Source organism: Setaria italica, chromosome VIII (assembly GCF_000263155.2).
Source record: "Setaria italica strain Yugu1 chromosome VIII, Setaria_italica_v2.0, whole genome shotgun sequence".
In the NCBI taxonomy this organism is placed as follows: domain Eukaryota; kingdom Viridiplantae; phylum Streptophyta; class Magnoliopsida; order Poales; family Poaceae; genus Setaria; species Setaria italica.
The window spans coordinates 7,892,063-7,964,151 of record NC_028457.1 but is presented as its reverse complement, the minus strand read 5'-3'; the positions used below and the strand labels follow the sequence as shown (position 1 = coordinate 7,964,151).

Sequence of the window (72,089 nt, the reverse complement as noted above, 5' to 3'; positions counted from 1 at the left end):
CACCGTTCTCCATATCTTGCCCAGTGATGAGGGCGAAGAGTTCTCTGTTTGGAGAGTGGCTTCCAGAACTTGAGGTGATGACTTTTGTAGAGCCGTTGCCTTCACGGATAGAGGACAAGGGCGTCCCTTCCTGGTATGGGAGAACATCGAGGTGGGCAATGAAGCATGACTCATTTTCCTGGGCAAGGGTGGGTGGCCTCTTGCCAGGCCAGTAGACGAATCTTCCTTGGCGGTCGAAGTGATCACCACACCTTGCTGCGGACCTGATAATGGTGTCTCCTTGTTGGAATCTAAGTAGTGATCATAGTCGGGGTCCTCGATCGCACTCGGGTTGGATTGCAATCTGGAAAAGCCTGCCTGATAGGTGGCAGCCGCATTACGGAGTCCAAACAAGAATTGACTTGGAGTTTGTATCGATTTGCACGATGGCTGGATCGCCAGCTCATGAGAACCAATCCTGGTAGATGTAGAGCCCGAGTAGTACTCAGACTTGCTTCTCAATCCTTGGAACATGTTGAAAATTTTGTTGAATCTCTCAACGAATTCCTCCAAAGATTGGCGATGAAGGTTGATGTCATAAAGCTTCTCCTCCAGGGCCTCCACGATGTGCCGGTGGAAGCCTCCAGCGCCGTATGTGACGCAGACCGAGGAGCCGAAGATGAACATCGCGCCTACTTCGAACGTGATTGCGGGTTTGATGATGACTTGTGCCATCAAACTCGCAAGGGAAATCTTGGTGACTTCCCCTACCTGGCATGCCAGGTGTCGGTGTTTAAACCCAGCAACCTACCATGGGGAGTACCCAAGGTAGGGTTTTGGTTGGTGGGTGTTGCCGAAATCTGAAACTCGATGGTGTACGTAGGCACGCGTAATATCCTACGTGCTATGTGTTATTTGCTTATATTTAATTGAACCTGTTTGGAGGGGGTCCCTGCCTGTCCTTATATATTGGAGGAACAGGGTTATAGGTCGATTATTTTACAAGAGTACTAGTCGGATTCGACTGGAGAGTCCTACTCTAACTGCTACGAGTAGTCTCCAAGTCCTTCAACTAGTTCCTATCCTCCACGTAAACTACGTCGCCCTGCATCGTAGTCCCCATGTCTGACATGCCTCGGTGTAAAGCCCTATATATAGGTCTGTCCAAACCTTTTGGTGGGCCCATAGATGTATGTACAACACATACGAGGCTTTGTGCTACACAAAAATATCCTTCATGCTAAAGAACACAGGCGCTACATATCAATGGGCAATCTAGGAATGTTTCAAGAAGCAACTACACCGCAATGTGGAGGCATATGTGGACAACGTGGTTGTAAAGACCAAAAATCCCGATGACTTGATTGCAGATTTAGAAGAAACCTTTGTAAGCTTGCGAGAATTCTGGTGGAAATTAAACCCAACAAAATGCATTTTTGGCGTACCTTCCAGAAAACTACTCGGGTTCATCATCAGTCATTGAGGAATTGAAGCTAACCCTAAGAAGATCTCTGCCATCACCGACATGCACGCCCCATCGTGTATGAAGGATGTCTAGAAGCTGACTGGATGCATGGTGGCCCTCAATAGATTCATCTTAAGGCTTGAAGAACGGGGGCTACCTTTCCTCAAATTACTCAAGTGGCAAGATAAATTCCAACGGACCGAGAAGGCAGATCAAGCCCTGCAACAGTTAAAGGACTTCATATCAAAGCCACCTATCCTCACGGTGCCAAACTCCAATGAAGACTTGCTGCTCTATATTGCCGCGACTACTAATGTTATTAGTACAACGATTGTGGTTGAAAGACTGGAACTAGGCCATGTATAGAAAATATAGAGGCCCGTCTACTTCATCAGCAAGGTGTTGTCAGATTCAAAAGCTAGATACCCACAAGTTCAGAAATTGCTATACGCAATACTACTCACCTCGTGAAGACTACAAAACTACTTCTAGGAGCACAACATCTCCGCCATCACAGACTTCCCTCTAGGATAAATTCTCCACAATCGGGTTGCAATAGGAAGAATATCCAAGTAGGCGGTAGAACTCGGAGCATTGTCCCTAGAATTCAAGTCGAGGACTGCCATCAAGTCCCAGGCACTAGTCGATTTCATGGCAGAATGGTGGGAAAATCAACTACCAACTCCAGTAGAGCGTCCAGAGCATTAGGTTATGTATTTTGATGAATCACTCAAGCTCGAGGGCGCCAAGGCAGCAGTGCTCTTAATATCTCCCAAAGGTGAAAAACTCAAATATGTCTTGCAAATCTTCTGGGAGGTATCCAACAATGAAGCTGAATATGAGGCGCTTCTGCACGGGCTTCGCCTTGCAGTCTCGCTGGGAATCAAGAGATTGTTGGTGTCCAGTGGCTCACTGGTGGTAATTAATCAAGTTAACGATGAGTAGGATCGCCACAAGGACAACATGGTTGCGTACGACCTGGAAGTACACAAGCTAGAGAACCAGTTCTCAGGTCTGGAGTTCCACCACGTAGCTCGCGATAACAACGTTGCCGCGGACATCCTATCCAAACCTGGATCTACTCGTGCTCATGTTCCAGCTGGGGTCTTCGTCCATGAGCTACACAAGCCATCCATAATGAAGCTGGTGCCATCAACAACCACCGATCGAGGTCATGACGCACCAGACCGGGAGGTTATGATGATCGACGTAGACTGAAGAAATCCCTTCATCAACTACATCAAAGAGCACAAGTTACCTCTAGACAAAACAGAAGGAGAACAAGTTACATCATTTGGAGTACTCATGAAGTGTCTCTCATGATAAGGACATATTGGAGGAAATTCACAAAGGCATCTGCGATAATCATGCATCCTCATGAACAATCATGGGCAAAGCTTTCAAAGTAGGATTCTACTGGCCCACAGCTCTGGCTGACATCGAAGAACTAGTCCGCTGATGCCAAGGATGTCAATTCTTTGCCAAGCAACAACACATCCATACCTACCAGCTGATCACCATACCACCCTCTTGGCCCTTCGTATGCTGAGGGCCAGACATGATTGGCCCACTGCATACGGCGTCTGTAGGATTCAACTGAGTACTAGTGGTGATTGACAAGTTTACCAAGTGGATCGAGGTGAAGCCAGTAACCTGCCCCAAGGCAGACAAAGTACTCAACTTCGTCGACGAAATTGTCCACCGCTACTGTAACATCCCTAGTTTAACTAAAATAATTTAAAGGTTAATTAAAGTGTTTAAGCACTCAAATCACCACTAAACCACAAGTTGCCACTTGTAAATTTCAAATTTCAATTAAACTTTGGAAAGAACCATAAAAGGGCAAATTGAAGTCAAACAGGGCAAACAAGAAACCAATGTGAAAACAAGAAAATTTAGGTTGGAAAGTTAGAGAAACACCCCAAAGTTCAAATTCCAACCTTTGAAAACTTTTCAAATGCACCAAAAGCATAAAAGGGGTAGAAGTGGAAAATCATATTTTGCATAACAACTCAACTTTTGGCCAATATGAAAGTTGTAGAATACTTGAAAACAAACAACTTTTGTTATTTGCACATCTTCTGAGTTTTTAGTGGAAGGCCTTCAAATTTTAAATTCAAAACAAACAAATTGGGGCAGATTTCAAACTAAGCCATGTCCGGCGTTCTACCAAAGTTTGCCCAGCTTTATCTCCCAATCTAGCCAGTTTTTGAACCAAAGGCTTTTGTCGAAGTTGTAGAATATAGTTTGGGTAACAAGTTTTGTATTTGGAGATTTCAAAGTTCCAAATCAAATTTTTGAGCAAAATCGCTAAAAATCTGCTACCCTTGTGCGCCACCCACATGCACTGGATCTGGTGATCGCACCCAGCGTGGTCTGTCGCGCCACATCACACCGCCTAGCAAACCAGCTCTGCCGGCCTATCGCCGCCAACGATGGAACGAGACGCCTCGGGATCTCGCCTAACCCGCGCCCGCACAATCCCAACCTCCCCATGCTGCATCTTCCCCGGCTAGTGGCCTTCGCGCGGACCACATCCCCCCTGCAGACCGTCGCCACCACCTCGCCACCCGCCTTTGGCTCCGCCGTCCAGCCACTTGTCGCTGGTGAAGCGAAAACACAGGCGCGCCTCCCAACTACTCCTGGCATGCGGCAAGATGGATTTTGCACACCAAAGTCCCGGCTGCCCACTCCTCGCCGCTGTGACCTACCGCCGCGTGCCCTGCTTCCCACCGCCCAGTCGCCGGCCGCCTTCGTGCACCCTCATTGGACCCCAGCCGCACTAACCCCCCCAGCCCCTCCTCACACCCTCCAGCGCCTATAAAAGGCACCCTTGCCCCTCACTGGCGCTTCCCCCACCGTTTTCCCCCTCCGCCAGAAGCTCCGCCGCGCCGCCAGTAGCACCACCATGGAGCCCTCCCCTCTTGCCAGCCTTGCCACCTCCTAAGCCTGCAGGTGATCCACACGCGAGCCCCTCCAGCCTCCCGAGCAAACCCTCGACAACCACAGCCCCCACCGGCAATGGAAAATAGCTCCCTCCATCGCGCCTGAAGCCTCACCGTGGACCGCCGTCATCAAGCCTCCTCCGCCTGCGTTTCCTTCACCGCATTGACTTGTGGTGAGCTCCTGAACACACCCGTGGCCATTCTACACCCCCTCACCACCGCCGCTCGCCGGAATCGCGCCAGCTAGCCGCCGACCGGGCCAAGGACCCAATTGCTTGGTCCAAACTCTTTCCAGGGTCTTAGATGCAAACCCTAGGGATCCCGTTGTGAGGATTAAAAATTTCCAGGGGCCCCTCCGCGAAACGTTTTTTCCTTTTTTGTTTTATTTTGGGTTTAAATGGCTGAAAGTTTGAAAATGTGTAGGATTTTGTAGAAAAATGGTAAAAATGTAAAATAAATTTTGTTATACTCCTGTTGTACATGACTAACTAGGAAAAATACTTTCTTCTATAATATACATGTTTTACCTTTCTTAAATAAATGCATGTGGTTTAATGTACTTTTTTATGTGATAAATAGTTTTCATGCTCTTTAAATCTTGAAAAACTAATCGTAGGCACTGTTGGGACTTGGAAACCTTCTGTAAAAATTTCAGATTCAAGCTGTCCCTGAAACTTGATTTAAAAATAGATCTTGATAATCTACCACAGGGTACTGTTTTAATTTTAGTAATTTTTGTAGAAGTCAAACGCATCCCAAAATTTTGCAGTAGCTCACTGTTGTGAGTAGGAAGTCTCTATAAAAGTTTCAGAACCATATCTTACTTGATGCAACCATAAACAATTGTTGAAATTAATAGCTAGTTAAATGGAATAATAACAAATGTTAACTAAGAAGGGTAAAATGGTAAATGTTAAATTGAGTTGTTTTAAAATTTAGAAACAGGATAACTTTCCAAATAAAATGCTAAAACTTGAAATTAAGGATACACTTTAGACTCTTTTGGCAAAAACAAACCCCTCAGCCAAAAAGCCTTGCATGTCTAGGAGTCGGTGGAGTAGATACCACCTCACAGGTAAGTCTTGTGGAGTATTAGTATACTCAGCCTTGCTTGTGGCTCTGTTTTCAAATATGGTTGTTAATGACTTGGTTGCCAGTTTGACTTGGCGACCCAACTCCTTTCAGGTTGGACGGTTGAGTGGGACCCATCCTCGGTCGGCAAGAAACGTGGTGATTGATGTCATGGCAGACTTCACCATGGTATCTTGTATCGATGTTAGACTACTATTTCCGCTGCTTGAACTCTGAAAACTCTACTTCTATGCTTTTGGACTTTCAGTTTGTAATAACTTAATTTGGGACCTGTAATAATTATCTAGATTGTTGTAATCTCTACACTCACATTCGTGTGAGTATGCTTTGTTTCGATCCGAGACATGTGGTTTATCGGGGAAACCCGATAGACTACCATTTTAACTTGATTTAAGTATCTGCTCGCACACTTTAGTCGGGTTATTTTGGGTGGTTCTACCACAACTACGGCTTCCCAAATCGCATTATAACAGGCCTGGGCTCCAACTTCAACAACTACGACTTCTGGGAGTATTGCGAGAACAGCGGAATTGACATCCGATATGTCTCTGTCGCTCATCCGTGGGCCAACGGCCAGGTTGAGCGCACCAACGGGATGTTACTAGAAGTTCTCAAGAAAAGATTGCATGACATTGGAAACACTAAAGGGGGCAAGTGGCTCAAAGAACTACTCAATGTCCTCTGGGGGCTTCGTACCCAACCGTCGAAGCCTACAAGGCAATCGCCCTACTTCCTGGTCTATGGAGCAAAAGTTGTCCTCCCCACCGACATCATGTGGAAATCTCTAGTAGTCAAGAAATACAAGGAAGGCGTAGTAGAAGAAACAAGGTGTCTAGACTTAGACAGCCTTGAAGAAGCTCACTGTGCAGCACTCATCCAATCTGCAAGGTGTCTTCAAGGAATCCGCCGTTATCATGATCGCAACATCAAAGAACGTTCATTCAATATAGGAGATATGGTCCTCAAGCATATCCAAGACACCAAGGGGCTGCACAAACTAAATTCACCATGGGAGGGACCCTTCATTGTCTCCAAGGTCACTGGACCTGGGTCATACAGGCTCCAACATCTCTCTGGTGAAGACGTCAACAACTTATGGAACATCGAGCAACTTTATCGATTTTATCCTTAGTTTACATATTTATGTAAATTGGCCACTGGCCCTAGCTATAGAATTACAATCTAAATAAAGTAGATTTATTTTTTTGTCATAAAATGACTACTTTATTTCTGCCTGACTACGACTTGCAAAAGCAAGTTCGCAGAGCTATTCAGCTCCCTGGGCAATATCGCCCAACTCACGGCTTGTAATAACAAGTTTGCGCAAAACTATTTAGCCTTTGGGGGTAAAATTGCCCACACATGGCTTGTAATAACAAGTTTGCAAAAAAATTTGAGTAATTCAACTCATCAAGCAAAATTATCCAAAAGCGACTTGCAAAGACAAGTCCACGGTACAATTCATGAGTTAAGTCAACTCATTGGAGAAATTTGTCCTTTGGCGGCTCGCAGAGAAGAGGTTGTCAGCAATTCGGGAGTTAACTAAACTACCCGAGTTACCATCTGCTAGACAAGTCTGTCTAGTCGCGGCTTGTAATAACAAGTTTCTAGTTCTAGGATTTCGAGAGCACAACATCGATACAACCTAGAGAGGTTGTAAACATAGGCTCTAGTCGACGAAATCCTAAAGAGACTACTCGCTCGAGAGGTCTGACTACCCGGATACCTCAACTACTAGTACTCTGCAGAAAGGAGTCGCATCGTAAAGTATTCTACATCGTGTATCCGAAGAGGCTCATCAAAGAAGCCTTGCGCGCAAACACTTACGTCTACCGTATGAGCAACTATCAGAGTAGTTCGTAAAAGGCACTAAAACAACAAGTTAGAAAGCAATAAAAATTGCAACAAGACTTAGAATTATTTACATGTCATTCATATTATGTTTATATTACAAAGAACTAATGTTCACTTTTTACAAGACTACTCAAGGTCCAAGCGATTTGCAACTTCCTCCATGATAGGATCCATCTCTTGCAGGTACTACTGGAAAACTTCATCTAAGCAGTTCTCCGCTATTCCTTCCATGACAGGAGCAAGATCCACCTGCGGGTAGAAGGACATCACGAAACCCAGCAACTGCTTTGAGATAGATTTTGCTATCTTCTGGACGTAGCTGGTGAACTTTGCTAGCACTTCCTTGAGTATCTCAGACAGAGAGCAGGCCTCCACATCCTCATCTGGGGGCTCCACCATGTCCGCAATAGGCTGAGCTGCTTCGGATAGCTCCTTCAGAGCAAGCTTCGCAGCCTCAAGCTCGGCCTCGTGCTCCTGGAGGGCCTACATGGCATTGACCAAGTCAACCTCCCCATCCTCATGCATCTTCTTCTCATGCGCAGATAGCTTGTCATGCTGGTCCATCACCTGATAGTAGGAGTTCTGCCAGTCAACAACTTGGCCCTCGAGATCTTCTTTTGTTTTCTCAAGCACTGTGGGAATAATTCAATATAAGTTCAGCATCGCAAACTGTAATCAGTACTCGAAGACCAAGGGAGAAGATCAATCACCACTCAGTTGCTACTTCAGACACTTGTTGCGCTTCATGAGATGGTCCTTCTCCTCCTCGAAATGCTGGACACTGTTTCAGTACTCGGTGGCTTGTCCGTCGTACTTCATCAGCAGCCGGGAGGAGTACTCCCTCTCCTTGGCGAGCTCCTCGGCCATGGCCTATGCACGGATCACTGCGTCTCCGTAGCCTTGCAGCATTTGTGATTTCCGTCGGGAGTGCCTGATGACATCCTATACCACAAAATACGTACTCGTGTCATGGTACAGGTACAAATTTCAAGTTATGGAAGAAGTGGGATGGGACTTACCTCCGCATATACTCCAACACAACGATACATCTCCATCATCCCGGCCACCATCTCCATGTCCAGCAGCGGGTCGTCGATCAGCTGAATATCTTTGAGATTAATCTCCCCTGCTACCAGCGACTCCCCGTGTGCTTCAGCATCTGTCATGCCGAGTAGGACCATGTCATGACTTGTTGGTGAGCCTGGCTTGGAAGATGGGATGGCCGCCATGACTTCCAGGACCTCCGCAGCTTCGGTCTCTACCTTTGGCTCGGGGGCTACAAGAGTAGCCATGGTGCCAGAGGTAGTCGCCACTACGGCCTCAGGCACTGGTTGTGTCATACATACATCTATGGGCCTAGCTGAAGGTTTGGACAGACCCATATAAAAGGCTGTACACCGAGGCATGTCAGACATGGGGACTACGATGCAGGACGGCGTAGTCTACGTGAAGGACAGCAACTAGTCGAAGGACTAGGAGACTACTCGTAGCAGTTAGAGTAGGACTCTCTAGTTGAATCCAACTAGTACTCTTGTAAAATAACCAACCTGTAACCCTTCTCCTCCAATATATAAGGACGGGCAAGGACCCCCTCCAAACAAGTTCAATTGAATACAAGCAAATAACACACAGGACATAGGGTATTACACAATCTAGCAGCCCGAACCTGTCTAAATCACGTGCCTACATACACCATCTAGTTCCTGATTTCGTTAACACCTACCAACCAAAACTCTACCTTGGGTACTCCCCTTGATAGGTTGCCGGGTTTAAACAACAACAGCTGGCATGCTAGGTAGGGGAAGTTGCAAAGATTTCCCTTGCGAGTTCGAAGGCACAAGTCATCATCAAACCCACAATCGCGTTCGAAGTAAGAGCGACGTTGATCTTCGGCTCTTGGGTCTACGTCGCAGACGGCGCTGGAGGCTTCCACCGGCACTCGAAGGATGGTGTCATGAGCATGAAGTCGAAGTTGATTATAAGGGCAACGACAATGATAGCTTCCCGACTTTCACAAGTCGGGTTAGGAAGACTATTCTGCCCGAGAAATTCAAACCTCTAGGCATCTCCAAATATGATGGCAAGCAAGACCCAGTTCAATGGCTCCGATGCTACTCATTATCAAGTCAAGCTGCAGGAGGGAACGATGACACAAAAGTCATCTATTTCCCCATATGCATGGAATCAGCGCCGCTTACTTGGCTTGAGTCATTGAAGTCAAATCCGATTGACTCATGGCAGGACCTCAAGAGGGCGTTTACCAACAACTATGCGGGTGCAATGCAGCATCCAGGCAACAGAATTGACTTAGCACAAATCAAGCAACAACGAGACGAGACCCTGTGAAGCTATCTGTGTTGTTTCTTCGATAAGAAGGCCACCATTATAGACATCTCGGAGCAAGATGTGATCGACTATTTCCAGAACGGTCTCTACGATCACCGTATGTTCCAAGACTATGGCAGGCGGTGCCCCCATGATGTCAAGTCACACAAGACTATGGAGCAAGCATGGTAGATGAAGAAAACAAGGAGCTTGAAACGTTCGAGTCAAATCGCAACCGAGGCCAGCACAACAACAATCAGGGCAACGGCCAGGACAACAACAAGAACCGCAATGGCGATCACCGAAATAACTACTCAGGAGGTCACAACCGCAAGCACAAGCCAGACAATACTATCGTGGCGATATCTCAATCATCCAAAAAAGGAGGTGGCAGAAGCCAAGATAGGCTCACTTTCAGCAAGCTCATGAAAAAATTAGTGCCCGTGGCATCCTCACCACAAACACGCTGCGATATATAGCTATAGCCTAAACAGAGTAATGAAGGACTTGCCAAAGCCATCGGGTACCTAAGACAAAGGAAAAGCCAAGGAAGATGACGGAGACAACGGCAATGGAAAGTTCTAGACCCCATCTAACACTGTCAATGTCATTTTTGGTGGGATCCCGGGTACTGCCTCGAAGCGGTCCCAGAAGCTAGTGCTATGAGAGATTATGTCTATTGAGCCTGCTATACACACGCCCCTCAAGTGATCTGAGGTACCAATTACCTTCTCTCAGAAAAATTAGTGGACTAATTTCTCATAACCAGAACAATTCCCTCTCGTCTTGGACCCGGTTGTTGCTGGCTCCAAGCTCACCAAGGTACTCATCGACGGCAGCAGCGCCCTCAACATCCTGTTCGCCAAGACTTTGAAGAAGATGGGCCTTGACATCACAGAGATGCTCACCCCAATGAACTCTCCCTTCTATGGGATCATCCCAAGCAACGCGGCCATACCTCTTGGATAGGTACTCCTACCAGTTACCTTCAGGACCAAAGAGCACTACCAGACAGAGTACATCCGGTTCGAGGTGGTGGATTTTGAGCTTCTTATCACGCCATCCTTGGAAGACCAGCATTGGCCAAGTTCATGGCCATCCCGCATTATGTGTACTTAGTACTCAAGATGCCGGGACCTAAGGGAGTCCTCTCCCTCCATGGAGACTTGAAGAAATCATACGAGTGTGACACAGAAGCTATTGAGTTAGCTACAACTTCTCAAGTGCCCAATTCAATGCAACAAGTCTTTGCTACCTCAAAAAAGCTCTCCCCGGCTAAACTCAACATTCTAGAGAACAAGTCGAGGGCTACCAAGTCAAGCCGGCAAGTGGCATGGACAACAAAGCCATTGACCTCGAGACCGGTGACACCTCCAAGACAGCCCTAATTAGTTCAGAGTTGGATCAAAAATAGAAAATCAGCTTCCTTCGGGCCAACCAAGACATCTTTGCGTGGAAACCAGCAGACATGCCAGGGGTGCCCAAGGAGCTGATCGAGCATTCACTAATTGTGGATCTGAAAGCTACTCAAAAGAGGCAACAACTACGACGATTCACCCAGGACAGAAGGGAAGCCATCAAGAGTTGGCAAAACTACTCATGGTGGGTTTCACAAAAGAAGTCTACCATCTTGAGCGGCTCGCTGACTTGGAGGAGACCTTTGCTAGTCTGTGGAAATGTGTGTTGATTACACAGATCTCAACAAGTATTGTCCAAAGGACCCCTTTGGGCTCCCGAGGATCGGTCAAGTCATTGACTCCACTGCCGGATGCGACAACTCTATTTCCTAGATTGCTACTCGGGGTACCACCAGATAGCTCTCAAGGAAGAAGACCAGGCCAAGACCGCGTTTATCACCCCTTATGAAGCTTTCTGCTATACAACGATGTCCTTTGGGTTGAAGAATGCAGGCGCCACCTATCAATGCACAATCCAGATGTGCATTCAGAAATAGCTACACCGCAACATTGAGGTGTACGTGGACGACGTGGTAGTCAAAATCAAAAATCCAAATGACCTCATCGCTGACTTGGAGGAGACCTTTGCTAGTCTGTGGAAATTTTGGTGGAATCCCAACCCAACAAAGTGCATATTTGGCGTACAATCCGGGAAACTACTCGGGTTTATAATTAGCCACAGAGGCATTGGGGCAAATCCCAAGAAGATACCTGCCATCATCGATATGCAAGCTCCGTCTGGCATCAAAGATGTTCAAAAGCTGACTAGGTGTATCGCGGCCCTCAACAGATTCATATCAAGACTTCGAGAACGGGGCCTTCCCTCCTTCAAATTACTCAAGTAGCAAGACAAGTTCCAGTGGACCGAAGAGGTAGACTAAGCCCTGCAATAGTTGAAGGACTTCCTCTCAAGGCTACCGGTCCTCACGGCGCCTAGCCCTAACGAAGACTTGCTGCTCTACATCGCGACAACTACTAACGTCGTAAGCACGGTGATAGTAGTTGAAAGATTAGAACTTGGCCATGTATACAAAGTGTAGAGGCCCGTCTATTTCGTTAGCGAAGTACTCTCAAATTCCAAGGCCAGGAACCCACCGGTCCAGAAATTGTTATACGCCATACTACTCACCTCATGGAAGTTGCAGCACTACTTCCAGGAACACAAGATCTCCATCATCACTAACTTCCCCCTAGGCGAAATTCTCCATAATCGAGATGCCACAGGCAGGATTTCGAAGTGGGCACTGGAACTCGAAGCATTATCCCTAGATTTCAAGTCAAGAACCGTGATCAAGTCCCAGGCTCTAGTCGATTTTATGGTAGAATGGCGGAAAAATCAACTACCAATGCCAGCTGAGCGCCTAGAGCATCTGGTCATGTACTTTGATGGGTCTCTCAAGCTCGAGGGTGCCGGCACAGAGGTACTCTTGATATCCCCCAAAGGCGAGCAACTCAAATATGTCTTGCAGATCTTCTAGGAGGCATCCAACAACGAAGCTGAATTTGAAGTGCTACCGCACGGACTCCACCTGGCGGTATCGCTGGGAATCAAAAGATTGTTGGTCTATGGTGACTCACTGGTAGTGATCAACCAAGTCAACGACAAGTAGGATCGCAACAAGGAGAACATGGATGCATACTATATGGAAGTACGCAAGCTCGAAAACAAATTTTTGGGCCTGGAGTTTCACCATGTAGTCCGCGATAACAATGTCGACGCGGACGTCTTGCCCAAACTGGGCTCAACTCACGCCCAAGTCCTAGCAGGAGTGTTCGTCCACGAATTACGCAAACCTTCCATAGCGGAGCCGGTGTCTACAACCACCGATCGTAGTCTTGAGGCACCAGATTGGGAGGTGATGATGATTGATGTCGATGGAGAACCCCATTCATCGACTACATAAGGGAGCAAAAACTACCCTCGGATAAGACATAGGCAGAGCAGATTCTATGACGAAGTAAGAATTACGTTCTAGTCAGGGACAAGCTCTACAGAAGAGGCGCGTCTTCAGGAGTACTCATGAAGTGCGTCACACGACAAGGCGGCAAGGACATATTGGAGGAGATACACAAGCGCATTTGTAGTAACCATGCTTCCTCACGCACAATCGTGGGCAAGGCTTTTAGAGCAGCATTTTACTAGCCCATCACCCTAGCGGACGCTGAAGAACTAGTCCGCCGGTGACAGCGTTGTGAATTCTTCGCCAAGCAGCAGCATGTCCCTACCTACAAGCTTATCACCATACCGCCAACATGGCCCTTCGCATGCTGGGGGCTCGACATGATTGATCCGCTTCCTACAGCGCCTGGAGGATTCACCAAGTGGATCGAGGTCAAGCCAGTAATCTGCCCCAAGGCAGATACAGTACTCGATTTCCTCGACGAGATCATCCATCGTTATGGATTCCCAAATCGGATAATCACAGAGTTGGTCCAATTTCAACAACCACGAGTTCTAGGAGTACTATGAAAATAGTGGAATCAACGTTCAGTACGTTTCTATCGCTCACCCGTGGGCTAATGGCCAGGTTGAGCATGCCAACACGATGCTACTAGAAGCCTTGAAGAAAAGATTGCATGACATTGGCAACACCAAAGGAGAAAAGTGGCTCATGGAACTACCCAACATTCTCTGGGGGCTACGTACTTAGTCATGCAAGCCTACGAGGCAGTCGCCCTACTTCTTGGTCTACGGATCAGAAGTTATACTCCCCACCAATGTGATGTGGAAATCTCCAATAGTTGAGCAATACGATGAAGGAGCGGTAGAGGAAACAAGGCGTCTGGACTTAGACAGCCTAGAAGAAGCCCGTTGTGTAGCACTCATCCAGTCTTCAAGGTACCTCGAGGTTCTACACCACTATCATGATTGCAACGTTAAAGAACAATCTTTCAACATAGGCGACATGGTGTTCAAGCGTATCCAAGACACCAAGGGGCTGCACAAGCTTAATTTTCCATGGAAAGGGTCGTACATCATATCCAAGGTCACAGGCTAAGAATCATATATGCTACAACACCTCTCTGGCGAAGATGTCAACAACTCGTGGGATATCGAGCTTCTCTATTGATTCTATCCGTAGTCAGAAGACTACACAACATTGTAAATAAGCTACTGGCCACTGTTGTAAGTTTTCAGCATAATAATGCAGTTATTTTTGTTGACATTCAACTACCCATTCTCGCCTCAATTACGGCTCGCAAAAGCGGGTCAGCAGAATCTTAACGAGCCAATGAGCTCTTCGAGCCACAATGCCCCAATATGACTTGTAATTAAAAGTCTACATGAGTTATCAACTCATCTGGCCGTTTGCCAAGCGAACTAGTGGCGTTAGAGCCATCAAATCCCCTAGGAGTGTATAAATTACCCGAGTAACTTTTGACAAAGTTGTCTTAAACACTGCTCGTGTTAATGAGTTTCACAGTTCCAGGTTCCTAGGGCACAGCGTTGACCTTACTCATAGAAGTTGAGGAGACAAGCCCTAGCCAGCGGAATCCTGAAGAGACTACTCAATGTCTACTACCGAAAAGCTCGGATACCCGACTACTCAACAATTTGCTTCCAAAGAGGCTCACAATAGTTACCTTGCGCAAACACTCACCTCGGTCATACGAGCAAAATCAGGACCAAGTGTGAAAAGCACTAAACATCAAAGATAAACAAGTCACTAGCAATGAATATGCATTAAGACTTGATGGTATTTGAAAATCACCCTATTACAAAGCTAATGTTTTTCCTATTACAAAAGATAGGAAATTCATTGCAAGTCCAGGTGCTTGGCGATTTCCTCGGCGATGGGATCCACCTCCTGCAAATGTTGCTAGAAGACATCGTCCGAGCAATCCCCCACTATCCCTTCCGCAATAGGGGTGAAGTCGGCGTCGGGATAGAAAGACTTCACGAAAGCCAGCAGCTGCTTCGAGATGGACTTCGACATCCCTTGGATGTAGCTGGCTATCTTTCCCAGTGCATCTTGGAGTCTCTCTACCAGCGGACAAGGATCCGCGCCATCGACTGGGGGCTCCACCATGTCAGCCAAAGGTCGGGCCACCACAGATAACTCTTGCAGCTCCAGCTTACAGGACCTAAGCTCGGCCTATTACGCTTGGATAGTTGTCATGGCGTTGATCAGATTGACCTCGCCATCCTGGTGCATCTTGGTTTCTTTCTCCAAGTCGCACTCCAGCTTGGACACCTGCTGCCCGAGCCTGTCATGCTGATCAGTGGCCTGGTAGTATGCGTTCTTTCAATCAATTATCGAAGCCTTCAACTGGGGTTCCTGATTCTTGTACTCTGCAGAAATAGAGACCCAATGTTAGTCAAAAATACTACAGGCTAATAGCAGATGCACACAAAAAAAGAGGAGTACTCACCTTCAAGCTTCTAATTCAGTGATTTTTTCCGAGCAACAATGCTCTCTTCCTTCTTTTCCAACTCTTGAATCTGCACCTGAAAGGTCACCATTGTGCTGTCGAGCTTCATGATGAGTCGGGAAGTTTGCTGTCGGTCCTCAGCTAGCTCCTTCTCAACGCCTCAGCACGCCGCACGGCCTCGCCATAGTCCCGCAGCAACTGGGACTTCCAGCAGGAGCGGTTGATCAAGTCCTGTTATCCAGAAATCAGTATTCGGGTACCGCATAGAGTACAAATTATGGGCATCCAGAAGTGAAGTAAAAAGCTAAGTTCAAACTTACCTCGGTGTAGGATGTGATGCGCCGGTTCATCTCGATCATGGTGGCTACCATTTGTGCATCCAGCTGAGGATCTTCAACCAATTGGTCTCCCTTAGGAATTACCTGAGCTTCAATGGTCAATTCAACCCTCTCGCTAGGCACCAGGATCATCTCTAGGCTCGACGATGTGCCGGCCTCGGAAGACGTCCTAACAGTGGCGGCCACGCCTTCAAGGGCTCGGGCGACTTCAAGCTCGGGGGCTTCGGGAGCAGCAATGTTGAGGGGGATAGCTTCCATGGCCACAGGTGAGGACAAAATCTCCACGGGAATCGCCATGGGAAGGGCCCCGGGTACAACATGCTCGGGGGCTAACACTGCAACATCAGACAATGACTTGAGTATGTCGTGCATCAGCACAACAACGAGTGATGCGACACCTATCTCTACACCGGAGTTGGATCTTCCTCCGTCGGTGGTACAGTGGGCACGGGGGCTACATCCTCCATCGGGTGGCTAGCACCATCGGTTGTTGGCCTTGAACCCGACGACCCAAGACCCATGCTAGAAGACGTCCTTCACAACACAGAATATTAGTGATGGAAGACAACCAACTACTCAAACTAGAATTGGTACTCAACCATGTCAGATTAACTTACCTCGCGGATCATCGTAGTTTCAGCGACGGTTTTCCCACCAAGCATAGGGGCTTGACAGTGGTGGAAGGGTCCCTAGCGAGGCTTGTTCTAATAAAGATCGACTACTGCCATCCAAAGCAGTTCTTCCTTCTCCTTGCACGGACACCTCAATACCCGCAGGATCCACTTCAGCAGCAGGAAGCTCTAGGTCACCTTCAACCGCGGCGACCTCCCTGCCTACTGGAGCTTCAGGCGGGACGGCGTCAGTAGTCGCCTCCATCACCTCTATTACTTGCGCAACTACCTGCAAAGACCAACTGTCCTGATGAGTAGTCGTGTCATCAGTATACATATATAATTGAACCCGCACCTCAGGGTCTTGCCCTTCTTTGAAGGTTATTACCGGCGGGGCGCGAGCTCAACGATGTGCAGAGTACTCAGAGCGTGTGTCCTAGTGACCATCCGCTTCTTCTTCGGTGATGGGGCTAGAGCGGTCTCAAGCTCATCATCCGCAAAGCACTTCGATGAGCTAGAGGACGTCCCAGCTTTGTCCGAGGCATGGACCTTCACACAATATGCCCCAGCAGCATCAGAGTCTGAGCTGCTGAAGGACTCAGATTCTTCTTCTTCCACCTCCTCCGCGGCCCCCATTATAGCAACTTGTCGTCTAAAAACCCGCAAAGCACTCTCAATGTCGTCAGAGCCAGGAGGAGGAGGGGGTGAATAGAACACAAGTATAACTTTCTGCATGAAGACAAATGAGTCAAAAAACAACAACGGCCTTTTTGAACATGCGTGGGTACTTACTGCTCTTGGTGGGTTGGTGGTGCAGTACTCTGGGACTACTCGGGGGATCTCACTACCATTTTTGAACATGCGCCTCAACCTCTCCATTACCCCATCAATGGAGATTTCCTCAAGCGTCATCCTCGATGGGTCGTTGAGGCTCGAGTACTCATAGCCCTAGGTGTGGCGGAGCTGCAGGGTTGAACTCGCCACTTCATAAAACTGAAGGCTACTCCAACTCCTATCAGTCCTTGATTCTTCAATTGGACGATGTTGCCTAAGAGCTCGGGTACTTGAAGACTGTTCCTGTGCTTCAGCTCGTCTATCCACCTGTTGTTCCATTTTGGGCGGTGACCAGTCACCTTTGGTAGCTTTGGATCATGGTCTCCAATGTAGAACCACTTCTCCTTCCACCTAGAGTGTGACTCCAACAACTCATACTCCAAGTACAAGCTACTACTATTCTCCCGCATCTGAATTCCGACGCCCCCAACTACTGCAGTACACTCCAGTTTTGGCTGCGGCTTCATCCGGAATATCTTGCAGAACAGTTGAAAGTGGGGATGACTCCCCAAGAAAGCCTCGCACAGGTGCACGAAAATAGCAATGTGGAGAATACCATTCGGATTGAGGTGGACCAGCTGAAGCTATTAATAATTCAAAAGGCCCCGTAAAAAATTAGAGGATGGGATGGCAAAACCCTGCTCGACGAAGTGGGCGAAGGTTATCATCTCCTCGGGGTACTCTTCTAGCGGCCACAGATTACTGCAAGCACATCTCCAGCCTATGGTCGCTTGGTCTTGCAGCAGCTTCACCTTCTCCAATGCCTGGATCTCTTCTTCCATCATGGTTGACCTCTTCCAGGCAAAGGCAGGAGTCGGTGGCGCAGTCTGGTTCGTCTTCCCAAATTTCGGCGGAGCTAGCTATGGCTCCTTCCCATTTCCAGATTTTTTTCTTGGAACCCTCGGCACCCCTAGAAGCAGATGCTTTTCTTCCCATCTTGAATGTCACGAGCCTCTTCTCAGGCATACGCTCGGGGGCTCACAGGAGAGAGGTGGTGTTAGGGTTCTCAGATTGGATTGCGGCAGCGCTGGGCAGTAGGGTTTTTTCAGCGCAAATATCAGATGGCAATGGTGGAGTAAACGGGGGTAACTTCCCTCATCTATTTATAACATAAGCGAAATGAATGGAGGTAATAGCCCCGGTTTTTTTGCCTCTGGCTGTAATTTTCACATCCAGCCATCAGTTTCCAAAGTTACCACCAGAGATAAGGTTACTGTTGGTGACGATCACGATCACTGGTGTTTGACCCTTATACCTTCTAAAACTAGTCGGGTAACGGCTCGAGGGTTGTGTGCCATGTGCCCGTTGGCTACAAAGTTTTTTCTCCAGAGTTTAAGGTGAAGACAACGCAAATGCAGATTAACCCTCAGCCTGATTCTTCGATTCAACCTAAGGCTTGGGGGCTACTCCCTATGGAGTGAAATTTTCATCGCACTCCCATATAAAAGTTCAAGGATAGATATTCAAGACAACAACAAATGAGGCTTGAGCACATTCTAGCCGCATGGTAGTACCCGAGTCCCTTGAAGGCTCAGCTTCGTCAGAGTACTCAGAAGAGCATCAACAACTAGTTAGGATGAAGCCCGTAACGGTACTGGGAACTGTTGCATTTGACTAAACTGTACTTGGGGGCTTGTCGTACATACATCTATGGGCCCACCTGAAGGTTTGGACAGACCCATATATAGGGTTGTACACCGAGGCATGTCAGACATGGGGACTACGATGCAGAACGGCGTAGTCTACGTGGAGGATAGGAACTAGTCGAAGGACCGGATATTACTCGTAGCAGTTAGAGTAGGACTCTCTAGTCGAATCCGACTAGTACTCTTATAAAATAACCGACCTGTTACCCTGCTCCTCCAATATATAAGGACGGGCATGAACCCCCTCCAAACAGGTTCAATTGAATAAAGCAAATAACACACAGGACGTAGGGTATTACGCAATCTAGCAGCCCGAACCTGTCTAAATCGCGTGCCTACGTACACCATTGAGTTCCTGATTTCGATGACACCCACCAACCAAAACTCTACCTTGGGTACTCCCCTTGGTAGGTTACCGGGTTTAAACCCCAACAGGTTGCTCAAGGGCTAGCACCACAGCATTAGTCAGCAAAGAAATCACGTCCTGCATCAATGTAGCTACAAGTAATATGGCACCTAGGTTACTCGCCAGCGCAGGGTTTTCTTTTGGTGGTAGACTTGTTGGTGCCGGAGCAACATCCTGGACTGAGTGGGTACTGCCATCAATCACAAGCTTCACGCTTGGTCCTCCCAGTTCCATGCTAGAGGATTTCCTACAAAAGACAAGTTGTCAAATACATACAACAAGTTGCTAACAAGTTACAATTACTACTTAAAAAGGGTAGCGAGGCTTACTTTGAAGAACACCTCAGCTTCAGAGAGGGCTCTCCTAACAAGCGTAGTGGCTTGATGGTTGGAGACGGCTTCTTTGGCACGGCTTGTTGGGTCGCAGTGTGATCCTCGCCAGATTTCTCCGCTGCCTCTGTTCCTTGAGTAGTCCTTGCGCTGGCAGGTTCCACCCTAGCGACGAGGCATTCTAGATCATCTTCAATTTCAATAACTTCCTCGATTGCTGGCAGCTACTGTTGCGCCACTTTAGTAGTCTCCCTCTCCGCCTCAGCCACCTCCCCGACTACCTGCAAACCACCAATGTCATGGTGGTATTGGATTCACTTATTGGAGGCGGGTAAAGCAAGGCTGCGTTCAATGAAATGCGAGAAGATTACCGTCTCCTCCAGGTACCCCTCCAGCGGCCATGGGTTGCCATAGGTGGATCTCCACTTGATGATGTCTTGGTCCTAGAAGAGATTGGCCGCTACTAGTGCCTTGATGTATTCTTCCTTCAGTGATGATCACTTCCAGGCACATGCTAGAGTCGGCGGAGCTGTTTGATCCGTCTTCCCATACTTGGGGGCAGGCAGTTGAATCTTCTTATTTTTGTCTGCCTTCTTCTTACAGCCTTCAACTACCTTGGCTACAACTGCTTTCTTCCCCATCCTTGTTGCCACGAGTGTCTTCCTTCGCATACGCTCAGGGGCTGAGTAGTGGAGGATGGTGGCGCTAGCGCTCAAGGATCGGGCAGTGGCGGCGCTAGGGCTACAGTGCAAAAGTTTAAAGAGCAGATGGCAAAGCTAAAATGGAAAGGATGTTTTTCTCCGTTATTTATAACCAAGGCACAGTAACAACGGCGGGAATAAAGGAATATTCAGGTTTAATGGACCCGAAGATTTCATATCTGATTGACAGTTACCACTATTTTTGGAAGACATAAGGTTACTGTTGACAGATGGTCACGTTGACCAAAGGTTTACCCTTATATCCACCAAACTAATCGTGTAACAGCTTGGGGGCTATGTGCCACGTGCCCATCGGCAAAAGGTTTTTTTTCTCTAGGTTTTAAGGAGAAAATGGTGCAAATTACAGATTAACCCTTAGCCTGATTCTTTAATTCAACCTAAGGCTTGGGGGCTACTCCATATGGAGTGCGACTTTCATTGTACTGCCATATAAAAATTCAAGATTGAAGGATTCAATACTAAGTTAAATGAGGCTTGAGCACATTCTAGCCGCATGGCAATGCTCGACTACGTTTGAAGACTCAACCCGATGAAGTGCTCGAAGAACACCAAAACTAGTTGGTGAAGCCTACAAAAGTACTCGGGACTACTGCATTTGACTAAAAAGTACTCGGAGGCTTGTCGTACATACATCTATGAGCCCACCAGAAGGTTTGGATAGTCCTAGATGCAGGGCTGGACACCGAGATGTGTCTGACATGGAGACTACAGTACAGGACAGCGTGGTCTACCTGGCAGGACAGGAACTAGTCGAGGATTAGTAAAACTACTCGTAGCAATTAGAGTAGGACTCGCTTAGTCGAATCCGACTAGTATTCTTGTAAATCAACCAACCTGTAACCCTGCCCCCGGCAATATAAGGCGAGGCAGGGACCCCCTCCAAAGCAATTCAATCCAACCAACATACAGGATGTAGGGTATTACGCAATCTAGCATCCTGAACCTGTCTAAATCGTGTGTCTGTGTTCACTTTCGAGTTTCTGATTTCAGTGAGCCTCACAAACCAAACACTACCTCGGGCACCCCTCTCGGTAGATTGCCGAGTCTAAACACCGACACGAGGGGCTATTATCAACTTGATAACCTGTTATATGTTCAAGAAATTGGGAGGCTTAGATAAGGATCTGATCAAGATCAACATGACTGTTAGTGGTGTGGGAGGCAAGCCTATGGGTGCTAAAGGCATTGTCTCTATGGAGCTCACCATTGGAAGAAGACGTTGGCTACCGCTTTCTTCGTCGCCGAGACACAAGGTGCCTTTAGCTTATTTTTAGGTCATGATTGGATACATGCAAATTAATGTGTTCCTTCTACCTTGCATGAATTTTTAATTCAATGGATAGGCGTTGAAGCAGAAATTTCACATGGTGATTTGTCGGCTTGTGTTGTTGTAGCTGATAGTTCCACCATAAGCATACATGATAGCTTTAAATGTTTATCTGGCTTCAATATTTCAAATTATGAGCTTATCAGTTGTACAAGAGATGGCCCTGTTCCTACTGTTTAAAGCTGTTTTAAAATTGGCTAAACCACTTCATGTGATTTTAAGTGTGTTATGTGATGATTGTAAATGTTCAGTACCTTTTATTGTTAATTGTTGCTATTCACATTAGTAGTGCCTCAACAAAATGTTCGGTACCTAGCAAATATTAGTTTGTTTCACATGGTTAGTTATTCTAGCACCTTGCAAATGTTACATGTGACTTTGATATGAAATTCACCTTTGCTGTGGTAGGATGGTCAGGACTAGTGCATGACATGCGGGTATTCAATGATGCTATAACCAAATATGATGATAAGGTCCCACATCCTCCACATGGTAAACTGAAATGACAAGTTCAGTTTCCAACTTTTGTGAGGGTTTTTATTTTCTGATATTTTTTGAATAATTGTTTGTAGGGTAATTTTATCATGTTGACTCGGGTTATCTAACCGGTTAGGATATCTCGTGCCATACAGGGAATAAAGTACCATTTGCTAGAGTTTCGCAATGGTCCAAGACCAAGTGTTAAAAGAAAGCATTTCAATTATTTACATTCCTCACTTCACAACATCATTGAGTGCTCTTTTGGTGTTTTGAAGATGAAGTAGAGGATTTTATTGAACTTACCAAATTATCCTATGGCAAAACAAACCAAAATAATCCTTACATGCATGGCACTTCATAACTACATGCATGTAGACTTTGACACGTGCGATCAAGACGAAGGCATCATCCTCATCTCAACCAGGCTACAATCATTTAGGTGATGAAGATGGAAACACTTTTCGTGACCAACTTGCCGATGCTTTGTTTGCGGAGCAATTGTGCTAGGCTATTTGTATGAACTTTGGACGTATTATAATTTGTTTTGAGTTTGTATGAACTATGAACATTTTTATTCTATTCCTTCCAACTACTATTTTAAATAACTTAAATATATGTGCTGGCATATGTTGGTGTTAAAAAAAAAAGAGGCACCTGGCTGCATGTTTTGGCGTTTAAATGAGAGGATCACCTCCGTGCTGTTGTTCTGACGCAAAAGCAGACAGCGGCAAAGGTGCACCTTGGTGCTGTGTTGTCGCAGAAAAAAACGTAATGTGTTGGCGCGCAGAGCAAAGAGAAGCGGCAACAGAGCAGCAGCGGTGTGGTGTTGGCGCCAAAACATGAGGGCCACAAGCAATAAGCAATAAAGGAAGGGTAGAATGGTCATTTATTTTCGACAACTAGCAATTAGCTAAGGGATCCAAACAACCCAACCAAAACTTTGCTGGCTAACTTTTAGCTTAGGTGTATGGTTCCTTTAGTACATGGACTAAACTTTAGTCCCGCCCATGTTTCGTTTCATAGACTAAAGTCCATAAATGATGTTGAACAAAAATCCTTTTACCCTTCTTCCTTACCCCTTAGTACCCCTACGCCTACTCCTGGTGCCAACCGCTTCCACTCCTCCTCCTGGCACCAAGTCTGTTTCTAGCGCCAACTAAATTTCTAGCCGCTCCTTCTCCTGGCGCCAGCTTCTGTTTCTTTTTTTCATGTTCTAGCGTTTTTGGCTTCTGTTTCTACCCATTATGCCGCATTGCTGGCTTCCTTTGTACGCATGTGACATAATAAAAACTGTGATACATTCATAGAAATGTTCATACACTCAAAAAAAATCATCCATATATCATAGTTCATACACATCTATGACCTACTAAACAAACCATCTGCTATCCAATCACGGAATTGATTCATGGTTTGATCTTCGTCTCCATGATGTATATTTGATACATTTCCTTGAGAAGACGACCCTTCGCAAAATGGAACATAGTTCTCATCATGATCAACCAAATCAAAATCCGCATCCCTAAAAAACTCTCTCGAATGAAATTGTGTACTGCCATGCACGCAATAATTATTTTGACTCTGTTTTGGCATAGGATAACTAGGTAGATCTAGCAATGTCCTCCACTTCATCTTCAAAACTCCAAAATACCGCTCAATGACATTACAAAGTGAAGAATGTGCATAATTAAATTGCTCTTTTTTACCTCTTGGCATTGGGCCTTGTTGATACTCCGGGAGATGATACTTTGTACCTTTGTATGCTGCAAGATAACCCTGTCGGTTTGGGTAACCCAAGTCAACAAAGTAGAACTTGCCTACACATTCATAACAGAAGGTTTATGTAAGTCACATAGCAAGTATTGCCATAATGAGACAAAAGACAAAAGAACACGTCAATACCTTCAGGTGGATGTGGAATCTTGTCTCCATACTTGTCAATTGCATCTTTGAACATCCTCATATCATGAACTGATCCAGACCATCCCTCCATGACAAAAGTAAACCTCGTATCAAAGTCACATATGGCCATCACATTCTGACTTGTATATTCATGCCTTCCCGTATGTTGTACTACATTGCTAGTTGGCACTACAACAGGGATATGTGTCCCGTCTATTGCTCCAATTCAATTATCAAAGAACGGAGAGAAGTGAGGAGATTGCAACCTAGGATGCACACTCCTAAACTCTGGGTCAACTGGCCTAATGATATCAACTGCTAGCTTGCTCATACTCTATAGTACTTTATCAAACTTCCTACATACTGTCTCCAGTGACCTAGTGAAACGATCTTCAGCTTGTCTAACAAACTGAGGGGCACCACATATCCATAAAAATAGCCCTAAAGCCTCCATAGATGACATCCTCCTTATGGACTTCAATATATATGAGTCAACTAGCAAACTATGGAGCTTCACAAACACACACCGACTCATCCTAAACATATTGAAGCAAGCTGTCCTATTTCTTAGTATTTTCATGACCCATTCAAAGCCACTTTATGTTGTTACTCTATATTCTACTTTATTCTTGTAAGTATCAAGATGATACATACCAATCATTGCAGCAGCCATAGTCATGATTTTTCTCCTCTTCTTCTGACACTCCAATATATACTCTTGTACTCTTTGATCATCATCATCTCCATCATCTTCTTCCCTTTGATCATCATCAGACCCATCATCTTCTTCCTACAAATAGTAACAGGAACAAGTTAGTACCATCAACACAGTAACACATGAACCATCAACACCATAACACATGACTACCAACACAGTAACACAACAACCATCAAATCAGTACCATTTCAGAAAGTAACAACAACACATTCTTAACATAAGGTCTTAACACAAATTGTAATATAATATAAGGTCTTAACACAGAAGGTGAAGCTAACAGAACATGTCCTCGGTAGTTACGAAATTCCTAGCTTGCCCTCTTCAACCATCCCAATCTGTCCTCTTTACTATTGATCTTGTGGAAGACATGTCGATTGTAGTCAGAAGAAAAGAGTCTAGTAGTAATGAAAAACTCATCTACGTTGTACCCTGCTCCAGCCTCCACTACCAATTCCAAACATCTATCTATGTCTTCTAGGGCCTCATCCCTCTTCCTCTGTTTCTCATTCTTCTCCATCTGTTTCTCCTCCTCCCTTATTTTCTTCTTCTTTTCCATCTCCTCCCTCATTTTTAACCTAAACTTCTTGCATTCAGTTTTACCTTGAAAACCACAAACAATAAAAACAAGTGATCAGTTACATAAGAAACAGCAAGACATAGAGTACATGTGAATGAAAAGTGATTTAGTTACCTCTGTCTCCCTTTTCCACCATGATACAGATGCTATGACATTACCATCAGGTCTTTAGCCTAGAGCAGTACTCATATTCAACATAAGTCAGAAGGTGTACAAAGTCTTGCATTGTGTCCATCTGTTCCTCATTTGCTTGGTAGAAAGGTTGAGGCCAGTCTTTAAGAGAAAACCTTGTCTCATAGCATTATAACCTCTACCTAACATTGTACCATTCAAGCAATTGCCTGCCCTTATTTGTTCGACCACTAGATCATAAAAAATATGTGTGTTTTCCTCGGACCAATTAGCTTTGTCATAAAGATTCTATTACAAAAAATAAAGGTGCCACAGGGCATGACAAACTACTGAAAATGGGCATGACATATTGAAAATGAACTGAATAGATCAATACCACAGGTAATATTCTAGTAGATCATGACATACTCAAAAGGGATTCAGGGCATTCATATGCAACACAAGATCATAGGCATTCACAAGAATTCAGAGCATTGAAAGGCAACACAAGATCACAAGCATTCACATGAATTCAGAGCATTCATAGGCAACATAGGATCATAGGCAGATGGGCTTTGAGCTTACCGTCTGGGATCGGGCTTCAGAGCCATCTTCATCTTCCTCCTCGAAGGCACCAAGTTCCTGTGGAGACTCGAAGGTGTGGCCGCCAACAGAGGATCCACCATGGTGTACCATCGATCCCCCACGGCTCCCCCCTCTACCTCCGCTAGTAGCCATGGCTCCCCCATGTCCTCCCACTCTGCCACCGCCGGATCCACTGGATCTCAACCGGCGACCTCCACGGCCTCCTCCACGACCAACCACTCTCCCTCTAGGGGCATGAGGAGGTAGCCCATGGTCGCCTCCAACATCGTCCGCCTGGAGGTACTCCTGTAGGAGCCGAGGTTGGGGAAGCCGTTGGCCTGGGAGTTGAGGTCGAGGTGCTCCATGTAGTGGCAGGGAGCGGAAAGGCAGGGGGCCGGCGGCGACGTGAAGGGGCCGAAGTCGTCTTCGTCGCCGGCATCCTGGGAAGAGCGGAAGCTTCGGGTAGCTGCGGATGAAGAAGCCTGAGAGAAGAAATCCCTGTAGTGGTCCATGGTGGGTGCAGTGGTGTGGAGGACTGGGTGCGGCGGCATGAGGAGGAGCGGAGGCGGTGGATCCGGCGTGGGGAGGAGCGGGGGTGGTGGATCCAACGTGAGGAAGAGTAGGGGTGGTGGCAGCGGCTGGAGCGGGGAGGGGAGGAACCGGCGGGGACGGACAGAGCGGGGTGGTGGCGGCGGTGAGAGTGGGGAGGGGAGGTAGCGGCAGGAGCGGCCGGAGATGAGAGGGGATCGAGCGGCGGGAGCGGCTGGCGGTGTGGAGGGGAGCAAGCGGCGGGAGTGGGGAGTGGAGAACGCAGGGAACCATCTGGAAGAAGCTGGTTGCGGGATTGGGAGGGCGAGGGGGGGACGGCAGTAAATGGGAGGGGCAGGTGTCCTGGACACCCTTTAGTCCACTTTAGTCTAATTTTGTGGACTAGAGGACTAAAGTCTTTATTCCTAGCTTTAGTCCACCTGTTTGAGTGTTTAGGAACTAAAAGTGCACCAAAACAGATAGTCCATAGTAACCAAACAGTGCCTAGAAAAACCTCCAATCTCTAAGTGACTATAAACTTTAGTTGGGGTGGACATGAGGATGAGATTACAAGAGCCAGAAGAGAGAAGTGGCCTCAAGAAAACTAACAACTTGAGGAAAGGAAATCCTGCCAGACTTGTACATGCGGAGCTGTTCTTGGGTAGCGGCAGCTCCAGTCGTCTAGATCCCGTGCCGCTCAACGAAGCACTTCCTGAGGAGGGAGATCTTGCTGCTCAAATATCTTGGCATTCCTTGCCTACCAAATGTGCCAGAGAAGAGTGAGGAAAATGTCAGTGCGAACTTGGTCGGGCAGCTGAAGCGTACAACCGAGGAGCCAGGGCATTTTGTGATTCCCTGCAGTGACTGCAATTCCTAGTCGGAACCAGATGGCAGTTGCACGGGGGTAGATGTGCTCGTCGGTCTCCTGGGTTCCTGTGCAGAGCTCACAATATGACTCTTGAAGCGATCGGATTTGCTTATTATGTAAATTGGCCCTGGTGTTGCGACTTCCATGGTAGAGTAATCATCCGAAGAATTTGACCTTCCCAGGAAGTCTGGTGCTCCAGAGGCGAGCGGCGTCCGGTCCAATGTGTCATTAGCATGCATCCTCAGATAAGCACCTTTGGTGGAGAATTCGACATTGGGAGTGCCATCCAGGTAGCGTCAATCCTGTCGTTGACAGAGGGTGATGAGTTGTAAGCAATCCTGTAGTATATTCTTCTCTTCAGCTACAAGTCGGGTCAAACGTGGTCTGAGATTGCCGGAGAAGTTGCTGTTTATCACCGCAGCGACCGAGAGAGCTGGCTGGGTGAAGTGGGAGTACAGGGCAGGGAAAGTGTCTGCAAGAGTGCTCAGGAGCTACCAGTCATGCCAGAAGGAGGTGTGCTTGCCGTCTCGGAACTGAACGGCATCAAGGAGTGAAAGCGGGGCAGCTCTGCCTGTACCACGCGGCCGAGAAACGAGTCCTCGTCGATGGAAGCGTGTTTAAAAGCCTTGAAGATAGAAACCACTGTCTGCTTTTGAAATTCGTTCACAAGTTACATGACCCATCAGCAAGTATCCTGAAACCATGAAACAGGACAAAGGGGATCTACTTGAGTTTCTCTAAACGTGTGCGTGAGCCAGAAAACGGCAGTCTCAGTTGTGCTGGCAGTTGGTCAGCCATTAAAATAATATTAAAATTCCAAAAATTAGTTGCATCAAAGAGACTATCCTTTTGGCAATGGCACCGTTTCACAGATTTCGTAAAGTGTTGCTCAAAAAAACGTAGCACATAAAATGTCTTCCCCTAAGCCCTATTCTCGTCGCTACGCCAAATTAGAGGAGATTAATTATTAATTGAAACTAAAACTGCAGAAACAAGCTACAGATCCATGCAATTGCAGCGACCGGATATGTTAAGTGCGTAATAGTAGTATGGTAAGTGAGCTTACCTGAGTGGTGGTGGCATCTTGTGCTTCTTTGTTTGCACGTACTGGCGGGGGCTGACTACTTGATGCTCTGGCTGACTCTCGATTCCACTCTGGTCCTGCCTTTGTCCCTGGCATATGCTCCACGGAGGAACGCTCAATCGGTGCCACGTGTTGCGGCTGTGTTTTCTGGCCTTCCATCTGTAACATAATGCAATATATATATATTTGTTTGTTCACAGTTTGGCAAAATAGTTAATATATAGATAGGTAAAACGATCATTTACCCTAGTTATTCTCTAAATTGTGCATGTATACATAAAGAAGGTAGCTAATGGTGCAATCAAGTTAAGATAAGAGTAGAAAATACGGGACAATGTATAAGACATCATTCTGAATTTGCTTGTAAAAATATATGGATTGCAACGTTCTCATGCATGTTGTTAGAAAGACCCTTGACAGACCGTCAGAAGAATAGCAGCGTTTCGCTGTGTACTTCCTTTTCTTTATGAGAAGAATTGTAGACATGTTCATATTTTATTAGCTACAAAAATGTGTACTGTGGTTTCGTGGAGCACACTTGTAACATATAAGGTACGAACTCATTTCAAATCAATTGGAAAATATATTTTCCTCCCCTGAGGAGATCAAGCATTAATTGGTCAATTTACCTTTTCTAGTGAAGGCACTGAATTACTTCTTGACATGTGGATCTCATTTAGCATGGCAATGATTTCATCTATAGTAGGTCTTTTATGTTCATCAGCATTGACACAGAGTTGGGCTATTTCAATGCATCTCTTCACTTGTGGACTGTCTGTAACTTGTGATTTGTGCCACTGCAAGATACAGGCTCAAACTCATCAGGAACTAATATTGATATTAACACCGATTTATTAATATTTATCCATGCCCACAACGCATACCAATGCAATACACACACAGGGGGAGAGAGAGAGATGGGGGGGGGGCGGGGGGAGTGAATACATTTCATAGACATAATATGTATGATATGCTAAATGAATCTATTTCATAGCACTTCACCAAGAATACATGTTTGAAACACAATAATAACAAGCATATCTTGATTTTGTCCTCCGACATTTTTGTAACAAATTGTACTTCAGTTCACGTTTTAATCAATATTTTTTAGTTGAAACACATGAATATTTTAAATACTGAACTTTCTACCTATTTGTTGCGCAAAATCATTGCTGGTAAAATTTGTGGAATGTTCAACTGATGCAGATATTATCATAACAGCATACATCGTCATGTCCTCCATCCTTCTAATGCCTTCTTTTTTGCAAAACACAGATACAGATGCTCGCATACACTCACCTCTACGAATACATGCATGCAAAACTACACTCTATGGGAGACTGAGCCGGCTGATCTCGAGATTGGCGAAGTCACCATAGGTGCCTCGCTATCGATGGGCATGTCGCCTACCACTAAAAGAATAACACTAGTTAAATCATGGAATAAATCCAGAAATATGCGAGCACCTGCGCCGAGTCGAGGATTCAAATCCTGGTGGGCAGATTCCACCACAGGGAACCTTGTTACCAGTTGAGCTATGCTCAATTTGCTTTTTAATGCCTCCTCGTATCATAAGAAAATTGAACCCATAAACTGTCTTATACCGTTGACAATCATAATTTTTTTGCATTGGTGTACTAAAGACTATACATTCACTGTGTTCCCCTTGAAAATATATTCATGTTTGACTAACATCTCATAGGTGACCAAAATGTTAAATAAAAATAAAAATGATAAGTATAATGGGCTAAAAATAGACTTTAAAGTGACGCCAACAAAATTGGCAAGCAGACAGTGTTTCTAATTCTTGTTTTCTAGGCAATTGTAATGTAATATAAAAAATACAATGTAACCCTATAATGTATGGCACAGAAATCGTTAGGCAAACTATACTTACATTTTGAAAATCAAGGATATCATTATTTCCCCTTAATATTTTTCCCATTATGATGCCCAGACTATATATGTCCGACTTGAATGATAATTTCCCGTAGTTTAAATATTCCGGTGCAAGATATCCCCTGTAGCACAGTATAATGGTTTTAAGCATCCTGGCAAAAAGCAATCCAATAGATTTGAAGCCACGAATATGAACAGAGTTCTCAAGATGTTTTTCTTACAGTGTTCCATAAATATTTTTAGTAATTATTCTTGACTGTTCTCCAAAGCGTCTCGATAAGCCAAAATCTGTTATTTTTGGAACCATCCCATAATCCAGCAAAATGTTTTCAGGTTTAAGATCCAAGTGATTGATGCGTTGTTCATTGTGAAGATATTGCAAACCATGACAAATTCCTTCAATCAAGTTGTAACGTGTCTCCCATTCACGTCCATAAGATTCATCTATCCATGTAAGTAAAAAGCTCTTAATAAGAAATTAAATAAAGAAACTGTAAGCATCTCAAGTGACAAAAAACTTGCTCGTTTCAAGATTGCTCCAAATGAGTTCGTTTTCTATATTACAACAAAAACATTTCAAGTGAATTAATTTTACTCTACACTGTTTAAGTATGGAGTGGTTCATTAGTTCAGTAATGAAATTTCTTCCAATGTAATGACAATGATTCCTAACGAAATTACTCAAAATTTCAACAAAGCTCATCAAATAAGCTTGCTAAATTGATAGCCACCTGAAAATAGAAGACTTGGCATCCAGTTTAGCTGTATACAACATAAATAAAAGGAAACCAGCACATAAAAGTGTTGTAGTGATACCTTCAAGATAGTGCTTTAGGCTTTTATTAGGTATATACTCAAAACAGAGGAACCTCTGTTGGACATCTGCTAAAATGTCTCTCCCATTGTGATGTACCACTTCTCTTGATATATTAGAGCAATAGCCTAAAAATCTCACTATATTTTTGTGTTTAACCCTTATCAAACAAAAAAGCTCATCCTCGAACTGTTTCTCCGAAATGTCATCTGTTCTGGAAAGTTTCTTCACGGCTACGTTCCCATTTCGAAGAACTCCCTACTTTACCAAAAAAAATATCTCAGTAGCATTTACATTAGCAGTTAGTTTCGCTGGAACTTGTTCTAGAAGATGATTTAGCAAGGCTACCCACAAAATTAAATCGTACCTTGTAGACAATTCCAAACCCCCCACGACCGATCTCTCTCTCATGAGAGAAGTTATTTGTAATATATTTCAAAAATGTGTATGATAGCGGGATTGCATTGGCATTCTTTTCAATCAAGATACGCTCCAGGTCTTCATGTTCTTGATCACCCATTTCTGCAGAATAAAATGTGTAATGTATAGTTTTTATTTCTATATACTTTGTTTTGCTGAACTAGTACTATGTTATTCCATCAAGCAAGACAAGTCAGAATGTGCAGAAGCCTTGTCGAGTTAATGCTCACGAAAAATCAAACAAACTACTCATCCATCCCAAATTGTAAGTCATTCCAAGAATCTTAAAGAGTCCAAGTATCTCAAGTTTGACCAAATTTATATGATAATATAATAACATTTATGATGTCATCTAAGTATCATTAGATTCTTCATCAATTATATTTTCATAGTATACCTATTTGATGTCATAAATCTTTATAATTTTCTTTATAATTTTGGTCAAACTTGAGATGCTTTGACTCTCCAAGATTCTTGGAATGACTTACAATTTGGGATGAAGGAAGTAGTACAATACAGTATTTCTGACTTTCCTGAGGGTTCTCGATCTGAGGGTTGCTGATAGTATTTAATTTGGAGTTTTCCTCCATCGGATGAAAAACTAACAAATGGTTACAATACCAACAAGGAATTATGAACCCATATTGTGTGTTTGTATACCGTGTAGTACCACTTAATAGTGTAACTCGGAAAATTCAGTATCTTGAATTGAGTGCAATCATTGACTCATAAATTTCATCTATACAGTTAACATAGTTAGAAAGATTTTGTTCTTTTTAAACGAGGACTCAAGTTTGGGGCAGCTGAACTTGATATTTAAGAAGTCCCTCAAAGGTCCCAATGACTCCCAACAGGCATGTTGCTACAATCTCAGGGCATTAGATTGTTTAAAACTGTTGGAAGGAAGATGAAAGGGCCAGATGTATCGTTAGAGTATGGTAAAATATTTCATAATAAAATAATAGATTGAGTCAAAAGAGTTTAAGTGGGAGAAATATTATTTATATTTGAGGGAAGTAAAGCTTCATGTTCCAACAAGATGGAACTAAACATATTTGATGTTAAAAGCTGCAATTGTCTATGAGAAGATGTTCATGAAGTTAGCTGAAGACAACAGCAATTATGTTATTGATCTATGTGAAGAGAGGCAGGGCTGCAGTCACCACATGATGAAGACGGTTGGAACAATGCCAAAAGGATGGCAGAATTTCTAGAGCATTTACATGATCTTACTGTCCGTGTCTCATATATATAGTCTTCAAGTCACTTGCAATGCCTTCTTTTATGACATTGGGGAAGTCCATTTGTACATTGGGGAAGTCCATTTGTTGATTCAAGCTTGGATGAATGGCAAAGACACTTTGCAGGTAGAAATTGGCAAGAGAATGAAAGATAAATTTGACAAGTATTGGGGAGTTTGGCACACCAACAAGGAGAATGACAATGGCAATGAGCAGGACAAGGACAAGGGCATGGAGAATAAAAAGGAGAAGGACAAAGAGAAAATTAACTTACTGATACTGATATTTGTTGCTGCATCCTTGATCCAAGGTACAAGTTATATTTGCATCATACAAACATTACTGTTGAAGAGATATTTGGTGTGGAAAGGTGAGAGACCAAGTTGAGATGTGCCTTAGTATATTTGTGATGAGTAATTGACTAGATGATTTGAGGCTTTACCGGTTGAGTCCATATTTCATATTATGCATGATTATGCTAACGGCTAACCGGATGTGTTGTGTTGTGTGCGTTGTATTATGGTGTTTGTGTAAACCATATGTTGTGTGTTGTGTCTCTTGGCTTGTAATGTGCAGGTGTAGAATGCGACATGGTGGTCGACAGCATGAGGTGAAGGTCAAGCGAAAGGTTCATGCTGATGTACTAGGGCTGTGAAGGATGGACACAAGTAGCCTTGGACCGAGGAACTCGAGGAGTCCGGATGGAGTCATGGTCGATCCACATGGTGCACGGAAGAGCAAGAGTACACGGACGGTGATGGAGACGGCGTCAGTTGAGTCAAGCAAGACGGAGGCGAGTCGAGTAGGCGGCCCGAGAGCTGGGAGCGAAAGACTTGGAGGTGCGAAGGCTTGGTGGAGGCTGGACACGCGTCGACATCGGTGAGTCATGTCTTACGGGGCGTGCAAGAGGGTTTGAGCGGTTTGACCTCAAAGCCGGGGATGAGTCACGCCTGCGTGGTGTGCAAAAGGTTTTGACTGGTTTGACCTTAAAATCGAAGGATGAGTCCAGTGCGGCTGGACGGCGTCGAGTTGAAGGATGTGTGGCACCATTACAAAACTTGCGTCGAGGTGAAGCGAAGTCGTAAAGGCGTCGGGTCTGTCCGATGTACGATAAAAAAGTTGGACGATTTTACTCCTAGGGGTATTTTTGTTGTGTGCCAAATGGCTATATATACGAGGAGTGGGCTGTTGGGCAGCTACATCTCTTTGGTGGTGGGATTCTCATTTTGTTGGTGAGAGTCTTTGGGAGGTGTGAGAGAGATGAGGGATCTTTGATTTGATTTTTTACCATCATAACTTTGATTGTGCTTAGAAATAGCTTTTAACTGAACATGGTGGAGTAATCTAAAGATCAATTTCGTGCCATCTTGTTTCATCCCGTTTGAATCTGCGATTTATCTTTTTCGGGTTTTTCGGAGCATTTTTGTAGGATTTTTTTGTTCTTCGTGGTTGAGCTTAAATCCCACGAGGTTTGTTGGAGGAATTTATTGCTAGGACCCTTGTAAGCGACTTCATTGTGATCCCTCAAATCCGTCACAAATTTATCTTGAATTTGAAGTTTTCCGCTAAACCGTGTTATTCGTCGGGCATTCGATTTTCTCCAAAATCCGTGGTGAATATCTGAGCTTTTCGAGATCTATTCCTGGATCTATTAGTCCCTAAGGAGGTGCTTCTATGGCTTAAGTTTTCGTTTGATCCGTGGTGTTTTGAGAGAGGACTTTTCGTTTGAAGTTGGGAGTTGTTCTTCGTGTTCTTGTGTGTTCTGTTCTCTGTTCGAGCGCAGGAGGAAGAAGCGAGAAGCGAGCAGCGAGCAGCACGCGGTGCGCACGCACGCGCTCTCGGCAGGCCGACGCCGGCAGCAGCTGCAAGGCCCGCCTGGCTTCCTGCGCGTGCAGCAGGCCCGTCTAGCTGCTGTGCGAAGCAGGCCGACGCGGGTGGAGCGGGCTGGCTCGGGGTGAGGCCCAGCGTGGGACCGCCAGCCCAGGGCGTCTGCGCACGCTCGTGGCCCAGCGCAAGGCAGGCCAGGGCCAGAGCGAATGGCCCAAGGGAGGCAGCGTTCAGGGACAGCAGCCGCTCTCGTTGTGTCTGCAAGCCTGCAAGGTTCTGTAACAGCAACAACAGCAGTGCAGCTTCTAGCTTCTGAATGCAGCTGACCAAGCCAAGGAACTCAGGTAAAGATCAGGTGCACGAACTGAATACTTGAAGTGTCATTGTCTGTGAATAGTGGAGAAATCATTGCTTTGTCTCTGAAGTGGCAGCTTCCTTTGCTTGTGTCAACAGTAACTAGCTTCCTTTTTAAATTAGTAATCTTTGCTCTGTCTTTTTATTACCCGAATAATATATATGCTTATGTGTTTGGCGGTAGCATTTGGTCAATAGTAGCTTGCTGTGTAGCTCAATAGCTTTGCTCAACTATTGTCTCACATGCTTAACCGGAGCTCTTGTTTTAGTTGGTAATTAGTGAGCAGCTCTTTCAATTTGCTTCCACTATGCTTTGAGCTCTTTCCAATTTGCTTCTGCTATGTTTTGAGCGTTTCTACTCGCTCCTAGGGTGAACTTGTCACGAGTTGACTGAAGCGAGGTGTGTTTGGGGTGGCAATCGGGATAATAAGCCTTGATCTTGAAGAGAATTTTTTAAAAGCTTCCATCATTCACCCCTCCCCCCAACTGGTCGCTCATCCCGGTCCTTCAAAAGGGGACCGCTAGTTTCGGTACCTGAAGAGATATTTGAAGAGATATTCCAGTTTTGGCTCACATGGCTCATGATGTGTTTGCTATACCTATCTCAACGATAGCTTCTCAGTCCATTTTTAGCACCACTAGATGAATCTTAGATGACTTTTATACCTCCCTTACTCCATTCATGCTACAGGCTCTGGTTTGTAGACAGGATTGGCTGAGAAGATCCACTACTGTTAACATCAAGGAGAGTATGGAGGAATTAGCAGACATTGGAAAAGGTACAATATTTCAGCATTTTCTCCATGTATTTGTTCTTTGTTGATTATGTAATTGTTCACTGCATGCTTTCATTTCCTTTAATTTCATGGTTAATTGAAGAATTTGGAGGTGATGGAAAAGGGAAAGAGAAGGCTACCATTACCACTTCCAAGTCTCAAGCAAGAGTAAAATGCACCGCCGGCCCTTAAACTTGGCAGCGATAGTCATCTAGGTACCCAAACTTCCAAAATGCCATCTAAATCCTTGAACTTGCTAATCGGCTCACATGAGAACCAAATCACCACTACCTTAGTTAAACCGCTTGCGGGGCAGAGACGGCCGGCACGAGGTGCAGCGGCGGTGCTGCTTGGGGCACGCGGTAGGGGCTGGCTTGACCTGAGCGATGCACGGTCGGGATGGGGAGGAGTTCGGCTGGGGGCGGCTCGGATGCCGGCCATGAGGCATGGTGCCATGGGGCTTGAGGATGGCTGGCAGGGGCTGGCTCGGCTGGGCGGCGCGCGGCCAGGATGGAGAGGGGTTCGGCTGGGATCGGCTCGGATGTGGACCGCAAGGCATGACAACATGGGCTTTAGGACGGTCAGCTCGTGAGGGGTGGGCGGTGCCTGGCGTGGGGTCGAAGCGGCTGGCGTCCTCACAGAAAGCTTCACGGCTAGTGTGATGAGGCGGAGGCCGACGTCGCCAAGCTAGACGACATCGGCCATAGGCTGGCGGGTGGCCTTCAACAGAGTGCCAGGAGCCCAGAGCCGAGAACCACCACTTTTCGGCAACCAGCACTACTGTCCCCTAGTCCTATGCAGCGGCTTGGGGAGGCAGAGATTGGGCGGCTGGTGTTCGGGAGCGCAGAGGAAGGAAGAGATGGAGGGGACGGGGGTGGCGATGGGGAAGGGGATCGAGGAGGACGGCAACCAACAAAGGGGACTACCTGGAAGACAAGATGGGGAGAAGAAGATGGAGCTGACATGCACGTCAACGTACAGTTTGCACGCCACGCAAGCGTTTTAACTTAATTGGGTAGTGGTGATTTGGAACTCACCCAAATTGATTAGCAAGTTTAGGGATACAGTGTGCATTTTGGAGTTTGGGGATCCATATGACACTCTCCGCTAAGTTCAAGGACCGGCTGTGTGCCTCCTCCAAACCCGGAACAACTATATCTTAAAGGTATCAATCATTATGTAATGTAATTGGTTACTTGTTCTTGATCATACCATGTTGTAGTGGCTGAAAATAGCTCTCTATTTTTGAGCATGTTCTTCTATTCACAGGTGAAGTGCATGAAGCCATAAAGTTACCGTTGTTCTAAAGCTGCAATAATCTATTTTGTGTCATTCTGTGTCTTTGTGTGATGATTAGATCAATTGCACCTGCACTTCTCCTACTACAAGATTTGATCTGTTTTAAGATTCTTCAGTGTGGTCATGACCTCAAGTGTTTGTGTGTGAATTTGTGATACTGGTAATCTGGTTGGTAACTTGGTATGGTACTAGTACTACTATGAGTCTGTCGTCTGAGTCTGAACTGATGGTCTCACTGACTCATTGTGAGTTTGTGAGTCTGTGCTGTGAATCTGCGATGGACTGATGATGTCAATGTCATGGTGAATTGGCGATGCACTTATGCTTGTGCAATTTTCATGTGTTAGTTGCTGAAAGTTATTGATGAAACTCTGCTGAAGTGCTGTTTGAATCTGCTGTATGCTCTGCCTGAATGCCTATGAACTATGACATTGTGTAATCAGGATTACCCGTTACCCGAACCCGACATTTCGGGTTTCCCTTTCCTCGGGTAACAGTTTCGAAAACCCAAATTTAGATTATCCGAATTACCTAACCCGAAATTTCAGAATTACTCGAATGCCCACCCCTAGGCCCTAGCCGCACCGCCGCAGGATGTAGGCCACAGCTACGGTTGCCCGTGCTAGCATAGCAACACAAGTATGTTCCTAAATAAAAGAAGTATGTAGGACTCAACTGAAAGCATTAGCAAAATCGTTAGGTTTCTAACCTGGATGCTGGGAGATGGAGGCCTTCACGCAGGCGGCTCGGTGCAGGCGTCCGTAGAAGAGAACGAAGGCTCACGTACGTGGTTGAAGCAGCCGCCAATTGAAGGAGGTAGAAGATGCAGATTTGGTCTCGTTGCATAGCTGGAGATTAACCAACCCGTTGTTAAATAACTTGCACACCTCGCGATGATACCGTATTAAACTGCAAGTTCACCATAAGAAGAGTTTACTAAGATGGCAGCAGAAGAGTTGACCAAGGCGCCCATTGACTGTATTTTTATGCTTGCTTGCGTCGGCGTCATGACCAGAATTGATATAGACCTTTCTTTTCAGGATATTTATCATATTAATTCTATGACCTTATCTAAAATTTTGACTAGGACACATAGAGCAACTAGGCAACAACAGCCAAAAGTGAGAAACAATCCAGTTGTTCGGTAAGTCCTCCTTGTATGAGAGAAAGGAATTGATGCAAGTAAAACAAGCTCTTTTTCTACTATTCAAGAACATTTTTTTTTTGCTGGAGCCTAAGGTTCAAAAATTTAAAAGGTAATAAACAGTTCCCTTGATCGTGCAGCATGAGATGAAATAGTCTACCCACACACCTACGTTAGTTGGGGCATTAAAACTGGTCAACCAAACACTTTCTCATATGAGAAACTGCCTTCGAGGGGTTGTCCAGCATTAACTGGTCAAGTGTCTCCATAACTCCATCACATGTGACGTTAGTTGGGGCGACAGTGACATTGCATCAAAGAGATGAAAACCTCGCAAACTTTGTTTAATCTATGAATATTACGTTTTACTATACTTTACTCTTCGATGAGTGACTTTGGATCCTGGCAGTGGCTAGCTTGCCCTGTACTAACAGAAAAAAAAATCTCTTCGTATCATGGTGTGACTGGCAGAAATATGTCAACAGGGATGAAGAGGAGGTTGAGATTTCGAAAGCAGTGGCATTTAACTAACAGAGTGTTTATATTCTACATTGATGTTTATGGTTGACTGATTCTCCCTCTAACGTATCTGAAATAAGATGTAGTATGCGTTAGTTTGGTATATGCTGGGTTAACAGGTTGTCTTAAAGGATAACAGATTGAGTGGGAACAAATACCATTGCCAAACGAATGGCATTTGCGGTGAAGGAAACATAATCTCGATTAATGGAACAAGGCATGCTGATGGATTCTTTTGCTGTTGAGACCACCCAACATTGATCAACAAGCGCATCATTAAATTGACAGGCATCAAGTTCAGATCGAGTTAATATGACCTATATGGAGATACATGAACCAATCCATAATAGGTCATGCCAAAAAAGAAAACTACAATAAATTAGATAAAGATGTCTTCTCCACGGTATCTATTGCAACCATGGCCACCCTATGCTATACTCTATCACAGTCGATCCTGCCGCTAGTGGAAGAGAGGATAAATAGACAAAAAATGACTAGTGAAAAAAATGACATTCCATCCTTAATAAAAATCTTGATTGTTTTTTTATCCGGGATTAAAGAGGCTTCAGTCCCGAGTCTAAATTTCGAAATCCGTGAAGACACCTTTAGTTCCGATTGTATCCCCTACTTAGTTAGATGTGCTATGTAGATGAGATGGTAAAAAAGCTACACGTGTGGCTTGAGGTCGTGGATTCGAATCCCGTGCACGCGCATATTTAAGACCAGACTAGTCACCCATCCTGACAAACGAATCTATACAATCGCTGGAGAAACATCGACAAGACCGTGCCTCAAGCCTGATCCTGCTCCTATGCTGCCATCCATCAATGCAACCGCATCACTTGTTCCGGATGGAACACTATAGTGAGCCCAAGAGAGAGCCGGAGGACTCTTATTTTAGAAGAAGGCATCAATAGCAAAAGATTCACCATTACCATTATTGACCAAGGTGAAGACAGATGGATGTTTTATTTGGATGAAACGTAAACAAGTACCAGATTTATTAAAGGGATGGATCCTCCTTGTCTCTTCCTAACAGCAGCTCGCCGGAAAGGAAGAGGGAAGGAGACCCAATGTAGGGGCATGCACTATGCTTATGTGGAGGGGTGGGCGTGGGAGTTCGACAAGTCTATGAATCTCTGTGCAAGGGAACACAATCCAACTTATGGCATTCGATGCTTTGATGAAGGCTCCAAACCCATAAATAAAAGATTAAAGCATGCAAAGAGAAAGTCTAACTATTGGGGGCAATCCCAATGGGATGGCTAGGATGAATGGTTTCTGCATGTAAGCAGAATGATGATTCGGTAATGTAGTTAAGGACGAGGGAGAAGGAAATATTTTCTCAAGCAAGAAACCAACTCAACACGAAAACGAAGGAAGGAAGGAGGGGATATAAGCAGAGGAAAGTAGACATAAAATAGGGCAATGGACGAGAATTAATTTTCATCAAACCATCTATTAGGAATATAGTTTCTATGTGTAGTACCATATGATAAGTACGTATTACATATCCAATTTATTTAATGCAACCGGGACGAAAAGTCAAGTCAGTCGATCGAGCATCCATTATGTAGAGTCCTCCTGGTTAGTTCGTGTGTAAGTAAAAAGATTGAAAGACCCAATTGATAATAAAGTTTTGGCTAAGTCAAGTCACGTTAAATAATTTTGAACCATGTTAGATGCGCACATGAAGATACATGCGCCATTTAAGCTGGAAGATAGGGGGTCTAGAATTTCCAACTTGAAAATACACAGATCCTTGCTGAATCAAAATGTATGTTTTTATTTGCTGCTTTAATATTTCCACTGAATTTGTGTATTCAAAAATAGAAATATTTGCAGAAGCCGACATGTAGTAAGTTTGTAGTAGTTATTACTCAAATATAAACACTTGCAATTGAATGGGAATTAAGCGTTGGCGCTTCTTGTTTTAATTAATTTGGCTGACATATATGCAGGTATTAGCTGCCTAGATCAAATTAGGCAGCAGGCAAATCTATACCTATATCTTATATAGATGGAACCTACTAGGTGATGGTTTATTTCCCTCCTAGATTATATAAGCTAGATTATAGTTCAAAGGTAGTAGGGTAAAAGATCATCATGGGACTACATATAATCTGAAATAAGCTGCCAAGATTAGCTTATTTAAAATTATTTGTAATCCCAATATGATCTTTTACTATAGTACCCATGACCCATAATTTAGCTTATATAATTTAGATAGATTATAATCTCAAACAAACAGGGATAAGTATCATTGATAGCCGGTAGTTGGTAGCGAGGTGTCCAAGGACTAGGCTCTAACTCTCGGAGTGTATCTTTTATCGAGATGAGTCGATAGCTGAAGCAGGCAACAATGGCCACCAAAGGGTACTGCCAAACCCTCTAGGTCAGCTGGTGTCCATACCATTAATAAATAAATTAATGAAGATATGGCGGGAGAGTCAACGAGGAGAGAAGGGAGAAAATGAAGACATTGTTTGTACACGAAACAGTGTCGGCACATTCTCCAAGCGACAAAGACCGCCAGAACCGCGTTGAGGCGGGCGCAGTTTCCTCCCACGCCGCTTTGCGGGGGCCACGGCTGGAAGCTCCACAACAAGAATCGCATGTTTTGCTGCGCGTTTCCAACAGATGACCGACGGGGATCGAGAATCTTCACAAATTTTCAAACTGGTGATGAATCTGGGACAAACAATCACCAACGATAAATCACCGACCAAATGCTGTATAGTCTGAAACTCTCACCGTTAGCTGTTAACCGTCGGCCACCAAATTGGAAACACTCAGGAAAAGATACAATTCTAGTTGTGTCGTAGCGCCGCTGCGCTCACCGTCCTCCTCGCGGCGCCCATTTTCCCGCTTATGGTCGCCGGCGGAGGGCCTGACAACGCCAACGGAGCTCGCCAATGCCGGATCTGCAGCACGAGGTTGGGACGAGAAACAGTCGCAGCCGCCTCGCGTCCACTGCCGCTGCCGCTCCCGCGACGAGGCCCCCGAGCCGAGGCCAGGCCCCCGCGCAGCTGCCGGCGCCAGGCTCCCGCTACGCCGCCTATGGCGAGGCCCCCGCTCCGCCGCGCGTGCGAGGCTAGCCGCAGCTGCTCCTCTGCTCAGCCGCCCGCACGAGGCCAGGCGTGGCTGGGCTCGCGCTCCAGCGCATGACGTGTCCCCCGCGCCACCGCCCCCGGCTGGCCCCTGCTCTGCCGCCCGCACAGGCCGCCCACGGTGAAACCCCCCCACGCTGCTGCACGCGCGACGCCGGCCGTGGCTGGGCCACTGCTCCGCTGTCCACAGCGAGGTAGCGCCGCCGCCCCGTCACATGGCACTGCCTGCCGCGGTCTTGCTGCCGCCCACACGACGTCCGCCTAGCTCGCTGCCTCCGCAAGCCACACACCGTCCGCGCCTAGCTCGACCGCGCCGCCGCAAGCCATGCGCCCAGCCGGCGTACGTGTTGCTGCGCCGCCCAGATCTTGAGCGACTTGCAGCCAGGAGAAGTGCAGAACAGGGAGAGGAGGTCGTCAGATTACAGAGATGGTACGAAATTTATGTTCACCTCGCCAGGTTCCAGACCAACAAGCACTACAGCTCATAGGCAGACTAAGAGAGGTCCATGGGAAGCAGAAGGATGAAGGAAGCACCAACAACCATGATTTCTGAAGAGCTTAGGATAGTATCAGTACCGGGGCAGTGAAATCAAAAGGAACTGCGCTACAAATGTAACCAACGCAGGCACGCACCTGTTAGCAATGGAACGAGCTGCTGGTGAGGAAACCCATGGATTGATGCTGGATGCAACGCTACCAGATCAGAAGTCGTCTATGACTGGTAGAGGAAGGGGAATACCCGGTGAGAGCGAGGGACATTTGTGCTTGTTTCTGTTTGGAAAGAGTCAGTAACATCATTTTCTTCCTTATTTATTTCTTTATAATCCGGAAGACTTTACAAGTCCACACACCGTGTTATTTCCTTGTTTTTATGATTACAATTACATCAACGCACGTCCATTGCCACGAGGGCTTATTAATCTGGAACCATCTTATCACCACGCAAGCAAACGGAAAGCAATTTCCAATTGTCACAGTACATATCTTCATTGACGTTTCTCTTGTCCAACATATCTGAGTAATGAAAAGGGAATCACCTTCATGTGCAAGCTTATAACTATGACATCGCCTCATGATGGCGCAGGATTACAACTTGACACCCAATTGAATCAAAGACCTCAAAACGTATGTGAAGCTACTATGAGGTGATTATGATGGTAAGTTTAGTGTAACAACTTTCACGGGTAGAGAACTGACTTTCGATCCGCCCCCTTTTATCCCGGTTTAAAAGTGGCCCGGGACAAAAGGGGGTGCGCCGGGGTGCGGGAATTTGGAGGGGAGCATTAGTCCCGGTTGGTAATTGCAACCGGGACTAAAGGCCCCCCTTTAGTCCCGGTTGCAACGGCTAGCGGGGGGCCGTCGGTGGCGGGACCCTTTTATCCCGGTTGGAGGATCCAACCGGGATAAAAGGTTTAGTCCCGGTTGGTGCCTCCAACCGGGATAAAAGGGTGTCCCTTTTATCCCGGTTGGATCCTCCAACCGGGACTAACTTCCAACCGGGACAAAAGGTGTTTCCTTTTGTCTCGGTTGGAGTTTTTAACCGGGATAAAAACTCATCCCCCACTATATCCCGAGACAGAGACTTTCTTTTTCCTCCAGCCCGAGCAGTCCAGCACATTGATAGAGAGCTGAGCTTCACCTACTCTCCGGTGGTGCCCAAGCAAGGGAGGTGTTGCCCGAAGTTTTTTCCCTCATTTTCGTGGGAATTTCACTCGGCCAACACAAGTAATGCGAAGGTTTGCTACTTCATCCTCGTGTTATGCTTTGATTTATTCTTTGGAGATGGAAAGATTATTTGCTACAATGTGATGATGAAGTAGAAAAATGGAGAGGTATTTTGAGCTAGAATGTGAGGGAGATTGATGTGTCATATATAGTATGCATTATTGCAGTGGTTTAAATCCATATGCTACCTTGTCTAGACGGTTTATCTTATCAAATTCAATATGGTTTTTTAACTTCTGCTACTTGTTGAACTTGCATACCGTGTTCATCTCTCCGAGGATTTTTTCCGCCGAGCAGCAACGTATGTCAAGAAGGAGGTTCGATTCTACGAGAAAGAGTGGATACGGACATCGTGACCGTGTCCCCTTTTCCGTAGCATCTAACCTCTTTCATGACGAATACCGGTGCCGCCCAGTTGAGGACATCCTCGCGAGATGATCACGGTCTTCAAGTTGAACAACTTATGCAGTGTTTGGGACTTTAATTTAAATATGTGTATTTGGATCTTCATGTTGTTGTATTGTACCATGTTGTTTGGATCTTTAATTGATTTTCACGCGTAATCCATTGTCAAGTGTAATCCATTTTCATGCGTAATACGATGCAGATGGACCGGCAATGGATGTATAATGCAGACAGGCGGAGCAAGGTGTTTATTGATGGCTTGCATTATTTTCTCAAAGTGGCAAAAGCGAACAAGCCAGAGAATGGGTTCGTATGTTGTCCATGCTTCCAATGCAATAACAGGAAGGAGTATTCAAAGGATTCCTGGGGGACTATTCACAGCCACTTGTTTAAATACGGTTTCATGCTTAACTATTTGGTTTGGACCAAGCACGGTGAACTAGGGGTTGTAATGGAAGATGGCGAGGAGGAGGAGGAAGATGACACCATTCCGGACTGGGTTGCAGGCCAAGCTTTTGCAGGTACTACAATGGGCGAGGCTGATGAAGATGAGTTTGCAGAAAATGACCCTACTGATGACCTTGGTCAGGTGATACGAGATGGATACAGAGATTGCGAAACTGAGAAGGAAGCAGCAAAGTTGCAGCGCATGATAGATGATCACCAAAAATTGTTGTACCCAGGTTGCCAGCAGGGCCATAAAAAACTAGGTACGACACTAGAATTTGTGCAATGGAAGGCAAAAAATGGTGTGTCCGATAAGGCATTTCAGGGGATGTTGAACATTGTCAAGAAGATTCTCCCCGAGAATAATGAATTACCGTCCACAACATATGAAGCTAAACAGATTATTTGCCCTCTCGGATTGGATGTTCAGAAGATACACGCATGCCCTAATGACTGTATCCTCTATCGTGGTGATGAATACGAGAAATTGGATACTTGTCCCGTCTGCGAAGCCCTGCGGTATAAGATCAGGCGAGATGATCCTGGTGATGTCGAGGGGCAGTCTCCCAAGAAGAGAGTTCCCGCGAAGGTGATGTGGTATTTCCCTATAATACCACGCTTGAAGCGCTTGTTCAGGAACAAGGCGAATGCTAAGTTGATGCGATGGCACAAAGAAGACCGTAAGGAAGATGAGATGCTGAGACACCCCGCAGATGGGGCACAGTGGAGATCAATTGATAGAACATTCCCAGACTTTGAAAGTGAAGCAAGGAACATAAGGTTTGGTTTAAGCACTAATGGATTCAATCCATTCGGTGAGTTGAGTAGTGGTCATAGTACTTGGCCTGTGACCCTTTGTATGTTCATCCTTCCTCCTTGGCTGTGCATGAAGCGGAAGTTCATTATAATGCCGGCGCTTATCCGAGGCCCAAAACAACCCGGCAACGACATTGACGTGTACCTAAGGCCGTTGGTTGATGACCTTTTACAGCTTTGGAAGGAAGAAGGTGTACGTGTGTGGGATGAGGATAGACAAGAGATCTTTAATCTACGAGCACTGTTGTTCGTAACCATCAACGATTGGCCTGCATTGAGTAACCTTTCAGGACAGACAAATAAGGGATATCGGGCATGCACCCACTGTTTACACGACACAGATAGCATGTACTTGAAGCACTGTAAGAAGGTCATCTATATGGGTCATCGTCGATTTCTCCCTGCTCACCACCAGCTGAGAAAGAGCAGGATGCATTTCAAAGGGACGCCAGACCATCGTAAAAAACCTGCACACCATAATGGAAAGCGTGTGTTCGAGATGATGAAGGATGTATATGTAGTCTTCGGAAAGGGACTTGGTAGCCAACCTGTTCCGAACGATGATAACGGACATGCACCCATGTGGAAGAAAAAGTCAATATTTTGGGAGCTACCTTATTGGGAAATCCTAGAGGTTCGCAACGCAATAGACGTGATGCACCTGACGAAGAATCTTTGCGTGAACGTGCTAGGCTTCATGGGTGTTTATGGAACCTCAAAAGATACATTGGAAGCACGACAGGACCTGAAAGCCATGGGGCAACGAGATGACCTACATACGGAAAAGAGAGATAATGGACAGCACTACTTACGTCCTGCCAGTTACACTCTCAGCAAGGAAGAGAAGGATAGCATGTTTGAATGCTTGAATAGTATGAAGGTCCCGTCTGGGTACTCCTCGAATATAAAGGGAATAATAACTATGAAACAAAAGAAGTTTACAAATCTCAAGGCTCATGACTGCCACATGTTGATGACCCAGTTGCTTCCGGTTGCACTGAGGGGTGTTCTACCAGAAAATGTCCGGTTGCCGCTCGTAAAGCTATGCGCGTTTCTCAATGCGATTTCGCAGAAGGCAATCAATCCATCCAAGCTATCAAAGCTACAGAACGATGTGGTGCAATGTCTTGTCAGTTTTGAGTTGTTATTTCCACCATCCTTCTTCAATATTATGACGCACTTACTGGTTCACCTAGTAAAAGAGATTGGTATTCTCGGACCTGTATACCTGCACAATATGTGGCCTTTCGAGAGGTTCATGGCAGTCCTAAAAAACTATGTTCGTAATCGTGCCCGTCCAGAAGGAAGCAGCGCCAACAACTTATGGGTAACTCTGAGATTCACCCACAGTTGCCTGGTTAGCCAGGGGACCTGCTACCACAATCGTCAAATTCCAAGGCTATGAGATAAATGGTTACACATTTTACACGAGAGCCCAGGACCAGAAAAGCACGAACCAGAATAGTGGTGTCCGCATAGATGCCATGGACAGAAATAATATCAAGGAGTCGTATTATGGTTTCATACAGGAGATATGGGAACTTGAATACGGACCGCTGTACATCCCTCTATTTCTTTGCAATTGGGTGAAGCTAACTGCCGTCACCAAAGATCAGTACGGAATGACAATAGTAGATCTGAGCAAGATTGGATACAGTGATGACCCATTCGTACTTGCCAATGATGTGCATCAGGTGTTCTATGTGAAGGACATGTGCAGCAAACCCAAGAGGAATCCAGAAGAGACATGGGAGCCAAAGTGCCACATAGTTCTTCCAGGTAAAAGAAAAATCGTGGGAGTCGAGGATAAAACAGACCAATCAGATGATTATGATCAGTTTGATGGCATGCCTCCATTCGCCGTTGAAGTTGATCCAAGCATCCTGCTATCCAAAGAAGAGGCTCCGTACTTACGCCGCGATCATGATCAAGGAACTTTCGTGAAGAAGAAATTTTACAACGTTGTATTGTAATGCGTTAAATGTACATGACCTTTGTGTATTAATTGATACAATTTGTAATTTACCCTATGTATGATTTCATGTGTTATTAAATTTGTTAGGTGAAGATTTTTTAGATATACATGAACATTGTTAACCACATACTAACATGGATTTTTCTGCACATTCAAATAATTTAATTGAATAATTTATTGATCACAGCAATGCAGTAAAATAAATATTTTACAGGCTACATGAGTTGGTATAGAAATAATGATTACTTTATACTTATTGTCAATTTACTCGTTAATTAAATATATTTTTGCATGTACAAAATCTAAGAAGGTTTTGTTTTTCATCCTGGAATGCAGTGAAAAGGTTAAATAAAATCCATTTCCAAAAAACAGGCGGGAGAAGAAAAATAGGAAAAAAGACCTTTTGTCCCGGGTGCTAACAGCAACCGGGACAAAAGGCCACCCTTTTATCCCGGTTGCAAACTGCAACCGGGATAAAAGGGTACGTTTCGTCTCCCGCCCGAACGTACCCTTTTATCCCGGTTGCCGTTTGCAACCGGGATAAAAGGCCCCCCCCTTTTATCCCGGTTGGTGACGGGACCCGGGACAAAAGGCTCTTTTGTCCCGGGTCCCATTACGAACCGGGATAAAAGGGGGGGGGTTAAAAGGCACTGTACTCCCTTCTACCCCCCGCCAGGTCCACACTTAGCGAAAATTTCGCAAGTCCCGCGCTCTCCGCCGTCGCCGCCCGTCCGCCTCCCTCGCCGGCCGCCGCCGTCGTCGTCCCCCATTGCGCCGTCGAAGTCCCGCATTGCGCCGTCGTCGTCCCCCGGCCGGCCCTCCTCGATCCCCTCCTCGTCCGTCGACGGGCCCAGCGCTAGCCCCCGGCCACCTCGTCGCCGGCTGCATCGCCCCTCGTCGCCGGCTCCATCCTCGTCGCCCCTCGTCGCCGTCCCTTGTAGCCGCTGTCGTCGTCTTCGCCTCGGCCGCCGTCGTCCCGCCGTCGTCGTCTTCGTCCTCGTCGTCGCCCCGGCCGCCGCTGTCCCGCACGCCGCCCGGCCGCCGCCGTCCCGCCGTCACGCCGCCCCGGCCGTCGCCGTCCCGCCGTCCCGGTCGCCGCCGTCCTGCCGCCCCGGCCGCCGCCCCGCGCGCGAGAGGTCTGCCGCGCCGGCCGGTGCGCCGGGAGAGGGTTTTCTTTTAATTTTTAATTTTGTTTTTTTTTAGATGGAATTGTAATTTTGTTAAGTTAGATTTTTAGATTTCTAATTTTGTTAAGTTAGATTTTTAGATTTCTAGTTAGTTTGTTAAGTTAGATTTCTAGTTAGCTTGTTAACTACCGTCCCGCCGTCGTGATCGCCGCCGTCCCGCCGAGTAGCTACCGTGAGAGCCGCCTTGTAGCCGTCATGATCGCCGCCGAGTAGCCGCCGTGATCGCCGCCGTCCTGTCGCCCATCACAACGTAGTAGGCACCGCCCGTGGTTCCGGTGAACCGCCTCCGCCGTACCGCCGCCCTGACCGCCGCCGTCCCGCCTCCGCCGCCCTTATCGCCGCCGTAGAAATTCGTCGAAATTCGTCAAAATTCGTAGAAATTCGTAGAAATTCGTAGAAATTTGTAGAAATTCATAGAAAATCGTAGAAATTTGTAGAAATTCATAGAAATTCGTAGAAATTTGTATAAATTCATAGAAATTCATAGAAATTCATAGAAATTTGTAGAAATTTGTAGAAATTCATAGAAATTCATAGAAATTTGTATAAATTCATAGAAATTCATAGAAATTTGTATAAATTCAAAGAAATTTGTAGAAATTCATAGAAATTCATAGAAATTTGTAGAAATTCATAGAAATTCATAGAAATTTGTATAAATTCATATAAATTCATAGAAATTTGTATAAATTCATAGAAATTCATAGAAATTCATAGAAATTCATAGAAATTTGTATAAATTCATAGAAATTTGTAGAAATTCATAGAAATTTGTATAAATATTCCGGACTTTGTACGATTCATGTTATTTTATGATTTCATTATATACATGTATGATTCCGGACTGTCATTATATACAAATTTGTATTAAGACGATTTCATTATTTTATGATTTCATTATATACAAATTTGTATTAAGACGATTTCTATGACTGTCATGTATGATTCCATGTATGTTTCCAGCAATAGTTGAAATGGCAGACGATGAGACCGCAAGGTATATCATGGAGCAGATAATCGCTGGTGATGGTAGTGGCGACAACGTTACACTATCATACACGGATGAAGAGGGCACCCAGGCGGACATGTTCCTCAACATGTCTGCCGATGGCAATGAAGAGCAACAGCCGCAGCAACAACTTGCCGTGGCGGAAGGTTCCGGTGAGGTATATACAACCATTCTTGTATTGTTTCACGCCACCGCTACTACTACGTACTAATTAACGAATCTTGAACTGTTAGCCCTCCGGATCGACACAAGGGCAGAAGACCCGAGGTCGTACAAAGGTGATGGAAGGGAGGCTTGTCATCACCGAAGTTACAGAAGAGGGCAAGCCGGTTGCTCCCGAGAAAGTAGCAAAGAAGTACGTTAGTCAAATCGGGGCAATCGTCCGGGACAACGTGCCTATCAGCATCAGAGAATGGAAGGGCAGAAGCGATAATCCGTACGCCCTTCCAGAGACATAAAAGAATATGCTGTGGGAAGACGTGAAGAGACATTTCACATTCCCCGAAGGATATAGTGAGAAGGATGTCAAAGCGTGGACACTTAAGAAGATGGTTACTCAATTCCAGACATTCAAGAAGATGCTGGACACCCACTACATCAAGAAGGGCAAAACTCCAGACTTCAACGCGTGGCCCAAGTTGAGGGACCACTGGGATGCATTTGTTGAATACAAGAGGAGTGAAGAAGGTGTGAAAAAGATCACGACCAACGTTGCAAATGCTAGTCAGAAGGGCTACCACCATCATTTGGGGCGAGGTGGGTATGGCTCAGCAATTCCCAAGTGGAGAAAGATGGAACAAGATCTGATCGAACGGGGAATCATACCTGCAACTATTGAATGGCCCGAACGATCAAAGAACTGGTACTACGCTCATGGAGGCTCCCTAAGCCAAGAGGATGGGACGCTGATTTTCAATGACAGAATACGTGAGAAGGCCGAACATCTCATGAAGAACATTGAAGATTCCAAGGCTGGGAGGTTGAGGGTGGACCGAGAAAATGATGAGCTCACATTGGCCCTCGGTAATCCAGAGCACCCAGGACGTTGCCGGGGGTTCGGGGTGGTTCCGTGGAAGTTCGCTTTCCGAGGCGACAGCGCCTCTTACAGAAGCCGGAAGCGAAGAAAGGAACAGATGGAGGAGAGCTGGCGGCAGATGCTAGAACAAAGAATGATGGATGAAATCAATCGGCGGGTGGCCGACGCAGTTGCGGAGTTGGCGCAATCTGGAGCAATGCCGAATCCTCACACCGCCAGCCGTTCTCAACGCCTCGGGAGCAGTTGTGCTTCTACAGGGGTCCCCGATGCGCAGACGCCCAGGTTACCCGTGGAGGAGCAACGGTTCCCCGTGGATGCCATCACGCAACGGACCTCATGTGAGCTGCATGCACCGGTCGGCAACCTCACTATTAAGGTATACTTATACATAATATTTATGCAATCTTGTCAATTGATCCAGGCCTCGAGATCGGAGTTCAACTTGTTTACTTCTGCTATATGTACAGGTAGCGTACGGGAGTGCGTTACCAACGCTGGCAGGGCAGAGCAGTCATGGCATGGACATTCCAACAGGCTACGCCAGCGTCTGCGTCGAGCAAATAGTAGATGCCCAGTATGAAGGTCTAGAGCTCGACTTCCCGGGAGGCGACGGGGAAAAGACATTGGCAGATGCGCTTCATGGGATGATTCTATGGAAGAAACGCTACATCATTATTCCCCGCACGGAGCCATCTCCTCAGACCTCAAGACCGCTCCCCGTAGATCCCGAGCAGCGACCTTCTTCTCATACCTCGAGACCGGCATCTCCTGCTCCAGGACCGTCGCTTCCATCTATATCAAGGTCTCCATCTCCATCACATCCTGGTGCTGGGAGCGACGACGACAATACCAACACCCCTCCCCGATCACCGTCGCCGGCACCAAGAGCGGCCCCCTCGAAGGAACCTGCAGCACCACTCAAGAAGTCACGAGCACCGCCTCCCAAGCAAAGACAGCGTCGAAAGAAGAAAACAAAGGTCGACCCTGAAGTGGCTCGCAAGGAACGCTTTGAGGCAATGTCTCATGCGGAACAGTGGGCAGAAATCCAACGAGAGGCTAGTGAGTGGTTCAAGAAACAAGCCGAATTAAAAAAGGCAAGGGAGATGGAGCCACCGCCAGTAAGTCGGCGGGATTTAAACTTTTTTATCAGGATGGAGGAAGGAGCCAAGAAAAGGATACCACTCTTGTCAAACTATGAACGGGCTCTAGTAAAGGCTGATGAAAAGGATAAAAGAAAAGGAAAATCATCCTCCAAAGGTCCAGTCCCCGACCTCAGCCATTTATCGAAAAAAGATGCTCAACAGGTAAAAGCAATGCCCTTGGATCAACAAGCAAATATATTGAAATTCATGGAAGAAACAGGTCTGGGACTTGATGAATGCATAGGGCAAGTCGAGACGCCAACTGCACCGCCCCCTGAGCCGAGATGGCCTTATGAGCTAGGCAAACCTCTAGTGAAGCCTTCAATGCTACGGAAGCTGTCAACAAAGATGTACGAATTCCATCAATGGTACATGACGGCATCCGCCAACTCGAGGGAGATGATCGGCATGAAGGTAAAACCGATAGATTTTCACGGTGAAGGGGAGAAAGTGCTGTGGCTAGACTTCAAGGATATATACGAAGTGTACCATCATGATGCCCTGGACGTCTCTCTGATTAGCGCTTGGATTCTGTAAGTGTCCGTTTATTATCTCTACATTTAAATTTTGGCGTGCGTCACCGTACTAACTTCATCTTCCATTTCATGTAGGATGCTAATTCAGACATGCCGCCGAGAGGCGTACCTACATGTAGGCTTCATGGATCCATCTGTAGTTAACCAACAACAGATACAATTAGCGTCGGAAAAAACCTTTGCGGAAATATACAATTTCCTACACAAACAAACATTCAAGGATTTCATACTACTTCCATACAACTTCAAGTAAGTGTGTGTATACCGTCTACTTTCGATGTCTTTTTCCTTATCTCTACATGTTAGTTAGCTCTAATATGCATGAACATTTTACGCACGCAGCTTCCACTGGATCCTTATTATAATTGAGCCTGAAAGAAGCCACGTCACTGTCTTTGATTCGTTAAGGAAAGATCCGGTGGACTACCAAGAATTGCAAGACATGCTAGGCTTGTAATAATTCTGGACCTTTATCTCTATGCAAAAATTTATTTCCTAAATTTTATCCCTGTTACACTATGTCATTCATTATTCTAATCCGCAGCGTATGGAAACAATTCATAAGGACACACAAAGGTCCATTCAAAGAAAATCTTACATGGAACACAGACTTCCCGGTACGTATGCAGTCTGCACATTTATTACATTGTATAACACGAATATTTTATAACTTATTTTTTTCCGCACTGAAGTGCTTAAGACAGGAACCCGGGAATAATCTATGTGGCTACTACATCTGTGAGCACATGCACAGTTTTTTGGGACCCAAGGGACCGAAGATGACGCCACACAACTTTAAAGTACGTAAAATAAATATATTACTAGTTAATTATTTTCTAGCTCCTTATATGTATTTGTTCATGTAACATTCACAAATTTCCAAATTATAGATGTTAAATATTCAACAAGGACTCTTGAAGGAAGAAAGAGTAGCGGCAATATGTGAAGGTCTCATTGGATTCATAATGGACGAGGTGGTAGATCCAAGAGGAGAATTTTATTACGATGGACGACAATTAGACACTCCTCTCAGCAACACCACGACGGGAAGATCGTAGGAAGATACTTTGATTTATTTGTATATATGATCGATTTGTACTAATTAAGCTAGTTGAATTGTGTATATGAATTGTGTATAAGGATTGTGTATATATATAGTAATTGTATAATTACAAATCCCATTCGTTTAAATACTAGTTGATTTCGTTCTAAAAAAATCTCAACTACAAGGTTAACAAATTAAAAAGGCCGCGGTACTACTATACGTATACGTGATGCATGCATGAAAAATTCAGGCGTCACCAGTGCCATGCAAGCGCAATTTAGTCCCGGTTGGAATTAAGCCGGGACTAAAGGGGACCCCTTTAGTCCCGGTTGGGAAATCCAACCGGGACTAAAGGGGGTCCTTTACTCCCGGTTAAAAGACCCGGGACTAAAGACCCCCCCCCCTTTTGTCCCGGTTGGTTTATCCCGGATGGATATCCGAGAGATATGCACCCTACCAACCGGGACTAAAGGTCAATTCTCTACCAGTGTTTACAGTACGTTGAAAGAAAATGGCCACATGTTTTGAAAAGATACTTGAGTGAATTTAAAAAATTAATTTTCTGATTACGAGAAATTACTCTTATTGGGTGCAAGGAGGCAATTGTGGCAATATCAACCTTTATTTCTTCTCCAGCTATCCTATAACGGAAGGAGATCAAAACAATAGTAAAGAAAACATCAATAATGAAAACATTGCATATGTAGCACACTGCACACCTATATGGGCTATGGGGAGAATATCGGACAGTATGCAAGCATACTACTACAGAAAATATTTGCAGGGGTCAAATGCTATTTGCAAGGTCGGGTCCGATGCCCGCCCCTGCTTTTCACAGCTGAAAATGGCATTTTGCAGCGGCGGGTGAGCAAAAAGGGTGCTGGCCCATGGCCACGCCACTAGCCCCGTCGCTCGCCAGCCGTTGCTCACTGGCGCTGGCCCCCGCCGCTCGCCAACTGCTGGGAAATGGTCTCGCCACTGATGGCCGGCACGGGCCGCGCCCCCACCGCTGCTCACTGGTACGAGCCCCCCCTCCAACCCCGCGCCTCTCGCCAGCCTGCCGCGGGAGGGGGCCCACCCCACCCTGCATTGTGTCGCTCGCCGGCCAGCCAAGGGAGGAGCAGCCCCGTGCGTCGCGCCGCGCCGCTCGCCGACCAGCCAAGGTACGGGGAGCCCCGCACGCTGCGCCGCTCGGCAACTCGCCGCAGGAGGAGGGCCCTCCTCGTCGCGCCACTCCACTCGCGGGCCGGCCGCGGGAGGGGCCCTCCCCTCCCTGTGTTGTGCCGTCACCGGCAAGCTGAGGGTGGGGCAGCCCCGCACGTCTCGGCACTCGCCAACCCGTCGCAGGAGGGGCCCTTCCCTCCCCGCGCTGCGCCGGCCGCCAGCCACCAGCCCGCTGCGGGAGACCGACCGAGGGAGGGGCGAACTCCCTGCGCCGAGGGAAACAGAGAAGGGTGAGGGGAGAGGATAAGGTAGCAGACGGGGGGCAATGATGAGGGAGAAGAGAGAAAGTGAGGAGGATGGGCTGATAAAGTGCTGCAGGATTTTTTTTTTCAATTTGCGACGCAGGACTCATTTTTTGGCGCAGTGGATGGGGCGATCCGCACCTTCAAATTTTTTTCAGGAGCAGGTGACGGGCCTATCCACCCCTGGTAATGCATTTCCAGAGGCGGACTGAATGCTACAGTAATCACCCGTATTATCAGGGGTGGCTGATCTTTTTGTTCGCCCTTGCAAAAAAATGAGGGCACCCCTGAAAATTATTTCTGTGATTGTTCTTCGGGTACTTGCCAGCCAAATATTGTGTGTATCCTAACTAAACCGAAACCGGGATGGATCTTAGTATGATTATATCATCTTGGTACTATATATTGTCGTATTAGCAAAACTTCCTTTATATCGATAAAAGAAGAAATAATTTCTGTGGTTCCTGGCTTGCAAGTGTAGCGTCTCACGCCGCCATCTCGCTGGGGTGCATGGTCCGCGCCGACCCGCAAAACGCAGCTATCGCGCATCGCTGGAGCGGGACAAGGTGGGCAGCCGCGGGGGTCCCTGCTGCTCCGCAACGCCTGTGCTCTGTCGGCAGCGCGTGCGTCCGATCCCCCACCGGCGACCCCGTCGTCAAGCGGGCCTGCGTGGGCGCGTGGCGGAATAGCGGAACCGCCTCTAGTGAGCCATCTCCGCTACCCACTCGTCGTTGGCTTAGCTCAGCGGCGGCTTAGTTGATTGCTCTGCCTCGCATTGCCCTGCGTGATCTGTTTCCACTTTCCACTAGATGTTGATTTTTCTCTCCCGTGGACTACTAGATGTGGATCTTGACAAGTAATGACTAAAGCGCAGGCAATGGTTGGCAAACCAGCTAGTCTGCGCTGCTTCAAGATTATAAAATTTTGATTTCCAACTTACGTTAAAGGTGAAAGAGGACGAATTGATTATCTTTAACAAGTATGCTTATCAGTACCATGACATGTAACTACTTTTCACTCTTTTTTTAGAAGAACTACTTTTCATTCTTTGCAGAACATAGTAGAGGTAAAGTTTTTGGGCTTAGTAATTGGGTTCTTCTATGATTGCTGGATCTGGCACTGCAATCCAAGACTCAAAATTCTGTCAAACTACAAACTCACTATGTGCTGCCTACTAGTTGCACCATCACCGAGTCTTCCTCAGCCGCATGGGCAGCGACGGCTGCTGTCTTCACCATTCGTCTTTCTTGGCGGCTGCGCTGCAGTCTATGGGTCCGGAAAACGTCAGAAGAAATCCTAACTCAGCATTGTGCCAGTGCCAACAACAACGACACCCACAAGTGTTTTCTCCCTCCATGGATGTGTTGTTTTGAGGTGTCCCCAGCATCCACATGCCGGTGTGGCCACGTTTGCGCTGGCTGGGGCGACGCAGGTTGGGATGGGTACATTCCGGACAAATCAAGCCTAGCATTGCCCAGTGCTGTTACCGGCGACACCCTCATTTGCCATTGTCCTTTTTGGAGGCGTTAACAAGAGACCACCCGTCCTGAACTAGTGTTGTCTGCTACTCCACAAAGTTGGAGCGTTGCTTGGTGGTGTATCATGCTTGTGAGATTGTCACGTGCCTTCCTCCTCCTCCTTACTCTTCATGGGTGAGGGTGGAACTGGTTGTTCGCTTTTTTCTGATTCGGTGAGTGTCCTCTACCATGCCTCTGCTTTATCGACGTTGTACTCGTTGGTGGTGCTAGAAAATCAAATACTGGGTGGTGTTTCCACGACTTCCGTCATTCCCTGTCATGGTTCATCCACTTGGGCGACATTACATGGTCGTACGGGGAGACCAGATGTGTTGGAGGTGTCGCCATCATCGGTGTCAAGGGAGGTCATCGAATCCGATGAACTTTGGCTTGTGCATCCTTCACCATGATGAACTTTGGCCTGTACATCCTTCACCACTTTTAGTCCCATTGTGTTGGGTGGTCCCTTAGATGGAGAGCACCAACAGGGTGGTGTAGCTACAAGGGGGTGGTGCCAGTGCAACGGCCACGGTGCAACCGGCATCCTACTTATGGTCACTTTTGTGGTCGCGGCCGTGGTAGCATAGTTAGGAAGGGCAGCGTTATGTGCTTACCTTGTCATGGAGGCTCGGCTCATGCGTTTAGTGCGCAACCTTCTTGAACCAGTGTCTACACGGCACGGTTGTGCTCCGGTCGCTTCCTTGGGTGGGTTAGTGGAGGTAATGGTGAAAACATGGACGGCGATGTCTAAAAGGATGCTACTTCCTCCTTAGAGGCCTTCTCTTTGCACCTCTACCCCTACACATACCTTGCTGGTGGTTGCAGGTGAAAACCCTTCTCATTGTGGGCTGGCGACGTCAGCGCTTTTGCCATCGTCAGGCAATTTGAACTCCATGGCTAGCGCCTCCCGTCTGGTCTGCCACTGTTCTTCTCTTTCTTTCTAGTTGGATGAACTGAATTCAAAGAGTGAAATAGCGTCGTTCTCTCCGAGGGTCATAGATGCTCGTACAATACTTGCCCTGTAGTCTTGGCAAACACCAAACTTTTGCTGCCAATGTCAACTTCTGCAATTCAACTCCGAAATTGCGGAACAGGATCTGCCAGTATGCAGGCATGCATATGTTAAAATACAGTTTTAACTGTTGCAAAATGCAAGTATGCAACTCCAACCTAGAACATCATTAACCTGCTCACTGCAACCATGAACCGCACATCGAACTGAATCCTTCGTAATCGTAACAGAACAACTTTGCCAGTAACATCTCGCTTTACAGACTAAGAAAACATTCATGATAATGTTCTGGCTAATTAAATTTTGAGAATGCTCAGGCAAAGAGAAAGGCAGGACCGGTCTCATCACATGAGTGAGGCCTGATGATGTCACAAGGGAAAGTTTTGCTTGAGACCGATTTCGTGGAATCTGATCTCATAAAACAGAGCAGTCGATCAAAACAGCTTTGCGAGACGACAATCTTTTTGGAGGCAGCGCGTGAAACATACTCCGAAAATTTACCTGGCGCAGCTCGGCAGGCTTGACCATGACCTGACGAAGTCCTGCACAGTATGGATGTCGTTGGCTGCAAGCTTCCTGTCGGGACATGCCTTTCTTGCGGATGTTCTCCAGCCTCCAGACTTTGTCCCTAAGAACGGGAGGGTACTGCTTGCGGAGTAACCCGTGGCGGTCTCTGACGACGAAGGCCTCGGTGATGGCCTCTCGGACCCTGGCGCCGTCGATGCTGCCTGCCGGCATGACGCACACGCCGATGCGGAACTTGCGGCCGCGCACCCAGGACGAGTTGTCCGTGAACCGGAGCTCGCCCACCGCCGCGTGGCAGTCTCTCATGGCGAGGCTGACGTCGCCCGTGAGCAGCGGGCGCTTCCCCTCGCGCTCCTTCACGACGCTCTTCTGGAACTCGTCGGCGGACCAGTTCTCACGGCCGTCCGGCGGGAAGTCCCCGATGACCGGGACCAGCTCCACGCGCAACATGTGCGGGTACGGGAGGGCGACCGGCGAGCCCGTGACCGCGTCCACGAGGATGATCTCCAGTGGGTTGCTGCTGGTGCTCTTGATCCTGTAATCCTTGTAGATCGGGAACTGCAGCCGAGTCCGGAAGACCAGACTCCACCTCAGGCAACCTCTCGATGTAGGGCTGCATCAGTCCAGCCTGCTGCTCCTCTTGCACCTGAACTTTCACACAAAACAAAGCAATTAGATTAGGGGTGAGTCTATTTATCTGTCATCAGAACTTAGAGCCCCAAATCTGTCAAATTTTGAGCCATTGAATCAAAATTCGATGGTCGTGATCTACTAATCCACCCACCGCAAAACAAAAGGGCGAGAGGACCTTATCCTCTTATCGTCCGTTTCCTGGCTCCCGAGTTCCCGACGTGACCCCGTTGTCATCCTCGCGACCTTTGCCTGCTCCGCAGGCCCACCGCCGCATCCTTCATTGTGCTCGGCACCGGCGTCAGCCGCCAGCAATGCTGTCGCCGCCCATCCCTCCACCTCTTCCTCTCCACGATGGCTCTGTTGGAAAATTAGACAACTGCATGATTAATTTCCGAACTAGATTTATCATAACAATAATAAAATCTAGCATGCAAATCTCTAACATACTAGGCAACAACAAGCACAACTTCATTATCTCAAAAAACATGCTGAAATAATAGATAGGATCACGGCGTACGTACTTTGCGGGTGCAGTCGTGATGCCTCATATAGTGCAATAATAGATATGACATCTTTTGTGTTACCTATTATCTCATTAAAACTTAATATGACAAAACCTGATGGTAAAACTCATAAAACAAAACGAGTACAATGTGATGTTGTTAACTAGGCTCATCATTCAGGGGACTCCCCCTTAAGCCTGCAAATCTCGAAAACGTCTCATACCAATGCCCTTAACGCATTTCTCGAACGAGGAAGATGGTAGGGACTTGGTGAAGAGGTCGGCGAGATTATCGCAAGACTTTGTCTGCAAGATATTTATATCTCCACTTAGCTGAAGCTCATGTGGATAAAATAGCTTGGGAGCAATATGCTTAGTGATGTTGCTCTTGATGTAGCCAGTTTTCATCTGTGTAACACAAGCAGCATTATCTTCATAGATAATGGTGGGTGATTCAATGGGACCAATACCACAAGATTGCTCTATGTGGTTTATCATTCTGCGAAGCCACACGCATTCACGTGATGCCTCATATAGTGCAATGATCTCAGAATGATTCGTGGAGGTGGCCACCATTGTTTGTTTAGATGATTTTCACGATATGGCTGTTCCACCATGTAGGAATACAAATCCTGTCTGTGATCTGGCATTGTGGGGATCAGACATATAGCCAGCATTAGTGTATCCAACTAAATTGGAGTCTTGGGTTTTCTGAAAGAATAATCCAAGGTCTTTAGTGCCATTCAAATACCTAAGGATTTGCTTTCCTCTGGTCCAATGGCGCTTTGTTGGGGCGGCACTATGTCTTGACAACAAATTCACTGCGAAAGCAATGTCAGGCCTGGTACTGTTTGCAAGATACATGAGTGCTCCAATGAGACTGAGATAAGGGTATTCTGGACCCAGTACCTCTTCCCTGAGGTCGGAAAACATCCTTTTCTAGATCAAGAGATCGAACAACCATGGGAGTCTTTATTGGATATGATTTATCCATATTGAATTTCTCCAATACCTTTTGGACATAAACAGACTGGTGCACTAAAATTCCCGAGTGAAGGTGCTCGATTTGTAAACCTAAGCAAAATTTGGTTTTACCCAAATCCTTCATCTCGAATTCCGTCTTAAGATGATTTCAGGCTTCATCAATATCTTGTGTGTTGCCAATGATGTTTAAGTCATCTACATACACGGATATAATGCAAAACCCCGTAGGGGATCTCTTGATGAAGACGCACGGACAATTACCATTGTTGGAGTATCCCTTCTGCAGAAGGTACTCGCTCAGTCAGTTGTACCACATTCTTCCCGACTGTTTAAGACCATATAATGATCTTTCAAGTTTTACACAATACATGTTGCGATTTGCGCTTTCATTCGGTATAGAGATTCCATCAGGAACCTTCATATATATATCCGAATCTACTGACCCATATAAATATGAAGTCACGACATCCATCAACTGCATAGATGAACGATTTTGGATTGCTAGCGATATTAAATATCGGAATGTGATTCCACTCATAACTGGAGAGTATGTCTCATTGAAATCAATGCCGGGTCTCTATGTGAACCCTTGTGCTACAAGCCTCGCCTTATATCTCACCACCTCGTTGTTTTCATTCCGCTTTCGGACGAAAACCCATTTAAAACCCACAGGAAAGGTTTTTGGAGGTGTAGGTATCACTGATGAGAATACCTCTCTTTTCTTGAGGGAGGCTAACTCTGCTTCAATTGCTTCCTTCCATTTGTTCCAGTCCGAACGCTTCTTGCATTCTACCATGGATTTGGGATCTGGATCATTTTGGATGGTGTCGGCAACTAATGAGGCAAAGTATATGTCGACAATTGTAGTCTTACGATCAAATGATTCTCCAGAATCAACATAGTTTATGGAAATCTCAAGCACCCCAGCTGACGGCTCGGTATTTCCCAATACGATTGCATCGAGGCGTTCCAATGTCCCATCATCAAAAATTGAGTGCACTATTGATGTGGGAGATGGATTGGGTAAATCCACTCTTTTTATCTCAACTTGAGGTTGAGTCGCATTTACTGTTTTAGAGGATTCTGTCCTCTGTTTCCTTGTGCGCTTGCGAGGATTTGCCGTACTTCTCTCATTCTCATTCTGAGAAGATAGTTGAATAGTTTTATTTGGTACCTCTACTCTTTCCGGCACATTCCTTGCTGGAATGTAGGATTTTGTGACACTTTTGTCAACAGTTAATGAATCTGGCAAATTGTTTGCAACATTCTGCAAATCAATAATCCTTTGAACTTGAAGTTCGGATTCTTTGGTACGAGGATCCTCCTTTAGGGTGTCTATGGCATCCCAATTTATTTCTTGGCATTCAGTGTGATACTTGAATTCTCCCCCTAATGCCGGGAAATGATCTTCGTTGAAGATACAATCAGCGTACCGGGCTGTAAGTAAGTCCCGTGTAAGGGGCTCCAGGTATTTAATAATCGACGGAGATACATACCCCACATAGATCCCCATTTTCCTGTGAGGACCCATAGTTGTACGCTTTTGTGGTGAGATCGGTACGTATACTATGCAACCGAATTTCTGTAAATGGGAAATACTTGGAGGATCACCACGAACCAATTGCAATGGGGAGGTTGCATGGTATGCAGTTGGGCGCAATTGTATTAAGTCCGCAGCGTGTAGGACTGCGTGATCCCAACATGAGGTTGGTAGACTACAATCTTGCAATAGTGGTCTGGCAATAAGCTTTATTCTCTTGATGAGAGATTCAGCTAAACCATTTTGTGTATGGACATATGGTATAGAATATTGAACTTCAATTCCTAAGGCCATACAATAATCATTGAAGGCTTTGGAAGAAAATTCTGCTGCATTGTCCAACCTAATTGATTTTATCCGGTGTTCAGGCTGATTTGCTCTAAGTCTGATGACTTGTGCTATCAATTTTGTAAAAGCATGGTTCCATGTCGATAATAGACACACATGAGACCATCTTGTGGATGCATCTATTAGAACCATGAAATACCTGAAAGGTCCAGATAAAGGTTGAATAGGTCCACATATGTCTCCTTGAATGCGTTCAAGGAACTTGAGTGGTTCAGCCTGTATTTTGAGATGTGAGGGTCTCAAAATTAATTTCCCAGTTGCACATGAGGTGCACATAAAATCTGATGATTGTGGGAATTTGGTATTGCTCATACCGTGACCATGTGAATTGCTAATGATTTTTCTCATCATCGCGACACCGGGATGGCCAAGGCGATCATGCCAAGTTTTGAATGTGTCCACATTCTGAAAAATCACTTTGTATGCAACATGTGGTACGGGTTTGATGTATGTGTAGTACAATCCGTACGAAAGAGAAGGCACTTTTTCGAGTGTCTGTTTGCCATATCCGTTATCTTTAGTCAAGATGAGAAACTCATCTTTATTTTCTTCATGTGTTTCGACATGAATCCCATTTTTACGAATATCTCTATAACTTAGTAGGGTACGTGTTGAATCAGGATATAATAATGCTTCCTCGATATCAATTTGTGTACCCATTGGAAGTATGATGGTGGCTCTGCCGAAACCAACTATCATAGCATCGCGTCCTGCGATGGTCAAAATTTGTCCCTCCCTTTTTGTAAGTGTTTGGAAATATTTGACTTCCCTAAGTATAGTATTTGTGGTACAGCTGTCCACAAGGCACAACTCTTCATCCATCGGATCGACTCCCGTATGAATCTATATAATGCAGAATTTAAATTCATAAATATCATGCAAGATATAGAAAAAAACACATACTAAGTAATTAAATTGTGCAACATTACATCTGAAAAATAAACTGGCAACATCATGTCTTTAATAAAATCACAATACATGCAACTAAATTAGCTAAGGTACGAAGCCTAGATAATGTCTCCGAACATGTCGTTGGAAGCATATTCCACTAGCATGTTGTCCACATCCAGGAAGTTGTCCTCTTCAGTTGGCAGAGTCTTGGTGTCACTTGGTCCCGCTCCATGAGGGATGGGGTCCATAGCTCCAGTCTCCAGCACTTGAGAGGTGAAGTGTGCTTCATACTTCTGTGAGTTTTGTCCTTGACCTGTAGACTTCATGTATAAATCAACCAGATGCTAGGGGGTTCTGCATTTCTTAGCCACATGATTGTAGCAACCACACCTGTAGCAGGTGATCTTGTTGCTGTTATCATTTTTAGGCTTGGATATGCCTTTTCCCTTTTTGAAGTTCCCACGTGGTTTGCATGCTCTTTTAGGCTTGCCTTTGCTTGAGGAATTTCCAGTATATGTATTTCCCTTTGGTCCATTTTTCTTCACGTTCGCATGTACTTCAGGCAGAGGAGCAGTGCCTAGAGGGCGCTGGGTAGAGTTCCATACAGAAATCTCATGATTTTTTTCTGCTTGACGTAATGTCTGAATCAATGAAGAATATACTGTGAATTTTCTCTCTCGGTATTGTTGTGTAATGATCCTCTCAGACGGGAGCATGGTAGACAAAGTCTTTTCAATTTTGTCCTCATCTGAGGGTTCTTTATCACAAAACCGGAGTTTTGAGCATACATTATGAACAGCATGGTTGTACTCATCCACAGTTTTAAAATCCTGTAGACGTAGATGATTCCACTCATGAGTTGCCTCAGGGAGTACAATTGTTTTCTGCTGTTCATATCATTGTGAGAGTGATTTCCACAACTCACGTGGGTCTTCCTCCATTCTATATTCCGTCTTCAAGTCAGGGTGTATATGATTCCTTATGATATATAAGGCCCCAAATTTAGACATACTAGATGGAGTTGTTTCTCCTGCAACTGGATCGTCTATACATTTGTATAGTCCACGGGTTGACAGACTCACTTTGACGTCCGTCGTCCAAGTAGAGAAGTTCGATCCATCAAGAGCGAGTATCTCAAACTCTTTGGATCCTATTTCACCTACAATGTGAATGCCAAATATTTTTGAGAAATTTTGGCACTTATTATGCAATTTGTGAATTCAAAAAAAATTGAACTCCAACAAATATAAATATATCCTCAATAAAATGGGTGCAATGTTAAGGCTCTCACATGTTTGAATAGCTCAATATGTAATTTTCCAAAAATTTGATAATCATATTTGGGTAATCACTATTTAGTAATAGTGTAGATCCCGCAGTGGTATTTGAATTCCACTTCAATATATGACCAATTTCATGGAGGAAATATTAGATAGAGCTTTCGTTTTGCGTGTGCCATTTTTGTAAATTCCGAATTTGAGGGATAATCACTATGCTGTGGCATGCGTAGATCCATGTGTTCTCAATCTTCAAGGAATTCTTCCAATTTTAGAGAAAATATATTGCATAAATTAAGGCGAGGAATTTAAATTTGCAATGTACTTGTAATAGTAAAGAACATGGGAATGCTAAAAATGCTGAAAAGCATGTATTTACAATAACAGAAAGTAACAGGGGTCTGAAAATAAATATTTACAAACACTGACTAATTGCTGAATGTAAATAAAGTAAACTGCAGGGACTGAAAGCTAAATTTTGGAGGAAATTAAACTACTGAAAATAAAAAAGATAAATGGGCGGTGGGCCAAAACAATCTCATTTTCGGCCCACCTCCACTTTCGGCCTAGGGGGGCTAGGTGGGAGGCAACCATGTCAGCAGGCAATTGGCCCAGTGGGGAAGGCAGAGGCCTTAAGGCCTGTACGTGGTCCAGGTTGTTGGCTTGCCCAGGCTGTTGCCTCCGGGGCCAAAAAAATCTGCTCGCCGCTTGACGCCTCGCGACGCCCCTCGCGTACTCCGCCACCACCGCTTCTACCGACACCGTCACCGTCGATCCACTGCCGCCTTCTCCAGATCCACGCCCGCGCTGCCCGGATCTGCCTCCCCCTCACTCCCCCTGGCCTCTTGCTTCTTTGCTCAAGCCTCCCCCTCACTTGGAGGTGAGGGACAGCGGCCGCCGCCGCCAGCGTTGGTCCCGGCCAACGCAGGCACGTGCCCGGTCGGGATCATGTTCCGGCGAAGCCTGGGGTGGCAGTTGGCCGCTGCGGTCGTGGTGGCGCGTCCGGGACAGCTCGAGTTGGTCGGAGGAGGGGTGGAGGAGCAAGCTCTGGCTCGTCGAAAACCACAGGCGCGCCCGGAGGCGCTGTGTTGACGTACAGCGGCAGAGCTTCGCGGCGCGCGGTGATGGTGTAGCAAGGAGCTGGCGTCGGCGTCGTGAGCGGCGAGTACATTGGCGAGTTTGTTGGCATCGGGGTACGGCGGGGTGTCGGCGACGGAGTGCGGTGGTGATGTTCGAACCTCAGCCGCGTCGACCATCCATGCTGCGTGCAGTAGCAAGGTGAGGTCACCAGGATCCTTCCTAGCGCCAGGCAGTCCTCCGGCGGCGATGGTGGTCCTTGACGGAGAGCAAGGTCAGCCTCACGGCGAGCGGCGTCGTCGACGTCGTGGCGTCCGCCCCGCCATCCTCCTGTGGGAGGGGTCACAGGGCCACGGCCGGCGAAGCCGGCAGCATGGTTCCTGTTGCGGCGAGGGCGGCGCATTGGGGCTCGGAGGAGCGCATTGAGCTCCTGGTGCATGAGGCGACGCACTCGGCGAGGAAAAAGGAAAACGGATTCAACAGATGGTGAGTTCCTCAATGGCATCTTACCCTCTGCGATTTCCGGCGAACTCATTCTTCTGCTCAGTGGAGAACTAAGGTCCTGATAACGTGTTGTGAATGTAAACAGAGGAAGATTCGAGAGAGGAAGGAGATGAACAGTGAATCAGGTGTCTCTATTAATCAATGATGATTACATATAGTAAGAAGAGGTTAGGAGATAAACTCCTAAAGAAGCCTCACGATGGGCAGCTCCACTTCGTCCATATCAGAGATGTGCTCACGTCGTGGGCAAGTCCCGTATGGCCCACTAACGCATGCGCGGGACTTTTCCCACCTCCAGCTTTGGACGAGGTCAAAGCAATATTATTTGCAACACTCCCCCTTGATCGAGTTCAAGCTTGATTAAGTTGTAATTCTACTCCTCTGAAAAACCTTGTGGGAAAAATTAGGAATAGATTATGTTTTGATTACTCTATTATAAACCTGTAAGGTTTAAGGAGTAACTTATACCATGTATATCCCTACAAAAACCCTGTGGGGAAAAAATGGGATATGACATCTTTTGTGCTACCCATTGCCTCATTAAAACTTAATATGACAAAACCTGATGGTAAAACTCATAAAACAAAACGAGTACAATGTGATGTTGTTAACTAGGCTCATCATTCAAGGGGACTCCCCCTTAAGCCTGCAAATCTCGAAAACGTCTCATACCAATGCCCTTAACGCATTTCTCGAACGAGGAAGATGGTAGGGACTTGGTGAAGAGGTCGGCGAGATTATCGCAAGACTTTGTCTGCAAGATATTTATATCTCCACTTAGCTGAAGCTCATGTGGATAAAATAGCTTGGGAGCAATATGCTTAGTGATGTTGCTCTTGATGTAGCCAGTTTTCATCTGTGTAACACAAGCAGCATTATCTTCATAGATAATGGTGGGTGATTCAATGGGACCAATACCACAAGATTGCTCTATGTGGTTTATCATTCTGCGAAGCCACACGCATTCACGTGATGCCTCATATAGTGCAATGATCTCAGAATGATTCGTGGAGGTGGCCACCATTGTTTGTTTAGATGATTTTCACGATATGGCTGTTCCACCATGTAGGAATACAAATCCTGTCTGTGATCTGGCATTGTGGGGATCAGACATATAGCCAGCATTAGTGTATCCAACTAAATTGGAGTCTTGGGTTTTCTGAAAGAATAATCCAAGGTCTTTAGTGCCATTCAAATACCTAAGGATTTGCTTTCCTCCGGTCCAATGGCGCTTTGTTGGGGCGGCACTATGTCTTGACAACAAATTCACTGCGAAAGCAATGTCAGGCCTGGTACTGTTTGCAAGATACATGAGTGCTCCAATGAGACTGAGAGAAGGGTATTCTGGACCCAGTACCTCTTCCCTGAGGTTGGAAAACATCCTTTTCTAGATCAAGAGATCGAACAACCATGGGAGTCTTTATTGGATATGATTTATCCATATTGAATTTCTCCAATACCTTTTGGACATAAACAGACTGGTGCACTAAAATTCCCGAGTGAAGGTGCTCGATTTGTAAACCTAAGCAAAATTTGGTTTTACCCAAATCCTTCATCTCGAATTCCGTCTTAAGATGATTTCAGGACTGATGAGAATACCTCTCTTTTCTCTAGGGAGGCTAACTCTGCTTCAATTGCTTCCTTCCATTTGTTCCAGTCCGAACACTTCTTGCATTCTACCATGGATTTGGGATCTGGATCATTTTAGATGGTGTCAGCAACTGATGAGGCAAAGTATATGTCGACAATTGTAGTCTTACGATCAAATGATTCTCCAGAATCAACATAGTTTATGGAAATCTCAAGCACCCCAGCTGACGGCTCGGTATTTCCCAATACGATTGCGTCGGGGCGTTCCAATGTCCCATCATCAGAAATTGAGTGCACTATTGATGTGGGAGGTGGATTGGGTAAATCCACTCTGTGTATCTCAACTTGAGGTTAAGTCGCATTTACTGTTTTAGAGGATTCTATCCTTTGTTTCTTCGTGTGCTTGCGAGGATTTGCCGTACTTCTCTCATGCTCATTCTGAGAAGATAGTTGAATAGTTTTATTCGGTACCTCTACTCTTTCCAGCACATTCCTTACTGGAATGTAGGATTTTGTGACACTTTTGTCGACAGTAAATGAATCTGGCAAATTGTTTGCAGCATTCTGCAAATCAATAATCCTTTGAACTTGAAGTTCGGATTCTTTGGTACAAGGATCCTCCTTTAGGGTGTCTATGGCATCCCAATTTATTTCCTAGCATTCAGTGTGATACTTGAATTCTCCCCCTAATGCCGGGAAATGATCTTCGTTGAAGATACAATCAGCGTACCGGGCTGTAAGTAAGTCCCTGTAAGGGGCTCCAGGTATTTAATAATTGACGGAGATAAATACCCCACATAGATCCCCATTTTCCTGTGAGGGCCCGTAGTTGTACGCTTTGGTGGTGAGATCGGTACGTATACTGTGCAACCGAATTTCTGTAGATGGGAAATACTTGGAGGATCACCATGAACCAATTGGAACGGGGAGGTTGCATGGTATGCAGTTGGGCGCAATTGTATTGAGTCCGCAGCGTGTAGGACTGCGTGACCCCAACATGAGGTTGGTAGACTAGAACGGAAGACGAGCCGTGGTGAAGACCTTGAACAGTCGCACGGAGCGCTTCCCAAAAACCCTATTCACTCTCTCCCGGTGCAGGATCACAAGAGCGAGAGGTTCCGAAGACCTGCTCTCCCGTTCACCGGCGCTCGGGATGGAGTAGACTACGGTGGCGGCACAGCAGCGAGAAGAGGCAAAAACCCTAACTCGATTAGATGTAGTTTCGGCTGAGGCCAATAGGTCGTATATATAGGAGAGGTCACGATCTCACGTCGTAATTGTAATCTAAACCGATTAGGCTCACATATATCTCGCTGAAAAGCACCCTCGCAAGGCTGGAGGCCGGATTTCGGTTGACCATTCACGTAGGTGTCGCACGCCCACGCCCTTCGCCCCGCCCAGCGAGGCAAGGCGTGGCAAGCGAGCGCGCGTGTGGAGCTTTCCTTCTCTCCCCACACACATAGCTTGGAGGAGTGGAGACAACCTCCATATTTATGTTGGCCATCCTTCTCCTTCACTAGCAATGTGGGACTAAAGGTTTGCACCACTCCAACCAGTTGCTCATGCCCACATGGACCTTTGAGATTTATTTGGAATTTCTGAAATTGCAACGGGCCAAGCCCATTATTTCATCAAGCCCATCTTCCCGAGCTGTGCTCCCCCGCCTCCACCACCATCCACCCGGCTTCCAGCGACGCCACCGCTGCTGAAGCCGCTGCCCCCTCGCTAACCCCTTGACAACGCTCGCCCCCGCCACCACCGCAGGCCAACCGGTTGTCTCCTGCACCCGTGGCGAGCGATGCCACTGCCGCCCTGCCCACCCACTGCCACCACTGCCGGGCTGCCGGCCTTCCCTGGAGCTTTCTCTACAGCCGGGGACACCAATCCTCCAAATACCAAACTCCCAACCCGAAACCCTACCCCACCGGAGCTAATGGAGGTCGCCAGACTTAAAAGAAGCAATGAAGCTCGCTGGAGAAGAAGGTATGAAATTTGAAAGATTTTGACCCCTAGAATCTGTGACAGAGGTATAGCAAAAATCATTAGATTATCGCTACAGACCTTTTGTTTAATGAACAATCTTACTGCTTTCCTTTTGAAGCCTCCACATTAATCCTTGGAGAACACGCTAAAAAATAAAAAAAATAGAAATTCTCGCAAAAACTAGAAAAATGAGGCTGTCTATTTGGTAGATTATAATCAAATCACGCCCGTTTTGTTTTCTCAAATAATTACTCATGTCTGCCATTATGATAATAGTCTAAACAAAACCTTAAATATAAATCTAAATTATCCATCTCTACCACGATTAAAAATAACATAAGCCCTAATATTCATATAAATTATCCATGTATACCATTACAAAAATAATATGAAATAGTCTCTAAATTTGCGTCTAATTATGCACCTCTTTCATTATCAAAAAATAAGATAAATTAATCCTTAAATATTCATGCAAGTTACCTATGCTTGTCATTGTAAAACAAATATCATGATTCTGAATTACCTATATTCGTAGGTGATAACATAGAAAATACCAAGATTTATATGTATCATTTTGTGTAACCGTGTAAGTACATGTCAAACATGTGCGGAAGTGCAATGCAAAGTAAGGGGAAAAACTATTAGGATGAAAGAAAACATGTATACAGTTACCGCGAGCTAAATTCTATCACGAATCACAGTTGAATAAAGAAAAACATCATGTCAATATTAGTATTTTGTTATGTTTTTGTTATTAGCTATGGGCCTTTTTTTCATGAATTTTAGGGCCTGTTTGGTAGAGCTCCACGCAGCTTCAGATCCTCAAAAATAGCTCTGCTCTAGAATTTTTCAGCCAAACGGTTTTAGATCCAGCAACTCCACCACGGATCTGCTCCACGAAAACGGTGGATCTACCCCCAGATCCATGGATTTGGTGGAGCACCTCAGGGGGTGCTCCACGAAATCAAATTTGGTGGAGTTGGAGGAAATTACCCACCACTGCCACTCATTAGTGGAAAATGACCGGTTCGTTCTATTTCTTCACAGCTTCCTCTCGCGCTGCCATGGCCGCGCCCCGCTCGCCGCAGCCCCGCCGCGCCCCGCCCGCCGGAGCACCGCCCCGCTTCGCCGGCGGCCCGCGCGCCCCGCCCGCTCGAGCGCCGTCCTGGCCGCCGGTGAGGCCGCGCCCGCCCGCCGCCCGTCGGAGCACCGCCCGCCCGCCGAAGCCCCCCGCACCCGCCCGCCGGAGCCCCGTCCCGCCCGCCGCCCCGCTCTGCCCGTCGGAGCACCGCCCCGCCCGCCGAAGCCCTGCCCCGCACCCGGCCGCCTGGCCGCCGGCGCGGCCGCGCCCGCCCGCGCGCGCGAGGTCGCCTGGCCGCCAGCGTGGCCGCGCCCGCCAACGCGCACAAGGCTGCCGGCGAGGCCGTGCCCGCCAGCACCTCAACCATGCGTGCTACAGCGCCAGGAAGGAGATATTTTTTTATTCTGATGAATGGGCCCAAATTGCCAGTGAGATAAAGACAAGAATGGAGCTGTACCAAACGCTTTTTGAGATATTAGATCCACGGTGGAGCAACTCTATGGCGGAGCTAGCTGGATCTATGGATTTGGAGCTATTTTTTCAGAGCTGGAGCTGTACCAAACAGGCCCTTAGTTACTAGCATGTGCGGAGCACAGTTGATGGACTGGGTTTAGGTTTAGCATTCCCAATAAAAAAGTAGCGACACTCCAGCTATCCCGATTGTTACAAACAAGCAATTAATGATGTACCTGATGGTTTCAACACTGATTTTATCAAAAAGGCATGGCCTATCATTAAGCAAGACTTCTATGCTCTCTGCCAATCCTTCCATGAAGCAAATCTATGCCTGCAAAGTATCAATGGCTCATACATTACTTTAATTGCCAAAGTTGAGGGAGCTGTCACTGTATCAGACTACAGGCCCATATCTCTGCTAAACAATTCAGTCAAGTTGATCACCAAATTACTTGCAAATAGACTACAAGGGGTCATAACAAGACTAGTGCACACCAATCAATATGGATTTATCAAAACAAGAACCATCCAGGATTGCCTTTCTTGGGCTTTTGAATATATCCACTTATGCCATAAGTCAAAAAAAGAAATTGTCATTCTGAAATTAGATTTTGAGAAAGCTTTTGACCACATTGAGCACAATGCAATACTTGACATTATGAAGCATAAAGGTTTTGGATCACGATGGATCACATGGATGCAACAAATCTTTGCTTCAGGGACCTCCTCTATTTTACTGAATGGAGTTCCAGGAAAAAGATTCTCCTGCAAAAGGGGAGTCAGGCAGGGAGACCCTCTATCCCCACTCCTTTTTGTTCTTGGGGCAGATCTGTTACAGTCAATTCTCAACAATGCGAAGGAACAGGGACATCTGCTTTTACCAATTCAGATTAATCATAATCAGGACTTTCCAATCATACAATATGCTGATGACACTCTTATTATCATGGAAGGATGCCCTTTGCAACTGCTTCACCTGAAAAACCTTTTACAGTCCTTTGCTACATCAACTGGGCTTAAGGTAAACTTCAACAAATCCATGATGGTGCCAATCAATATCTCAGAGGAAAGGATACAACAGTTAGCTCAGACCTTTGACTGCTCAGTAGGGAAAATGCCCTTCACATACTTAGGGCTACCACTGGGTTTGACAAAGCCAAAATTTGAGGAATTTCTCCCTATGGTGAGTCGATGTGAAAGAAGATTACTGTCCACCTCAAATCTTCTCTCTGAAGCGGGGAGATTACAGCTAACAAACTCAATTTTCTCTGCCTTGCCGATGTTTCATATGAGTACCCTGCTGCTACCTAAATCAGTCTATAAACAAGTGGATAAATATAGAAAACACTGTTTTTGGAGAGGCTCGAATATCAACAACAAGAAACCACCTAAAGCCGCATGGGACATGGTAATTTTACCA

At 46.0% G+C, this 72,089-nt stretch overlaps 2 protein-coding genes across 7 annotated transcripts; both read right to left on the bottom strand.

The window, feature by feature from the left end:
- Window positions 1-23,465: 23,465 nt before the first annotated feature.
- Window positions 23,466-42,890, bottom strand: LOC101756042 (cysteine-rich receptor-like protein kinase 19). 5 transcript variants are annotated; one of them, XM_022829294.1, is made up of 12 exons: window positions 42,594-42,890; window positions 37,897-38,096; window positions 31,638-31,792; window positions 31,273-31,528; window positions 30,678-30,900; window positions 30,455-30,578; window positions 29,187-29,354; window positions 28,540-28,716; window positions 24,741-24,876; window positions 24,087-24,155; window positions 23,891-24,001; window positions 23,466-23,650 (listed from the first exon to the last, which is right to left on the bottom strand). In XM_022829294.1, exons 3-12 carry the CDS (start codon window positions 31,788-31,790, stop codon window positions 23,544-23,546), a joined length of 1,524 nt encoding a protein of 507 aa, XP_022685029.1. In that variant the 5' UTR covers window positions 31,791-31,792; window positions 37,897-38,096; window positions 42,594-42,890; the 3' UTR covers window positions 23,466-23,543. The 5 variants fall into 5 exon arrangements, 4 of the variants coding, with proteins under 4 accessions (XP_022685029.1, XP_022685026.1, XP_022685027.1 ...); XM_022829291.1 differs by having other exon boundaries at window positions 23,466-24,001; XM_022829292.1 differs by having other exon boundaries at window positions 23,466-24,001; window positions 37,897-38,035.
- Window positions 42,891-55,762: 12,872 nt separating this feature from the next.
- Window positions 55,763-58,669, bottom strand: LOC101760257 (calmodulin-binding protein 60 D-like). 2 transcript variants are annotated; one of them, XM_012848392.2, is made up of 3 exons: window positions 58,588-58,669; window positions 57,780-58,449; window positions 55,763-57,363 (listed from the first exon to the last, which is right to left on the bottom strand). In XM_012848392.2, exons 2-3 carry the CDS (start codon window positions 58,251-58,253, stop codon window positions 57,226-57,228), a joined length of 612 nt encoding a protein of 203 aa, XP_012703846.1. In that variant the 5' UTR covers window positions 58,254-58,449; window positions 58,588-58,669; the 3' UTR covers window positions 55,763-57,225. The 2 variants fall into 2 exon arrangements, with proteins under 2 accessions (XP_012703846.1, XP_012703845.1); XM_012848391.2 differs by lacking the exon at window positions 58,588-58,669 and having other exon boundaries at window positions 57,780-58,577.
- Between the last annotated feature and the right edge of the window lie 13,420 nt (window positions 58,670-72,089).

Bases quoted from the DNA above. Each gene is read 5' to 3' on its own strand.
- LOC101760257 (XM_012848392.2), bottom strand. From the start codon at position 58,253: ATGTTGCGCGTGGAGCTGGTCCCGGTCATCGGGGACTTCCCGCCGGAC. The intron at 57,364-57,779 runs GTAAATTTTCGG...GCATACTGGCAG, and splicing joins AGCCTGCCGAGCTGCGCCAG to ATCCTGTTCCGCAATTTCGG.
- LOC101756042 (XM_022829291.1), bottom strand. From the start codon at position 31,790: ATGGGTGATCAAGAACATGAAGACCTGGAGCGTATCTTGATTGAAAAG. The intron at 30,901-31,272 runs GTATCACTACAA...TTACATGGATAG, and splicing joins CCTAAAGCACTATCTTGAAG to ATGAATCTTATGGACGTGAA. The intron at 30,579-30,677 runs GTAAGAAAAACA...ACTGTGCTACAG, and splicing joins AAAAATATTTATGGAACACT to GGGATATCTTGCACCGGAAT.